The sequence below is a fragment of the Leptonychotes weddellii genome, chromosome 13 (assembly GCF_054177405.1).
Source record: "Leptonychotes weddellii isolate Sample4059 chromosome 13, ASM5417740v2, whole genome shotgun sequence".
Taxonomy (NCBI): Eukaryota; Metazoa; Chordata; class Mammalia; order Carnivora; family Phocidae; genus Leptonychotes; species Leptonychotes weddellii.
In genome coordinates, this window is record NC_138381.1 from 67093230 (window position 1) to 67163038 (window position 69809).

The following is a 69809-nucleotide window of genomic DNA, read 5'->3' on the forward strand; positions in this document are numbered from 1 at the left end:
TGAAAGACGTGCACTGGGAGGGAGACAGTCATGGCCTGGAGTTCCAGTGAAAGTGGAAACAAAACAAAACAAAACAACTGTTTATTTTTCCTTGAATGCACTGCTGGCTGAAATGGCCAGGCAGAGTTTTACAGAAATTCATTCCCTTAAACAAACATCCTGGCTAAAATGGACAAAAGCCCCAGGGGTGCCTGGGTGGCTCAGTCGTTGGGCGTCTGCCTTCGGCTCGGGTCATGATCCCAGGGTCCTGGGATCGAGTCCCGCATCGGGCTTCCTGCTCGGCGGGAAGCCTGCTTCTCCCTCTCCCACTGCCCCTGCTTGTGTTCCCTCTCTCGCTATGTCTCTCTCTGTCAAATAAATAAAATATTAAAAAAAAAAAAATGGACAAAAGCCCCTAGTCTTGTCACAGGAGAGCCCTTCGCAGCCAAGTGAGCCCCCGGGTCTCCCTTTTCCCACCCCATCACTTCACCTTTTTGCAATCAAGTTCAAACTCAATCTCAACAGAGTGTCACTGCAAATTGTTTATTAAAACACAAAGCAATGGACAGTGAAAAACATCCTGATTTTTTTACTTTTTGGTGGGAGTAGGGTGGGGCATGTAAAGGGTAGGGACAGATGGAGACAGCCCAGAAGGAAAGACAGCTCTATCCACCCCTACTGCTTTCCCGGGCCAGCCAGGTTCAAAGCCCCTCACTGTGCTGCTGTAAATGCATGTTGTGGCCACAGACAAAGAGTTGGTTTGACCTCCGCAGGGAGAGGATGGGAATCTAGGAACTACCAGGGCTACTACGAACTTGACACTATTCTCCAGTACTTGGTACAGAATAGAGCAGCCAGGCCCAATCTGGAGGGGCAGGGTAGGTTTCCTGACAAGCCAGGTTAGGCCGATAATGGTTGAAGAGGCTGCCCTGAGCTCAGAATGGGCAGCTGGTCCTAGCGTGTGAGAACATGGTGGAAGGAAAATCCAAGGAGGGGACTAATCCAGGGTCAAATTTCTTTTCATTCCCTGGATCATGACACACCAGGGAAGAGAAGAGTCAAGAACGCCTCATTCCTGGTTTGCCGTGAAGATCTCCCTGCCAATTCTCCCCTCCCACCTGGCAACTCAGCTCTCCTTTCCCGACAGTTGTCCTTTGAAAGGACGGAAAGCACACTTCAGTTTGTTGTTGTTTTCCCTCATACTGAAATAAAGCACTGAAGCTCAAAATAGAGGTGAGAATGAAGTTCTGCTTCTCCCGGTGCTATGTGCCCCCATCTCACAAGCCTGCCTGGATGTGAGAGGTGCCAGGGCCCTCCCTGCCAACTCTAACAGGACTACTGTTTCCCTGGCTGCCAGCACAATCCTGGCTCCTTGTTTTTATACTCCTGGGGAGGGGTGGGGGGGGTGGAAGGGGACCATCCCAAGAGATCCATCCTGCTCTTTTCCTGCCAACCCAGCCAGTCCCCAAATCACCTGCTCTTATCAGAATGATTTGGCAACCAAAGGCAGGCTAGCCAAAAGGCAGCTGGAGAAGGACAAACTAGATCGGCAGCAAGCCACCCTTGTACAAAGAAACCCGCCCTAGCTGGGCAGCTGACCCACTGATGCCAATCTGGTCTCATAATAAAATGAGGAAACCTAGCCCTCTTGCCCCAGGAGAGGTCTAAATACAGAAAGAGTCTGAGCTCGGATGGATAGGGAGAAACTACTCTGATCTCTCTGAAGCTTGAACATTAAGGCTTCTTTGCAATTTTCTTAGAGCTCTTTGAACCCTAATTAGATCTTTCCATAGAAGAGAAGCAGACTTCTTCTAAAATTTCTGAACACATCCCAGGTGTTTCTGGTTCTGCTTCTGCACTATCACTTAGCCTTACCCCAGGCTCCTTCCCCAGGGCCACAGCAAAAGGAGGCCCAAAGCATCTCCTCCTCCTTCCTTTTTGAACAGGAGCATCTGTTAGTCTCTCAGTTTGGAAAGCTCACCTGCTCTCCTAGGCCCTTTGGAGAGACATGTAGGACAATATTACATGTTGCCACTTGATGCCATTAAGGCTCCTTGAGGCAAGAAGACACTTGAATTAGGTGAGAGCCGGCCAGCAAAGGGGAAAGGGAGAGAGGGATGGGGAAGCAGCCCCATGGCAGGAACTGAAAGACCCCTGCCCAGACCTGAATCTAGAGGGAATGCCCACCCTGGCTCAGAGCAGGAGAGGAAAAGGCACTGTGCTGACCGGGGGTGGGTCCTGCCCCAATCTCCAGGGAGGGTAGAGAACCTGTGGACTCTTTCCCTGGGCTTCCCAAGGTGAGCCAATTTCTAGGGAAAGGAGTATACCTGCTGCTGTTTTCTGAAGTTCAAATGAGATTCTAGAAGCCATGGCCAGGCCTTCTCAGGAGAAAGTAGAGGCAGGATAAAAAGGAAGAGAAATTCCTTAAAACAGAAGCTTCTCCAAAAAGATAAAGAAGTCAAAACACAATTCTGAAACTGGATTAAACAGTTTCCAGGCACAGAAAGGGGGAGGTAAACCTAAACTTCACCTCATCTCTTCAAAGTCTAATTGACCTCTAATGTGATCCCCCAATTTCAGGCCAGTATCTCTTAGGCAAACAGTGGGAAAAAGAGAACAAGGTCACACTCTCAAACCAGCCGGTGGCCCTGTAGGCCCTATGACCCCCCCGGGAGTCTGACCCCACTGACATGTGAAGAGAACCATCTTTCAAGTCACCAGAATTCAAGATATCCACTGAGCAGCTTCTCCTCCATAGCGGAGACTTTATGGGAAAATGGACCTGGTTTAGGGGACATGGGTCCCACAGATTATTTCCTGGCACAACATTTCAGTCAGCGTGAGTAAAACCCACAACGGCCACCTGGCCCCTGACCCAAATCAGGGCTAGGCTGCAGATTCTCAGCCCATCCCCAGCAGACATCTTTGTTTGGTCTACCCAGAAACTGAACCAAAAAAGGAGTTTCATCTTGGCCATCTGTTCTTGGCTTTGGCCAGCTGGGGTCAGGGAAATCTAAAAACCTAGGGGAGCATGGATCCAGTAGAAGTGCCCAGATATCCCTTTCCCCAGGCCTCAGTGGCATCCCTCATCACCTCCCCAACCCCAGACAGTCTCCCAGCAGCGTGGCTGCCTGGTCCTCGCACTAGCTCAAAATATAGGCAGGGGAACACACAGTGCAAAAAGCAAACGATGAACAGAGTAATTCGTGACACACACAATACAAAAATAAAAATACAGAGTGCCCCACCCCACCCCTTTAACCTAAACTTCATGTACCTATATCATCTTGGAGGAGCCAAAAACAAAAAAAAAAAAAACAAAAAACAAGCTTTCAAGTTCAGCATCCTGGGCCAGCTGTGACTGGCCCTGGGCAGCTCTGTTAGCTGGGTGGGCTTGGCTCCAGGGGACTCTACCCGGGCCCCCACCATACTTCTTCCTGTTTCCTCACTTCTCCTTTAGTTTTTGTGAGCCATAGAAAGATGTTCCTTCCTTTCGGACACAAGCAGAGGAAAATGCCCATCCCTATCCCTGAGCTCAGGGGAAAGAAGTGGGCTTGGAAACAGGAGTGGGCTTGGAAGCAAAGCTGCTTGGCTTACAGTACCATTAGGAAATGGCCCCAGGAGCCAGGGTTTCCTTCTGAGACTCTGAGTCACTGAAGGGATGGGTTGAGGTGAGGAGGCGGGACCCCTCCTTCCTCAGAGACCCAGGCAAACTAACAAACAAGGCAAAATGGAGGCAGCACATCCTCCTTCCTCATCTCGTCTCCTTCGCTGGCAGTGGACTACAGCTGTGGGGACTTCTGATGGAAGACGAACCGAAGCCACTGTCAGAAGCCCAGTCAATAGGATGTCCACTGCCCCAGGCAGGGGGTCCCCAGGATCAAGGCCATAGGATGCCATCCTTTAAAGCAGGGAGCTTTGTGAAGCACTCCAGAAGTGTTCCTCTTACTGCGGCCTCAGGCCACAGCCATCCAGATGCCTGACTCAATACCCTACTACTGAGGCCTAAGTCACAGCTAAAATAAAGGGCTCCAACTCTCAAAGGACTAAATGCTGGCCCAGAGTAACTCATCAAGAGTCAAAACCCAGGACATGAGCCCAAAGGCTACTTACTTTGTCACATAACGAACAGTTCAAATATATGGAGCTCTTTAAAAACATTAAAAAAAAAAAAGACAAAATTAAACACATTCTAAAATGATGAGCCTTGTCTGAGATTCTATGGTGCTCCAGCCCAAGCAGAAGCTAATCCTGCTGCCTTCCATCCACAAAATTCCTTGTAGCTTGGCTGGGTCCTCCCTCATTGCTGCCCCAACTGGGAAAAGGATAACAGTGACCAGAAAGGAAGAGAACAGGGAAGCTTCATTTCCTGCAGAAGTTTTTCCAGGGAATTTAAGACAGACACTTAGATGCTAAGGTTGGCTTCAGAGCTGCCAGGACTATGGCTGACTGGAAATCTTTCAGCCCCGTCACACCAAGAACTCAACTGTAACTTGGATAGGGAGATGAAAGGGCAGAGGGGCATACTATTAAGATCAATGAGAGGCACCCCCGGGCCAGATACCATCAGTCTAGCTCTGTGGGGCAGCCCTGGGCATAAACCAAAACTGGTTGACTTGTGCCACAGACACAAGATGGGAAAAACTGAACATCAGACACTAGACAGACACTCTAAACAGTGGTCAGTCACTTAGTAGGGCTCAAGTCTCTGAGGTGGCTCTTAAGTTATGCTAACATAAGCCTTTTCTAATCCAAAGACCAGAAGAGACTTTTAAGGTCAAGTGTTGTGTTGCTGCAGGCTGGAAAGCATCCCTGTCCCCCGGCAGCAAGACCCTACAGAGAGGCCAGTAAAAGAACTGCTGGGTCAGGTCCTCCTGGCTGCTGGCTCAGAGATCCAGGGAGGGAAGTACCAACAAGGTGAGGTGGTAGAGGATAAGACATTCAAGCAAAGGGAACCCCAAATCCCCATGTCTCCTTCCCTTCTTGGCAATAACTTAGCGGGATGACTGGGAGAGAGAGAAGGGATTTCAAATGAGCCAGATTAAGGGGGGGAAATGAGAGGAAATCAAGTCCCCAACAGGCACTGAAATTAAAATGATTTGTTGTGGTAACAAGTCAGAGGCAACTTGAGGACCTGACATAAACTATTCGTCTTGGATACCAGACAGTCCTCTAACTGGCACATGTCAGGGAGACAAGTAATGACAAAGCGCAAACACTTAAGGTGGAAGCATCATTAGGCTGACACCAGAAAGGCTTCCAAGTAAGGAAGTATCTACTTTTCTTTCTTTTTTTGTTTAATCCCCCTCTGTTTTCATCTTTATCATACAAATTATACACCTTCACACATACACAAAGCACACACACTTTCAATCCCAGGACATCTGAAAACTTATCTGGACGTCACTTCGGAACATACCCAACTCCCAGCGCTGGTCTTCTCAGGTAATAAGATGACATTTCCCTGCTGTTAATTTCTAACCTAAAAAAAGGAACCATGTCTGCTCTGGGTTCAGAGTTCTTTCCACTAGGTGTGCAGACGAGGATCCTTGAACGTGTAGGATCCGCTTTACCCTAAGTACCCTGGAGAGGAAAGAGACGGCTGGGGCCAGCCACAAAGAGAGCACAAGGACTGAAGCGGGGCTGGGACCAGTGGTGGATGAGGGCTGCTCTCTACCCACTCTGCCTCCTTTTTTCTCCTTTAATTTTTGTGTGTGATTTTTGTCTGTTTGTTTTTTTGTTAATCACTGTGAAAAATACAGAAACCAAAACGAACATGTTTGGTTTCTTTCCCTCACCCCTCCACCCAGTTCAGGATGGTATTTGTTCTCACAACCGGCAGAGGCAGAAGAGGGTTGGAATGAAGACTCCGAAGGCCACCAGGATGGGAAACATGAGGCTGCTGTTGTCCGAGGCATAGGGGTTGGGCGTGCGGGGGCCTGACTGCACCCGGTTCTTATTGGTCTGTCTTTTGAGGTTAGACCCTTCATCGTATTCTTCTTCTTCCTCCTCCTCCTCTTTCTTCTCCAGTCCTGGATGAGGCTGCAGCTTTGGTACATCTGACACGAGAAAACAGAGGCCTGTTAAGTAAGATCCACGGCATTTGAGTGAGACCCTTAAGAGCCGTAAATGAGCCACAACAAAGAGATGCTACGACCTATGCTGGGTCCACAGGAAAAAAAAGGAAGTAGCAGAAATAGCTCCTGGCCTAGAGGATAGCAGATTGCTGCAAACACTTAGTCTTCTTTAGATTTAACTAAAACACAGTAAAAGCCCTGCGCCCAGGGAGGTTCGCTATCTCCCCTTCCTGTCCTACTTCTTCAGAACCACAGGAGGACCAGATTGAACAGAGACAATGACCCGACACCCAAAACTTAACCTTTTCAAATCCCTCCTGCAGCCTCCGCAATCCCACATTCCCTTCTGATTCACAAAGCAACTGAGGAAAAGCTGAGCCACAGAGCCTTGGGTTGTCAGCACTCACTACCGCTCTGCTCTGCCTCCTCCTTAGGGGATTCAAGCTACAAATCTGTTTTTGTGGCAAGACTTCTGCCTAGATGTCAGAATACCAGCATCTGGGGACACATCAAGACAACAGGATGAGCCCCCTGGTGCATTCAGGATGAGTTGGGAAAATGTACAGAGGTGGAATGGAGGTGAAAAGTCACTTAGACACAAGCTTTCTCTGCAAAAAATAAGCCTGGGAAGCTGGTGGGTAGGATCATCGCAATGCTGAGAAAGCGATACACCCTAAGGCTGGATCCCAAGAACACGGAGACATTGGTAAGTAAACTTTTGTCCAGTACAGTCCAGCAATTCTGGACTCTCTCAGAGCATACCAAAATGCTAAAGGACTCCTCCTCCTTTTATCTTTTCCCTTTTTGCTCCCAGGAAATAGATGTCAAAGAAAGAGAATAAGGACAAGTTTTAGGCAATTCCAAAAGACTACAAGGTCAGGGCACACCAGTAGGTACCATTATTAAGCCAAATTTACAGTGAAGTTAAAGAAATTTGTCCAAAACCAAAGAGCTGATTAAGTGGCAGCAACAAAATTTGAACACAGACCTTACTCCAAAGCTTATGGCCAGCACCATGCTACACTTCATCCCCACCCATCTGGCTCTGGATTCCCCACAATTTGGCTTTAAGTGTTCTCACAAGAGTGATCAGCTAAATTATTCCCTCAAGGGTTTCCTCAACTATAGCCTTCAGCCCAAGGAAAAAAGGAGGTTAAAGACGCCACTTACCATCCACTGTCCCAGCCATGATGTAGAGTGCACAAACTTTGGGATTGTCATAGTACCCCTAGGAAATGGGAAACCATGGTCAGCACCACACAGCAGTAAACATTCCCCCTGCACCCATTCTTTTATTAAACATTTCCTCAGCGGGGAGGGCAGAGGGAGAGCATTACCTTAACAAACTCGATGTAGAGTTTCCCTGTGAAGGTGGACACCTCCCCTTGGACACTCAGCTTCCCCTTTCTGATGCTCATAGGGATGATTTCATCATGAGCTGTGCTGTGCCCAACACGATCAAAGATATCCAAGTCCTTCACCACGACATGGCCATTCAGTCGCACATCAAATACCTTCCATAATTAAAAAAAAGAGAGAGAGAGAGAGACAATGTCAAAACCATCAGCTTCATACCCCTTTAGCAGCTGGACATTACCTGCCTGGATCTTCAAGTTCAGAAATAATTTTTAAAATGACAGGGCTGGATATAGTCAAGGGTACCAAGTTCTTTACATGAGCTAAATCAAAGCCAAGTTCTTTCACTGTCCTTAGGAACAAAGAATACAAACAAAAAGCTCAACATGGACAGAAGGAAATTCGCAAGAGACAGGAAAAGAATAAGGCTAAATACAAGAAGGTGCTGACAACCAAGGAAGACAACCAGGATCAGTTAGTTGCCAAGAACTAAGATTCTGGCATTGCCTTCTGTCACCAACCCCCAAGGCAAGTGCAGCCTTGTGAGCAATGGGACATTGCTTCTCTAGGGGCAGAAGGAATCCAGCTTTTCCTCAAAGCTCACCTGTTCCTCCCTTCTGGGGAGGCTCTTACATTCTCTGGCCCATAGCAGGGGACTATCCAGGAGTGGCAATGTCCCACTGACCAGGCCTCACCTTCTGCTGGGACTGTGCAAAGTAGACCTCGGCAAATTTCAACACCAGCACATAATCCCCCTCCTCCTTAATGGGCACTTCGTAGCCAAAAGTCTCCTCATTGTACCGCTCTGTTTGATACAGGATCTGGTCCTCCGGGTTGGAACGCAGGATTGGCAGTTTCATACCGTAGTCAGAGGCTGTGGACAAAAAACAAGAGAAACCACATCAGAGGCAAGACACACAAAAAAAGCAGAGACCCCAGAACTGCCAGCCATTTCCAGGGCAATGCGAGTAACCTTCCCAGGGGAAGGGGCCACCCCCTATCCGCCTGGCTCTAAAGAGACCAGACACAAAGGCAAGAATTAGAGAGCCATTACCAAGGAAGAGTAAAGTGAGAGAAACCAAACACTAATCACCCCAACAGCTCCCTAACCCTCAGAATAGAACTTTTTAAAAGCCTATTAAAATGACTTTCCTCAACTGCACAGAGAGTGACAGGAAGAAAACAGGCGATAGCTACAGTTCCTGGCTCCCTGAGAAGGGGAACTTCAGAGAAAGCTCATACAACAGGGGGGGATGGCCAAGAACTCTGCAAGATGATTAAGTTCAGAGAATGTGTGTGGTTTGTTTTGTTTTGTTTTTTTCATTCAGAAAAGCTCAAGAGTCTAAAACAAACAGGCTATGTTAGGAAAGTCATTTCTGCATTGTCTTTATTGCAAGTAAGATACCAGCTTAGTTGCTTTTTATAATTTTCATTCACAAAGTTCCAAGGCTGGTAAAGAGAAACATGCTCATAAGAAGGGTGTGATGCTAATTTCCTTTACATGCAAGCACCTTAATTCTCACAAACTCACAAAACTCAACCTCACCTACTCTCTCTTGCACATTCCCCCAGTTAAACCGAAAGAAGAAAAAAAGTTCCTACTGTGTCCCCAGCACCTGACAAGGTGGCTGGCACATAAAGAGGCACTTAATATGATTTGCTGAACTAACAAACACCAACAAAGGAGGTGCCTATACAGCAGTGAAGCCATGCTATTCTCTCCACAGGGCTAGAGCCATCCTATAGCAAGAAAAAAATCTGCCAAGGTCCTACTGGCACCTCCGGCCTAAGATGCCCAAGTCCTTGGGGAGCCACCTTTCCCATGTCATAGACTGACAAGGAATAAGGCAGGGTAAAAGTAAAAAGATGCCTGGGTGGCTCAGTTGGTCGAGCACGTGGCTCTTGATCTCAGAGTTATGAGTATTCAAGCCCCACTCTCAGCATAGAGCTTACATTTAAAAAAAAAAAAAAAAAGGTAAAAAGTTACATATCTTGGGTCGGTATCAAAAGAGCGGAAAACCTCTATTGCCCCCAGCCCTCTTCCCCAGCCTTGGTAGAAGACAAAACTATGTATGTTTTTCTCCCGCTCCATAACAAACTAGACTGGGGTCTTTCCTCAAACATGAGACACCAACCACACTTCAGCCCCAGAGATGAATAGCTATGCTTCCTCCTTGGAAAGTAGCTTCTCTGATTCCTTTATCATGTAAACACAATGAGGCTTTCCAGTGCTCCATAAATCTACTTTCCAAACTACAGACTTAGCAATGATTTTGGTACAGGCCCAGTCGCTCCTCCAGCCCGGAATTAAGATTTCAAAACCACCTTCCAATCTCACACAGTGACTCTGAAGACATTTGACACCTAGGTCCTTTGGGAGATGTCCAAGAGCAGTCATCCCTGGAGCTTTACCTTCTGAATCATCAAAACTCCAAGGGGATCTTTTATCTCCAAGGGAGGTAAAAGAGTAACTAAAAGAGCCAGTGGCTAAGGTCAAGCCCTCAAAAAAATAAACATAACTGTTAACAGTTCCTGTAAGGGGACAGTTAGCCATGACATCAGATGGACCTGATGAGACAATGCAATAGGAAACTCACTGCCCTTTTGTCTTCAGACCTTTTTCTTCTTATTTCTTCTCAAGAAATCAAAGAAGGGTGCTAAGTAGCACTACAAAGGATGTACTGCCAACACGCCTCAGCTCTTTCCCAGGCTCAAACCATTACACCAGGGCACAAACCCATAAAGATTAAAAGACTGCTATTTCTCTTCCACTTGAGTTCTAAGAATTTCCTTCTTCCATGAGAACCATGATCCTTACAAATTTGGAACATTAACTAGATTTGCTTTTTAGATACACAGAAAATTTTGTGCATGTGTGGGGAATTTTTTTTTTTCTTGCCGAGTGGAAAAAGTGAGAAACTGACAGTAATGTAATCTGTAACAGCCTCAGTCTCACAACTAAGAAAACTCAGCCATGTGAATAAAAACTACTTAACAACCTTGGAATTACCTTTAAATATTTTCCCTTTAAAGCCCAAGTGCCTTTCCCAAGAGATCTGCCACATGTAAAGTTGCATTTGCCCAAGTCCCAAGAGATGCAGCAGCAAAAAAGATTTTTTCCTTTCCCCCTTAGACTTTATGTATTCACAGCTAAACAGATTTCTCTAAAATACAGTGAAGTGTACACAATCAGCACACTGCTGAAGTTGGCACAATATAGTTCAGACAGTTAACCAGAAAGGAAGGGGGCCAAAGGGCCTACATTATGTCTGCTGCTAAGATTCTTAGTTCAGGACAATGGAGGAGCCAGGCTGCTCGAAAAATTCAGCCCCAGTTTTATAAGACAGGCCTGGATCTGAATCCTGGCTCTGCCACCTATGACGGGATTTGGAACAAATTATTTTCTCCAGGTGTTTTCTCACCTGTAAAATGGGGGCTACAACCCACTTAAATTCTCTACCTATGAAATTCTACTACTTGGAGGGCCTGAAGATGAAGCCTGCCTCTTAGGTGACAGTATAGGGAGAGAATTCTAAACAAATCCCATGGCCTTCAGCAAATCAGAGGGAGCAGTGACTCTCATCCTCTTTTTAGTTCTTATCTCCCCAAAGCCAAATCCCTCCCCAGCCAAAAGGAAGGCTGCCCAGAAAAGGGTCTTCCTTAGGCTTGCAGAATCAGTAGTCTGATAGGCTCAGGCTCTAAGCTACCTTTTTACCCCTCTGGAATCATGATATGCCCTAGTTGTCACTTCATGTAACAGGTCACTGAGCACAGAAAATGACACACTTTAACCCATTCTGGACAGAAGAGTTTTCAGACTCAGGGCCACTGATTTCTAAAGCATCGTAAGTTATACTAAAAAAGGAAAACAAGGCCCAGAGAGGTAAAGTGTGTTCTTCGAGGTCATACAAATGATCAGCAGGTATCTTTCATATGAAGAGGAAATAGCCTCTCCCAAAACCAAGCCAAGTTTTATGCTCTCAGGCCAAATAACCAGGTCTTTTCCTCCTCAGTCAGGAGGAACCCACAATGAGCAAGTTGAAAAGAACCCAGAATGTTCAGCATGCCAAAACCCCAAGTTGAGCACTGCCGAAGCATAGTGGTACTACCATCTGGTGAAGCACACAAGTTGAAAAAGCCTTTCCCAAGCTGTAAGTATCTCCGATGAGCACTAGCTATCCTCAAGGCAGAAACGAAATTCAATAAATATTATGGAGTGCCTTTGAAAGCAAAGGTCACTAGGTGCCCTAGGCCACTCAGTTACAAGAATGCTGAACTACAAAGACACTACAGAGAAACACCAAGTTCAAAAGCAGGCCAAACCCTTATCTGGATTAACTTGGCAACAAATACCTGAATTCAGTCAACATAAAATGAACTTCCTTCAGCATGACAGAAACAGTATCAGAGGCATGTGGCAAAAGAAATAAGACATACAGCTCCTACCGCAATTAGTGGAAATAGCTGCATGAGGCAAGGGTCTCCAAGTACCTGGCACATCCTCCTAAACGGTGCCAGAGAAGGGAAGGCACAGTGAACAGCTACACCTCCCTCTGTGGTGCCGACTCCTTAGCACAGAAAGAAACTACAGAGTTGCCTCCCGAGAGTGGAAGCTGAACCACGTCTCAGGCCCAGATCTAAGGCCACCAAAAATTACTCTCAGGAACCCAGTGTGCAATGTTGCAACAGGCTGGTCCAAGCTGCAGCTGACAACCAGCCTCCACTCTTCATCTACCCCTTCCTATTGCTACAATTCATGGTCCACGTTTGTCATACTCTCACAGAGTGGAGCAGGGAACCTGTTTATAGAGTGCCCCAAATGTCGGGCTCCAGTACACATGGGCTTGGGTAGGTCTCATGTAATTTTACCTGCTACAATAAGCTCCAAAGAAAGTGCAACCATGAACCAATAACCGAAGGACACAGAGACTGGATGAATGCTGACAAGCACCAGCACCTCCCCCGCTCCACCCCCAAAATCACCTACACCAGCAAATTAAAACCAGGATTTCCGAATAAGAGGAGAAAGAAGCTGGGAACTAAACCTGTATGGTCTTAGCTTTTTCCTCTGCACAATAAACCTAATAGGATAATGTAACCTATGTGAAGCCTGGTATCTGTTAAGTGAGAGAAACCATCTGCACACTGTCCTCACCACTGCTATCTCAAGAAGCAAAGTCCACAAATGGTCTCTAGTTTCCTCAAGGGCTCCCTCCTCCCTGCCCACACCCATGAGGAAAGAGGAAGGGTCCAGGATGGAGATAGCAATGACCTCCTGCTTAAATATTAAGTCTGGCTTTGGCTGCTGTTACAGCTGCTAAAGACTGGAGCCCTGACTCAGCTGAACCCAAGCTACTGAGACCTACATGCCAGGGCTAACTAAATTCCAAGACAAACATAGAACTTCAGAAAACAGCCCTGTGTCCCAACACCCTCACATGTATGGAAGCAATAAACTCGCTAATATAACAAACTCCAGGACACTGCAATTATCTTGGAAGAACTAAGTTAAACCCTTTCCTAAAGGCAAGAGCCAAATCTGGGCATCGTGGAAAGAATGAGAGAAAGTCTGTCTCTTGGTTTTCTGGAGATGGCATACTGCCAATTTGGCAGCCTCTGAACCCAGCATACAACATAAATCTCCTTCCAACACATGAGGTAAGGAACTTCCCTCTTAAACCTGTTGTCCAATCCCACTTACAGAAGAAACAAGAGTCTAGAGCAGATTTTCCCAAAGTCTGGTCTGGGGATGACCAACATCAGAAGCCCCTGGTGCAGAAAGGTGGGTTTAATCTACTAGGTCTGGAATTTGCATTTTTAACCAGCTCCCCTGGCTATTCTTACCCTAGCTTTGAGAACTGCGCAGCTCTCTAAAAACCGCTGTTGCTCGTCAGTTAAGTCAAAATCATTTTTCCCATACACTGGAATCATACCTCTCAAGGCCACTTAGGGTAGGCTCTACACACTCTGGCACCCAATACTCAGATCTTACACTGGCTGACCCAGTTGACACTCTATCAGCCTCACGTGCAGAATGGCTTCAATATAACCACCCTCTGGGGTGACCTCAACTTCCACCTTTAAGCACACATATTCCTAGCTCTAAAAGGGGGGCGGGAGGAGGCTACAATCAAACTTTCCTGGCCCATCCTCTTCGAAGATTCCTTCCTATGCTGGCTAAGAATCAAGCCCCGTTCCTGCAGAAGGGGTAAGAAAAGCGGCTCGTTTCTGGGATGGCAGGAATCTACCAGGAACTGTCTTGATAGGAGAGCAAAACCACCCAGGCCTGGGGCTCTGATAACCTACAACCCGTGAGGCCTCGAGGTGGCAAGAGGCCGCCCTCGTCTTTACTTTCCCAGATCGGGTGGAAGTGAGGGGTTAAGAAAATGCAGGATGTGAGGTCCAAATATAACTTCTCGCCAACTCTGCCTCAATTGTTCTTCGTAGCTTCGAGCCAGCGCCAGGCTCTGAGCTCGGACCGGGTCCCAGGAAACTGCTGAGAGAGACACTTGGCTCCAGAGACGTGGCCCCAGGGTCGAGGGAGGGGGCTCAGGGCCCGCAGCCCTCGGCCGGTTGCTCCCAGCACGGCAGGCCCCGGATCCCACTGCTCGGCTGAGGGGCTCTCACCTCGGCCCACCCGGCCTTCCAAAGGGTCCTTGCGGAAGTGGATCCCGTGCACGTCCACATGCGCCTCGCCGCCCGCGTTGACGGCCCAAATGACGCTCTCGGGTAGCCCGGCCCCCGCGGAGCCGACCACGCCGAGCCCCGGCCCCCGGAGCGCCGGCAGCAGCAGCAGCAGTAGCAGTCGCAGGAGCGCCACCGCAGCTCCCTCAACCGCCCGGGCCCCCAGCATGGCGGCCACCACAGCGGGGGCAGCCTCCGCCGACCCTCGTCCTCAGCCGGCCGCCAGGCCGCCCCGGACTCAGAAAAACAGCACCACGGGCCGCTCTGCCTCGGCCGCCGGGGACATGTCGCTCTCAGGCCTCCTTCTCAGCCACGGGTGCCGCCTCCCACCTCAGGAACAACCTACCCCGCCGCCCAGCCCCCGGCCACGACGCTGCAGCCAATCAGCGCCCGACCCTCATTAATTACCCATCACCCCGCCGAGAAACGCCCGTTCATTGGCTGCCAGGCGAGGGAAAGGGCGTGGCTACTCCCAGGCGCCGGCCCAACCATCAGGCTCGAGAGGGAGCGCGCGCACAGGTTGGGAGTTCGGTTGAAGCGGCGGTTAAATGCGGAAGTGGCGGGGTGCAGCGCCCAGGCGGCCCCGGAATCCCGCAGCTGAATAGGAAAGGTGGCCTAGGAGGGAAGGTTTAGAGTAGGGCGCACTGACACGTCGCCAACACTTCCGGTGCTCCAGATCTTGGGACCGAATAGGCTCCAGAGGGGGCGTTGCTGACTTTCCCGCCCCCTCTTCCTTTCTCAGGGAGAGGCATGAACATAAGCTCTAGTAGGAGTGTACACTCTTCCGACCTGAGCCTCAGTCTTTTTCTCCTTGTGAGGCAGAGAACCCATTCTCCCCTACAGAGGCCACAAGCACAGCTCTTCAGAGCACGCGTCCCACGAGGACAACACCCCGCCCCCACCCCTTAGCGGGCTCAGGGCTTGTGGTAGCGTCCAGGCGGCCGTCCAATCAGAAGGCTCCAACACAGCGGAAATGCGTGGCCTTGTGGGGGAGGGGCTCCAGCTACCCGTGTATCCATGGCGACAGCCTCGGCCCCGCCCCAGCGACTCGGGGACGGCATCGGGGCTTCCCCCACGTTGGTGTGGACAGTCGAGCGTGGTGCCCAGTCTGGAGGTGTATGCTCGACCGGAGCTCCTTCTCTGCTCCTTGGCAGTTCACCCAGCATTTTCCTACATTGGCGATCCCTGCGCTGCGGTCGCTGTCCGAACTCCCCACTTTTCAGAGACAGTGAGGCCCAAAGAGGGTCGCAGAGTTGGCCAAACGGTGACACCGCAAGTTGAGGGCAGAGCCAAGGCAAATTCCGCAAATATTTTTTTGAGACCCTACTACTATGGTTGGCAGATTTAGCAGATAAAATACAGGAAGCCCAGTTGAATTTGAATTTCAGATAAACAAATGGGACACACTTATATGAAAAAATAATTCATATTTTGTTTAAAATCCAAATTTAACTGGGATTTTTGCATTTTACCCGACAACCTTACCTACTACATGCCAGGCAATGGGCTTTGTGCAGCAGTGAACAAAAACACACCCAGGGTCCTGAATGAGAATTGCAGATTTTGAACTACCCACAGCTCAATTATTTAGTTAGAACAGAGATAAAGAAACAAAATGGAATACCAAAATGGAGAGCATCAGTGAAGAATTTAAATGCCCCATAATTCCTTCCCCAGCCCCCAGGGTCAGACCCCACAGGAGTAACTTTTAGAGTATCCCCTCTTGGTCCCACTTCCCCCCTATATTATATGGCAAGGATCTGGACTAGCTTGCCCCTACAGACATGTTTCCCGCCTCAAGGCACCTCTGGAGTCCTGCACTAGGGTGTCTTATCCCACTCTCCACTCTCTCAAAACTCATCTTTGGAGGAACCTGGTAAGTCAGCTCTTGAATAGCCCTCAGGGCAGGGGTATAGTGCAAATGGGGATCAAAGGTACAAAGAGGTGATGGGGGGCTTCTTCCCTCCCCGGCAGTTGCCCTTCAGAGCCCATGTTCTAGCCCACCCACTACACCACCTCCTGGAGCTCATGTTTATTTTATCCTTAAGGCAGCCTAGTCCAGGAGAAGCTATCACAAAAATGGATTAAATCTTTGGGGAGCCCTCAAAAGACCTAACCTTATGCCTCCTCTCAGTTCCCCAGAGCCTTGGTCACCCCACGAGATAAATAAGATACTTGGCTAGCCCCCACTGGGCTTCTCAGATTCCATTCCTGGCTGGGCTACCTGTGTACAAAGGAGCCTGGCCCGGTTTTTTGAGATTCAGTAGCTGGTGGATTAGACTGCCTCTTAGGTAAAACAAGAGTTCTGAGACCCGGAGGCAGGATGAGCATGGAATCTGAGCTAGATTGCCTGGGTTCTAAGCCCTGCTCCACCATTTACTCACTGTGGCCTTGGGCGAGTTATGTACCTCTCGGAGTTTCGGTTTGCTCAACTGTGGAAGTAGTAGTTCCTACTTTGAAGGCTAGATCTGAGGTTTATAGAAGATAATGCAACCATTTGACCCAGCAATTTCACTCCATTTTACCCAAGAAATGAAACTAGTGTCCACACAAAAACTTGTACACGAATGTTCATAGCAGCAAAAGTGGAAGCTACCCAAAAGTCCATTAACTGATGAATGGATAAACAAAACTTGTATATCTATATAATAAACTATTTTTGAGCCAGAAAAAGTAATGAAGTACTGATATACACTACAACATGGATGAACCTTGAAAACATGCTGAGTGAAAGAAGCTAGACCTAAAAGGCCACAAGTTGTATTACTGAATTTATATAAAATGTTCAGAATAGGCAGATCTATAGAGACAGAAAACAAATTCATGGTTGTCTGGGGCCGGGGGAAAGGGAGGTGGGGGGATGACAGCTAAAGTCTTTTTTATTTTTTTATTTTATTTTATTTTTTAAAGATTTTTATTTTATTTATTGAGAGAGATAGTGATAGAGGGAGAGCATGAGAGGGGGGAGAGTCAGAGGGAGAAGCAGACTCCCCGCTGAGCAGGGAGCCCGATGCGGGACTCGATCCCAGGACTCCAGGATCATGACCTGAGCTGAGGCAGTCGCTTAAACAACTGAGCCACCCAGGCATCCTAAAGTCTTTTTTAATAATTTACTTGAAGCCCACAGCACCCTCTCAGGATAGAGAACTTGCTGTCCATGGAGTGACAGGAACTGAGATTTTGGGGTCACACAAAACTGGTTCAGTTCCTTTCTCAGTGGCTTCCCAACTACATCTGTTACTGCTTTTCTCTGTAATCACCTCTCTCCTAAAATGCATATGATCATCCACCTCACAGTTGTAAGGATTAAACGAGAAAGAAAAAAAAATAGACACCTAACAATGAATTATCTGAAAAAGAAATAAAGAAATCTATTCCATTTACAACAGCATCAAAAATAATAAAGGGGGGGCAACTCTCTCGGGTCCCCTCCCTTCTCAGGAGCTTTGTACTACCACTTTACTATCACTCAACAAACTTGCTTTGCTGCCTACCAGTCCATCTGGTCTACCTCTTCATTCTTCGAAGCGGCATGACCAAGAGCCGTGCACCATGAACACTGATAGAGAAAAAAACAATTTTATTTATTTATTTGACAGAGAGAGACACAGCAAGAGGGAACACAAGCAGGGGGTGTGGGAGAGGGAGAAGCAGGCTTCTCGCAGAGCAGGGAGCCCAACACGGGGCTCGATCCCAGGACCCTGGGATCATGACCTGAGCCGAAGGCAGATACTTAATGACTGAGCCACCCAGGCACCCTGGTGACTTCTCTTTTCTTTGTAATATAAGAGGCAAGGCCATCTGCTGAAAATGCAAAGGAGAAAGGCCTAAAACTAGAGCAGGAACATGCCTGGATGAAGACTTCAGGATTCTTCCAGAACAATGTGATGAAGACAGAGCAACAGGGTGACCTACAATGTTGGCAGCAATTATGGAAATAATGAATTATAAAATCTTAGCGGGAGGAAGTAAAGACTCGCGAGGACCAGTGGGTCTGGAGAAGGATGGTCAGTCCTTTGGAAGGCCTGATGAGTTTGGATTAGCCGCTACTCAAGAGTTCAGTTTGTCAGTTAATGTTAGGAAATAAAGCTTAAAATGTGAAAAATAAATAAATAAATAAAGGGGCACCTGGGTGGCTCAGTCAGTTAAGCATCTGACTCTTGGTTTCAGCTCAGGTCATGATCTCAGGGTCCTGAGATAGAGGCCCACCTCTGGCTCGGTGCTCAGTGGGGAGTCTGCTTAGGATCCTTTCCGTCTCCCTCTGCCCCTCCCCCTTGTGCGTGCAAACTCTCTCTCTCTCTCAAATAAATAAATCTTGACAAAAAAATAAAGTATTTGGGGATAAACTTAACTAAGTGAAAGATCTCTACTCCAAAAACTGTAAGACATCAGTGGATGGACTAGAAGAACTAATACTGTTAAAATGTCAATACTACCAAAAGCCATCTATAGACTCAGTTCAATCCCTGTCAAGATTCCAATGGCATTTCTTTACAGAAGTAGAAAAAAACAGGGCGCCTGGGTGGCTCAGTCGTTAAGCGTCTGCCTTCGGCTCGGGTCATGATCCCAGGGTCCTGGGATCGAGCCCCACATCGGGCTCCCTGCTCCGCAGGAAGCCTGCTTCTCCCTCTGACCCTCCTCCCCCTGCTTGTGTTCCCTCTCTCGCTGTGTCTCTCTCTGTCAAATAAATAAATAAATAAATAAATAAATAAATAAAGTAGAAAAAAACACTCCTAAAACCACAAAAGATCCCAAATAGCCAAAGAAATCCTGAGAAAGAAGAACAAAACATGAGGCATCACAATTCATGATTTCAAGCTATTCTATAATGCTATAGCCATTAAAAAAAAAATTTGGTGTACATCAATGATTTCTCACTAAAATTGGAAAAATACAAAAAAAAAATTTTAATAGACATCTTTTTTTGTTTGTGGAAGAAAAACACACTTTTTGTGGAAAATATAGACAACTCAGAAGAGAACTTTAAAAAGATAAAATTCACTATAATTCCATCCAAAAGTGGGATAAGACCTGTAAACCTGGGCCCTGATGGACAGTTTCTCTATAACCCTTACTTCCCACCCACTTATTCTCACAACCACCACAAGAAGTTGGGAAAATAATGTCCAGCATTTTGCAGATGAGAAGCTAAAGTTCAGTAGGGTTAGGTGATTTGCCTACACAATGAGGGCCAAAATCTGTTTTTTTGGTTTCTCATCTAGTACTTTGCCTCTGAACCTCTTAGATACCACTTGGTGCGAATCGCAGCTCTGCCATTAAAATACTGTGTGACTTTGGGTAAATGAATTCATCTCTCTGAGCCTCAGTTTCCTCATCTGCGAAATGGATAGAATAATTGTACATACCTTGTAGAATTGTGAAAAATAAAAAGACATATTTTAAACAAGAAAAACAAAAAGGACATGTTTTACAAGCTAGCATAGTGAGACCCTGAAGCCCACAGCTAAATGCTCAATAAATATTCGTCATGGGTGTTTGGGGGCATAGAGCCCTAGATTCAAAGCCTAGCTCTACTTTTGTAGAGCTGTGTGGCCTCGGGAAAGTCATTTCTCCTCTCTGGGCCTCAGTTGCCTCCTCTGTGCAATGGTAATAATTAGAAGATCCACCATACTAGGGTGATAGGAGCCCTTAACAGAATGCCTGGCCCATAGTAGGCCCTCAGTGAACAGTAGCTATTAATCACATAAAAAGAAATAATTATAACATATAATACTGGCAACTGAATAAATAGAAAAGGTCTTGGCTAAAAAGTTGGGAAAAACCCTCCCACACACAGGAGAAGGGAAAAACCAAAGGGAACCAGAGTTCAAAAGTGGAAAATGGAACAGCTGCTGGTAAGCCCCCAGAGGCAGGCACCTTGACCCACAAAACTGAAAAGGGGTGTGTCTTCCTGAACAGATAAGGATCAGAAGAACAAAGCATTCTATTAATTAAGTCTTGCCTATTTTAAGTTTATGGAATATTCTTTCCCTTAAAGATAAGCTCACAATTAAAGTTCAAAAGGTAAACACAGAAAGGGGGGGCAGTCCTGCCTTCTGCTCAGCAACCCCTGCCAGCCCTTGGACTCAGAGGTGGGTGGTCTTGTCCCAAAGCCAAGTTTCCTCACCCAGGGCCTCTAGCAGCCAGACAGCAGGGGAACCAGATCTACCCAGAGAGCCTGGGAACCAGCCCCATGGTGTCTCCTGGTCCTGGCCCCCAGCGAGCAACTGGAACTGAACTTCAGGGGAGGGAGAATAGACTCGGCTTTTCCTCACTTCCCCCAGGAGGATATGAGTCACAGGGAAGAAGTCAGGCAGGACTAGAGTTGCCTAGGATGTGGACAGAAAAAGCAAGCACCTTCCCATCTATGTGGCCTTGGGCAAGTCACTTCCTTTCTGCATCTCACCTGTAAATGAGGTGATGACAACCTTCAGCCTCCTAAGATTGGGATGAGGATTACAGAAAGTAGACTTCAGGAGAGTGCCTTCCATGGTCATCGTAAGTGTTCCACATAAGCTAAATGTTCTTATTATTTACCAGATTCTTTTCATTGTGTTGAGGACACAATTTATGGAGCCAGGAACATCAGGGAGTGTTTACTGTCTACTCGAGGTGTAAGCTTGGCAAGTCACATCCCCTCCCTGAACCTCAGTTCCCTCATCTGTAAAATGAGGTGATTATAAAGATGGAGTGAATTGATGAATAAAAAAACTTAACCTATACCCAACAATACCATGTAAATAAATAAAGTTGCTGCTTTCTCCTTTCTGTTCCCTCTCCTGGAGCTGGGCAAATTAGGGAAGCAATAAGAAATATGATAGGCAGTGCTCACACATTGGACTGTAAATGGCTAGTTTACTTGCAGCTATCCCTTTAGACCAGAACTTTCTATCATGATGGAAATGTACTACATTTTCTCCATCTAGTACAGTGGCCACTAGCCCCCTATGGCTATGGAACATCTGAGATGGGGCTGGTTTGTCTGGGGAACTAAATTTTTATCCCATTTTAATGAATTTAAATTTAAATAGCCACATGTAGCTTGTGGCTACCATGCTGGACAGCAGAGTTTGGATTGTAAGCTCCATGAGACCAGCCATCAGATGTCTTTTTGTCCTTATATCCCAAACACCCAGCAGAGGACCTGGCACATAGTATTGCTCAGTGTATATTTGTTGACTGAAAGAATTACCAGAAGCAGAACTGACAAGAGAGCATTCCAAGATCTGTTTCCCTCTTCCTGCGAAGTTCCCAAGACTTACCTGTAAAATGGGGATAATAGTGATTTCTCTCTCCTAGAGGTATAATAAGAATTCACAAGTTAATATTTGTAAAGGGCTTGATAGAATGCCAGCAACAGAGCTGGTGTTGTACAAGTGTTTGTTAATTAAAATAAAACCCATCTAGGGGCTCCTGGGTGGCTCAGTCAGTTAAGCCTCCGACTCTTGATTTCAGCTCAGGTCCTAATCTCAGGCAATGAGATCGAGCCCCGAGTCCCAGCTTCGTGCTCAGAGGGTAGTCTTCTTCTCTCCTTCTCCCTCTGCCTCTGCCCTCCACCCATCCCCGCTCCCAGCTCGTGTTCTCTCTCTCCCTCTCTCAAATAAATAAATAAATCTTAAAAAAAAAATACCTAGCCCAAGTGACTTTGTCTTTTTCGGAATGTATCCATTATATTTAAATTAGGTTGCATGTGAAAGAAAATTTCAAAGTAATAATGGCTTAAAAGACACAGAGGTTTTTTCTCTCTGGTAAAGGACTCTGGAGGGGGTGCTCCTGCAAGGTGTCAGGGACTCAGGCTCCTTCTATATTGACGTTCCATTGACTCCACCTCAACACTGACTTCCTCATGGTCCAAAATGGCTGCTCAGGCTCCGAGCTTCAAGGCCACATTCCAGCTAGCAAGAAGGAGGAAGAAAGGCAAAGGAACCCAGGTCTTCATTTTAAGGACACTTCCCAGAAACTGCACACACTTCTAGCCCATCAGCCAGAACTTGGGCACAAGGCCACAGCGAGCTGCAAAGGAGGCTGGGAAATGTAGTCTTGATTCTGAATGTCATAGAAATCGAGAGTTTTATTACTAAGGAAGATGAAGAGAACAATGTTGATGGACACCCAGCAGTGTCTCCACCGAATTCGAGTTTCACCCTAGGATTTGGTTTTCTTTTTTTTAAAGATTTTATTTATTTATTTGAGAGAGAGAGACAGCGAGAGAGGGAACACCAGCAGGGGGAGTGGGAGAGGGAGAAGCAGGCTTCCCGCCCAACAGGGAGCCTGATGTGGGACTCAATCCCAGGACCCTGGGACCATGACCTGAGCCGAAGGCAGACGCTTAACGACTGAGCCATCCAGGCACCCTAGGATTTGGTTTTCAATGGCTGTTTTCACAACTTTGTAGCTACTAATGCACATGTGTATGGGACTCTTCAACCCACATTGGGCTTTCATGTCTGCTACCTGATCTGACCACTAAAACCCTTCCAGGCAAATACGTTGTTAATTGTTGCTATGGTTATTATTTCCCCTGGAACAGATGAGAAAATGGAAGCTTCACCAGCTAGCTCAAGGTCCCAGAGATTGTACATGATAGGTCAAGGACAAGAATCTAGGTCTGTCCAGCTCCCAATCTTTGGTCTGTTTCCCATTCCACGGCACATGCCTTCATGACTTCACGGTCCCCCCCAGCACAAGGAAATGATCCAAAAAGACTCGACGCTGAGTAGATCGGGACCTGAGGTCCGGGGAATCACCAGGGACGGGGTCTAGAGCCCTTCCTGCAGGTGAGGGTAGCAGTCACAAATGGCTGCCCCCCTCTGCACCCTCTCGCTCATATCCATCTGACAAGTATCTACTGGGCATGCAGTACGCACTTGGCCGAGTGCAAGGGGTTCAGGAGACCCAGCGGAGAACAGGTCAGATAAGATCCTGCACTTCTGTCCCGCACAAGCAAGGCAGGGAAGACAGATGATAGAGGGGCGAACAAATATATTTATTTATATATCCATGGATTTTGTCCATCTATTCAATAAATAATTGCTGAGTACTTACTAAACACTGGAGATACTGCAGTGAGCAAGGCACAGGTGGTCTCTGCCAACACGGAGCGTCCGTTCTCGTGAGGGGTAAGGGGTGCCACATAATAAGCAGAAAACCAAAAATATAATAAAATAAACATAGTATGTCAGGACATGAATGTCATCTATCTCTAACTAGCGTAAGTGGGATGTGGCCATGGCTTCCTACCTTCCTTCAATAGGGAAGTCAAGGGGATACTGAAGCACAGCCCCCCAAAATGAGAAGGATCCAGCTATAGGAAGTGCAGGGCAAAGCATTCTAGGCAGAAAGAACAGCACTGTGAGGGCCTTGAGCCAGGTCCTCTACTTAGCATCGTGCAGGGATCATCACTTTACCACCACCACACCAGGCAGACACTATTACTAATAACAGATAATGAGGCTTGAAGAGGAAGACAGACTCCTTGAACACATCCATCCCTTAACGCCTTCATGTGGCAGAGCTGGGATTCGAACGCAGGTTCATGTTACCACTGAAGCCCGTGCCTCAGTCGTGATACTCGGCCCCTCTGTCCTCTAAGAAAGACGGGCATCACCAGAGCACCTGCCGAGGGGATGAAGGGATATTCTGGCCCTGCAGCTGATGCCACAGGCAGAGCCAGCAGCCTCGGGGCCACCTGGCAGGACCATGCTGCACAAACAGTCAGTCCCTGGTCATAGAGCCAGATCCCAGGTTTAAGCTGAGTATCTCGTCACTGTCGATGAGAGGCTCCACCACAGCCATTACAGGATACCCTAGCTGGCTCTCTTTTCCGCTTTCCTCGAGACAGGATCATGGAAGCATGACGACATATGGGAGAGACGGGTAGGGAAATGGGGAATAACAACACAATAATAATAACAAAAACTTTTATAATGCTTCCGGTGCTAGCTACCGTCCCAAGGGCTTCCGTTACGCTAACTTGCTTAATCCTCAAAATAAGCCTCTAACATCACCCCCATTTTACAGATGAGGAAACTGAGGCCCAGAGGGTCTTATCACTTACCTAAGATGGCACAGCTGATAAATGGCAGAGCAGGGATTTGAACCCAGGTGGCTGATTCCAGAGCTCACACTTCTTTTAGCCTTATTATGACAAAAGAAGACAAACAGAAAAACACACAGAACAAATGTATAACCTTGTGAATTGTTATAGTGCAAACACCCTTGTAAGCAGCACACAGGTCAAGAAATAGAACTTTGCCAGAAACCCCAGGAGCCCCTGTCTGTGCGCCCCTCCCAGGCACAGCCCCCTCCTGCCCTCTCTCTAAAATCAACCGCAATTCAGATTTTTATAGGAAGAATTTTTTTTTTTTTTTTTAGGAAGAATTCCCTGTGTTTCTCTGCAGTTCTCTCACCGAGTGCGTATCCCTAGTCATTGCTGGTTAGTCAGCCCAAATTTGGTACCTTTTAAGTCTCTTCCAATCTATACGTTCTCCCTCCATCCCTCTCTTTTTCTTGTAATTTATTTATGGAAGAGCTTTAGTTGTTTGACCTGTGGCTTTTCCCAGCCTGGATTTTGCTGGTGGAATACGCACAGTACAACTCAGCACGTTGCTCTGTCCTCTGAATTTCCTGCCAACTGCCCGCTGGATCTAGAGGCATGCTCAGACTCAGGTTCTATCCTTCTGGCAAGGTCCAGGGAGGCGGAGCAAGGGGGGAGGCATATTCTTCCATCAGGGGCATGGAATGTCTCTTTTCTTCTGTCTTTTGATCAGAGCCCATGCCATTAACCACATTGCTATAGGGATGCTTCCCGGTGTCCTCAGCTGCTCTATGATTTGCTCCACCCCCTGGACATAGCTGTCTCCAAAAGCAAGCCTTTTATAGGCACCACGGTTTCTGCTGCCGGGAGCCTGGCTGGCGCTTGAAGGCAGCCCTTCAGAGGTCCCACCTGAGCTTCTCCACACTCCAGGGGCTGCGGTGGATGGGGCCCTGCCTCCCTGGTGAGCATCACCTCTGTCTGCTTCTCCCTCCAGCCCAGTTCACCAGGCAGATGGGATTCTGCGTCATTTCCCAAGAGACCCAGGCTCTCCCTTACCGCTCGGCCTTTGCTCATGCTGTTGCCTCAACCAGAAACACTCTTCCCCTCACCTCCTCCGACTGAGCATGGCTGATCCTTCCGGTCCTAGCAAATCTGTCCCTCCCACCCTCTCCCCACCCTGCCAGATTACCTTTTACAGAGCCTCACTTCTCCTAGGCTAACCTCGTAAGTAGCCTCGTAAGCAGCACCAATGCCACTACATTATACCTGCTTGTTTTCTTAACCATTTTCCCTGCTAGAGACAGGGACCCTAGCCCCGGACCTGGCATACAGTAGGTGCACAGTAAATGTCTGTCCAATGCATGCATGCACCGATGAATGAATTGGACTTTACGAATCACATGGAGGCAAATCCAGGCTTGGACTGAAGGACCTTTCAGACAATGAGAGCCCTTCTAAGATGACACACACCCAGTTCCCCTACCCCCCCGGGGTGGGTAGTTAAGCAGTTGTGTGGTGCAGATCACAGAAAGAATTCCCACCTGGGTGGCTCAGTCGGTTAAGCGTCTGCCTTTGGCTCAGGTCCTGATCCCAGGGTCCTGGGGTCCAGCCCCGTGTTGGCCTCCCTGCTTGGTGGGGAGTCTGCTTCTCCCTTTCCCTCTCCCCCTGCTCCTGCTCTCTCTCTCTCTCTCTCTCAAATAAATAAAATCTTAAAAAAAAAAAAAAGAATTCACACCTGGGATAGAATCCATCTAGAAAAATGAGTCTTGGTTCTTGGAACATAGCAGAATCTTCTCTTCAATCTTACTGGGAACCACTAAATAGAAGCCAAGTTCAAGAGGAGGAGTTCGTGTTTCAGCCCTGGAGGAGGCAGAAGCCCAGCCGCTGGGCTTTCCCTTGTCCTGAGCACTAGGGTTTCTCTGAACAGTGGCCTGCCTGTATTTTCAAGTTGCTTTATCATAGCCACTGTGTCTGCGATTAGGAAGCCACCACACTGGGGAAAGAAGTGTCCTAGCTGACACCCTAACTCCACCCTATCCCTGTGGTGCCGCCGGGGGCTCATCCCTTCTTCATACCCACAGAAGCCCTCTTTCTATGAACTGCTCCTCTGGCCCCCCAAGGCCATCACATTTCTGAAATCGGAGGGCTCCGGGCCGAGCCAACCCAACAGAGGAGCAAGCAGAGCTGCAGGCCTGCCTTGCAGGGCGCGGAGCCAAGGGCTTAGTCTCGGAATTGGATTACGAGAGTGAATTTAGAACTCCCAGCAACAACCCCCCCCCCCACCTCCCCAGCCTCAGGGACACGGGGATTACCCAGGCCTCTGGCCGGGGGCCCTCAGTCCTTCCCACATTCCCTGCCAAGTGTGAGAACAAGGATCCTGCGGCTGCTGCGCATGAGGGCAGGGATCTCTCCACCCAGCCCCCACTTCCAGCCTTTGGCCCACAGCCTCCCCCCACCCCCACCCTGCTGCCTGGGAGCACACCTGCCTCCCACGTGTCTGGGACTTAACAGCAGTGTCAGTCAAATTGTGGCCCAGCAGTTAGAAGGACTCACTTCAGTGCCCTTTCCTGGGGATGAGCCTTTAGTTCCGCCAGAATCCACCGCCTACTTCTATAACCGTGGCTGTGGAATTCAATGCTTTGGTGAAATTCATATTCTCTGGCAAAACTATTCATTACTCTCATGTCATGGGTGCTCTTGATTTGTTGAGGCTTTTAAAAGCCGAAGTATGGTCCTCGACTGGCAGCAAGGACCCCCCCTGGGAGCTTGTTAGAGATGCACGTTCACGGACCCCACTCCAGACCCTGAATCGGAATCACTAGAGGGGGGCCCAGATCTCTGGTTTAACAAAGTCTCCAGGTGATTCTCACACGCCACAGCTTGAGAACCACAGGCTCGAAGTACACGGGTCCGTCCCACACACCTGTCTGATTTCACACTAACCCTGTCAAAGATTCTGGGCAACTTCTACCCACTAACATCTCCGTTAGACTCCTTCAACCCTTCACCTACGGAACTTAGTTACAGTGATTACAAATGGGTCCTGTTTAACAGTGCCTTGCGCAGCTGTTATGTGAATGGCGGCCCTCGGAGGGGATTTTATTAGCCTTTCTTATTCCCCTACTACATATGGGGCTCAGAGAGGGGACACGACTGGCCCAAAGTCACAGAGCAAGTAAACCCAGGGCCTAAGCACTCTACTCTCCCACTGCCCACTCTGCTGAGTGGGGGGCAGCCGTTTGGACATCTGTTTTACACACACCCTGGGATTTCCTCCGTGGCAAACACCTTGTCATCGCTTCCTCAGGAAAGCCTCTGCTGACCTCCCCGGAGGACGCTAGGCCTCCTTATTAGAGCCTACCACAGGCCCCTGCATTTTTTGTGCATAAAAGCATCACGATTTGTAACCCCGGCGTACTGAAGCACTTCATGTCTGTCTTCCCGCCAGGCTGGAAGCTCCAGGAAGAGAGGAAGTGGGCAGACCCTGCTGGATGCTCACCCAGTACCTATTCTCCTTTTCGTACAGAGCCTGACTTTGTTTGGGGCAGCTGGGTACCCAGCCAGATCACTCTCTCCCCCAGGCTCCCCTCCAGTTAGAGGTACAAGATGCTGGCTTCTGAGATGACAGCGGGTCCCTAACGGTGCCCAATAAACGCATGCTGAACGCAGGACTGTTGGGCCAGCTCCGGGCGTGCAGTCGGTACTCGGGAAATGCACGTCATCTGACCGGGCCCAAGAAGCAAAAGACCCCCACAGCTGCCCTTGCCTGGGAAATACGTTTATTGGGTCCGAGAGAACAGGGCTGTGGCGAGCTGGGACGGGCACAGAGCGAAGGAGGGCGGCGAGAGGCTTTGCCCCGGGGCGGACATGCTGTGTGGGGGCTGCCGGCGGGCTCCCTGGCCCACCCCGCCAGCAGCGGCTGGGTCCGTGGCACTTGGCGCCCGGCGTCACCTCGGCCGGCTTGGCACGGTGGCCTCGGCGGCGGCGGGCGCCCCCCCTTTCCAGTTGCAGGAGTTGTGAGTCTTTCACAGTGCGGAGGGGTGGGGGTCCGGGGTGGGCACCTCCCCGGGGTGCAGGCAGGCCCCGTCCGCCAGTCCATCCTGGGCTCTCGGCGGCTGCGGCGGGGTGAGGCGCACTCGGGCTCCTCTTCTCCCGCCCGGGAGCTTGGCAGTCCTGGAGGGGCCCTGGCGGCCTCAGCGGGACATCATCCGGACAAACTCTGCGAGGGCACGGGACGGGGTGGGGAGAAAACAGCACAGTCAGGCCCAGCTCAGGCCGCCGCCTCCAAATCTCCCTCGGATCCGAGGCCCCCCCACTGCCATCGGGCCTCTTCCAATCCATCTTGTGCACAGCAGCTGGCGGGGGAGTGGGGGGCTGTTTCATCTACATGGCTGACCCCTCTGAAACCTCTCAGGGCTCCCCGTGGGAAAATGTCCAATATCCTGTCGCTGGCCCCGAGGCTCTCCCTGCTGTGGCCCCAGCTGACGTCTCTCTCTCACGGCTCACCCTCCCTGAGCTCCAACCGCCCGGATCTCCCTCTCAGGGCAGCGGGCACACTCACCCTCCCTCCACCTCTCAGCTTGCCTGCAACCTGTCCGCTCTCTCTCCTTTTCCTTTGAACTAGACTTGATTATTTGGAGCAGTTTTAGGTTCACGGCAAAATTATGCAGCCAGTACAGAGTTCCCATTTACACCCTGCCCCACACCTGCACAGCCTCCCCCACCATCAACGTCCCGCACCAGAGTGGGACGTTTGTTACAATCGATGAACCTACGTGGATGTGTGATTATCACCCAGAGGCCACAGTAACATTCAGGTTCACCCTCGGTGCTGTCCATTCTATAGGTTGGGGTAAATGTGCAAGGACGTGTATCCACCACTACAGCGTCATACAGAACGGTCCCATGGCCCTAAAAATCCTCTGTGCTCCACCTGTTCATCCCTCCCTCCCCCTAAACCCCTGGCAACCCCTGATCTTTTTACCATCTCCATAGTTTTGTCTTTTCAAGAATGTCACACAGTTGGAATCACATACTATGTAGCCTTTTCAGATAGCGATATGCACTTAAGATTTCTCCCTGTCTTTTCATGGTTTGATAGCTCGTTTCTTTTTAGTGTGAATAATACTCCATTGTCACAGTTTATCCACTCACCAACTGAAGGACGTCTTGGTTACTTTCAGGTTTTGGTAATTGTAAATAAAGCTGCTATAAACATCCGAGTGCAGGTTTCTGTGTGGTCGTAAGTTTCAATTCATTTGGGTAAATACCCCTTCCTTCTTTTTCACCTGGCAGTTCCTACTCATCCCTTAGGGCTTTACTTATTTAGAGCCCCCTCCAGGAAGCCTTCCTTAATCCCCCCTCCAGCTTGGCACAGATGCCCCCTCTGTACCCCACAGCTTGCTGTATCCCTCCCAAAACAGCATGGATTATACTGTTGGCTTCTGTTCTCCTTGCTGGTCTTGGGTTCCTCAAGGCAATCTCGACATACAGTAGGAGTACGATACATGCTAGAAGAATAAATGGGGGATGCTGGGCTTGTAGGGAAGGGCCGTTGTCTGTGGGGGTGGGGGGGGGCACTGCCAGGACACAGGACGACCTGAAATTTTCAAATCTGGTGGCAGCAAAGCCATCTTTCCATGTAGCCACACTCTCTTCAAACCTGGATTCTACCTGCTCCCCAGAAAAGACTTCCCAACCTTTGGGTTCTGGATACACTCACATTCTGGCACATGTTTATCTTGTCTTTCTGCTTAGAATGCAAGTTCCTGGAGTTCAGAGTCAATGTTTTACTATATTTTTGCCCTGTATCCCATAGTTGTCCTGAATGGTATCACGCAGTGTAATGTATGTAGTGGTTGAGATTCCAGACGTGGAGTATGATCCAGCGCTGCATCTTAATAGTGAGGCGATCTCAAGCAAGTCATACGACTTCTCACATGAGCCTCAGCGTCCTCATCTGTATCATGAGGCAATAATAGTGCAATCCAGAGGGTTGTTGTGAGAATAAAATGGGACAATATGTGTAAGTGTACTTAGTACACTGGTATGTAATACATGTACAATAAATGATAACTATTGGAATTATTACTGATTCGTTTAAAAAAAAAACACTTTTACTGAGCATTAGCTATGTGCCAGGTGCTGAATTATGAGGAAATACAGAGATAAAGAAAATGTTCTCCAAAAGTTCCGTCAGGAGGAGACACAGCTAGCACTCGAGGGACAGTGTGAAGAACGAGGGCGAGCCTGAGGTGCTGTAAAAGCCCGGGAAAGAGGAATTCAGCCTGCAACCAGTGAGGAAGTGCCAGAGGAAGTGGCCCCACTGCTGGGTCTTGAAGGGTGAAGAGAATTTAGTCCAGGTGAAGAGCAGAATAAAAGGCATCCTGACCAAAAGAACAGTGCATTCAAACAAGAGCTTGGCAGGATCATGGGCCACAAGTACCAGAGTATGGCTTTAAGGCAGAGGGTGAGTAAAGGGACAGGTGGAGCTGCAACTGGGCAGGTGAGCTGTGGTCTGATCTCAGGGGGCCTGAGTGTCAGATTGATGAATGGGGTGCTCTGAAAATATCTAGCATGGATGGAAGCAGGAGCAGATGGACAGATAAATGGGTAGAGATGGATGGGGTCAGTAGACACAAGAGTGGATGGATGGATGGATGGATGGATGGATGGATGGATGGACCAATCGATGAGAAGATGGACGAAGATGGGGAAATGACTCTACAAACAGATAGATCAATGGAAGTGTGGGCAGAGATATAGGCAGATGGAAATACATGAATATATGAACAGAGGCACAGAAGTATAGATGTATGGGACGCCTGGGTGGCTCAGTCAGTTAAGCCTCTGCCTTCAGCTCAGGTCATGATCTCAGGGTCCTGGGATCAAGTCCTGCATTGGGTTCCCTGCTCAGCGGGGAGCCTGCTTCTCCCTCTACCCCTGCCCCTTGCTCATGATCTGTCTCTCTCTCTCAAATAAATAAAATCTTAAAAAAAAAAAAACGAACAAAAAACAATCCTTTAAAAAAAACAGTATAGCTGTATGGATAGACAGATGTACATGGGTAGGTGGATACATAGATGAATGTACAGAAGAACGAACAGACGCATAGATAGTTATATAAGTGCAAGAATAAATGGTAGTATGGACAATTGTTCAGAGATGGATGAGTGGATAGACACCTGGACACATGAAAAGATGGGCAAATGAACAGATGGCAAGATGGACTGATGGATGGATGGGGGTAGGAATGAATAGGAAGGTGATTATAGGAGTGCATGGATGGAGGGGTAAGAGAATGGAAGGGTAGGAGCATGGAAAGTTGGAATCACGATGGATACACAGTTGGAAGTCTCCATGGATCGTCACTACTGCCTTCGCTTCTCTTCCACATTCAAACCCCACCTACCTTCAAAGTCTACTCGTCCATCCCCATTGAGGTCCACATCTCGGATAATTTCCTCTATGTCTCGGTGTCCCACCTGATGACCCAGGAGTTTCCTCATGGCCTCTCGTAGCTCACTGGTGCTTATCTCCCCATCACCATTGGTGTCAAACTGGAGAGGGCAAAGAGGAGAGAGGAGTAGCTACAACATGGGGGAATGTAGAAGCAGATCCCAAGTTTGGGCTCCTTTTCTAGCCTCACTATCTCCCCTTCCCCAAAGACCCTTCTCTGTCCAAGCTCCTTCCCCTGGTATGTGATCCAGGGCTCGGATTTCTCTTCAAGTAACCGTCCTGGTGTTGGAACTCTAACAACCCCCCCACCCCTGCCTGTCCAGTGCCCATTACTCACCTCTCGGAAAGCATCTCGCAGTTCCTTCACTCCGATCATATCTGCTGTTTCTGCCAGGAGTTTAGGTCCCATTAGCTCTACGAAGTCATCAAAATCCACATGGCCACCCACTGGAGACAGAGGAAAGGGCTAGGTCATCCATCCAAGCACTCCCCATCTCTAATTAAGCAAAGGAAGGCACTGTGAACCCCTCCTTGACCTATCTAGTGCCAGGTCCAGGGTACAACCAAAGGCCAAATGAGGACAGAGAGGTGACTATGGACAGTTGGTCTGTCAAGGAATGGCTTAGGGGGGTGGCCAGGGTTAGGCTGAGGGAACCAGTCAGGAGGTGGACAGAGGCAGATACGGATGGAAGAAAGAAACACTGGGGAGGGCTCAAGGTGGGCACACTGCACAAACTCCTGGAGCCACCTAGCAGAATGAGACTCTCAGCACTCGTGGTGCTAGCTGGCTTGAGAGTTCACCGTGACTCTGTGGGCTGTGTCTCTTTGTGGTCTCACCTCTCTACTCCCTCCTGACGCTTCCCTTCACCTTCACATAAACTGCTTGCACTCAAATACTTGTCTCGGGGTCTGCTTCTGGGAGAACCCAAACTAAGACAGATAATAACATAGGAGTAATAGCTTCCTTCTGTTCAACAATCCCTGTGTGCCAGGCCCGGGGCTGTTTCGCAGATATTCCCTCATGGACTTCCTGTGCTTCTCTCATTTTACAGTTTCCCCCTGAGAAAACAGGCTCGGAGAGGCTAAGTCATTTGCCCCAGGTCACAGAGCCTGGAAGAGATGGCCCCAGAACTGAGACCGGGCCTGTGTGACCGCAGAGGACCACGATGGTGGGGCCGGGAAGGGAAGGAGGTGCACAGTGGAGGGACTCACGGTTCATGTTGATCTGCTGGGACAGTTCAATGAGCTCCATCTCGGTGGGCATGTAGCCCATGGTACGCATGCAGTTGCCCAGGTCCCGACAGTTGATGTAGCCATCCTTGTCCTTGTCGAATTCTCGGAAGGCCTCTCGGAGCTCTGAGGAAAAGAATAAAAGTGGGCATGGCTGAAGAAAAGACAAAAAATGGGACCCGCAGAGCCTCCGGGCAGAGGCGGCCCGAGCGCCCGCCCACCGGCTGGGAAAGCCAGGCCCCGGAGCTGCCAGGACTGCACTCCTCTGACCCCTGGCCCCACAGAGGATGCCCAGCCCTATACCAGGCCACATCCCCAGGAGGCCAAGACGTCTCTTCCTCTCTTCCCAGCAATCTCCCTTCCCTCACCTTCCTGGACAGCTGAGCAACCCTTTCCCCTTAGGTGAAAGGTCTTACCTTCAATCTCCTCTGGTCGCAGCGATCTGTCCTGAAATAAAAGAACGTTGTCCTATTAGCAGCTGCGAGGGGCCTAGAAGTCACAAAATGCCCAACCTGGGGACCATCCAAGGGACAGCAAGCACCAGGTGGGGAGAGTGCCTGGACCATGTCTTTGAGGGAAAAAAGTTCAGCCCCACATCCCCCATAGACACAGGAGATGCCCAGGGACCCCAGAGCCCCATCTGTGTCCCCATTCCAGACACAAGAATTGTGTCAGGGAACAGAGTTGGTCTGGAGGCAAAAACCTGTAAATAAAGCGGGGTGGGCAAGTTGTTGTGGGTCACAACAGAGAAGAAGTCTGCAAGGCAACGGGAGAAGGGCTAGAGGAACAGAAAGCCGGGACTAGACAGGCTGCCTGCGAGGGAGGAAGGGGAGGAGGGGGAGCCACGGGCATGGAGGCAGATTTAGGGCTGTGCCCTGCTTCTTGGGCATGGCGCACCTTCTCCAACCTGACCCCCATCCTACACCTTGCCCCGTCATGGGACACAGCATAGGACCCTGGGGGCCACCAGTGCCAGGGGCTGCCGCCAGGGTCCAAAGCACACATCTCCAGCTTCGAGCCATGCCCAGGTCTCCTTGGGGACTCAAGGAAGCCCTGGGTCTAGGGCATCTGAACAGATGGCAGAGAAGTCTCCAAAGAGCAGGCCCAGAGGACGCACAGGGTGGGCTCTGGCCCGGGAGGTGCCAGTCACTCCAGGCCTTCCCAGGAGGCAGACAGATCAGCACGAGATGGATGCCCAGCTGGACCTATTCAGTAGGCTCCCAAACTGGCGCGCAGGGCTCAGCCTCCCCACATGTCACAGCTCTCTGACTTTGGGCAGGAAGAATGTGGGGCAGGGTGTGCCTGCCCTAAGGAAGTGCACGCCGGGTGTGGGCACACCTCTCATGAACACACACAGGCGGGCCCCAGCAAGCATGAGGCATCTCAGCTGTGCACGCAGGCTGTTCTAGCCAACAGGGTCAGGGCAGGCAAGAGACAGCTTCTGCCCACCCACTGGAAACTGGCCCCAGGACAAGAGACGCCAGCTCTGGGAACTCTGAGAATCTTCTAGAAAGGGGCTGCTGAGGGACGCCTGAGTGGCTCAGTTGGTTAAGCGTCTGCCTTCGGCTCAGGTCATGATCCCAAGGTCCTGGAATCAAGTCCTGCATCAGGCTTCTTGCTCGGCGGGGAGCCCGCTTCTCCTTCTGCCTGCCTCTCTCCCTGCTTGTGCTCTCTCTCTGACGAATAAATAAAATTAGGAAAAAAAAAAAAAAAGAAAAGAAAGGGGCTGCAGAGCAACATCTTGGGTGGCCAAAAAGGATGATTTTTGCAATGCCCTGTACCCCCAGCTAGTGAAGTGAGCAAGTAGGCAAGTGTATGCGTGCACACACCCTAGGACAAGTCATTCAGACGTGAGTCCTTTCCCACCCTTCAAGCCTCAAGCAGCATCCCACTTCTCCAGGACGCAGCTCTGCACGATTGGAGAGGAACAGGGTGCTGCTGACCCCCACTGCAGCACCCTCCCCTTCTTGCATAGCCGGAGCCAGGGAGCAGGAAAGCCAGGTACCCCTGCTCCGTGTGCCTCTGGCAGAGCTGCTCTGGCGGAGTCCGGGCGGCCGACCGTTGGATCACACACTCCCCTTGCGGAGCAGTGGGGGTATGCGTAGTAGAGCAGGGGATGCCCACCAATGTGACAGGGAAACCATGAGCACCATCCCCAGGGGTCAGATGGGAAGACAGCACATGCACACTCCTTTCTCCTCAACACATGCGGTCTGGGAGAAGAGCTCGGCCTCTAGAGTCAGACAAACTCAAGTGCAAAGCCCGATCTGCTACTTTCTAGCCGTGGGTCCTTGGGCAGTTCACTTCAGCTCTCTGAGCCACAGTCTCCTCATCTGTAAAATAGGTTAATACCAGTACCCATGTTACGGGGCCTTTGCGAGCATCCCGTGAGACGAGATATGTAAAGTGTTTAGCATGTGGCATTCAGTAAGTGGAACCTGCAAATGTTTGTGTCTGTAACATCATCATTATTACCCTCCTCCCTGTGACTGTTCAGATATCTGCCCGGACATAGGAGCCGCGCGTGTGGCTATTTAAATTGGAATCGGAAGCCAATGAAATTAACAGTTGCCCTAGCCACGTTTCAAGTGCTCAGTAGCCACGTGTGGCTGGTGGCTACTGTATCGGGCAGCACGGATCGTAGAATATTTCCACCACTGGAGGAAGTTCCCCTGGACAGGCCTGTGTATTCAGTGCTGCCGTTAGGAGAACAGGAAGCCTTTGAGTCAGACTCCCTGGGTTTGAAGCCGACCTCTACCACCCCCTAGCTGTTATCTTGAGTCTGTTTACCTCTCCAAATCAGTTTCCTCATCTGTAAAATGGGGGTGATAATAGGACTTACCTCTCAGAGTTGCTCTGAGCCTTACATGAGGCGATGCACCAAAGGACTTAGCACAGAGCCTCACACAGAGTATGTGTGCAAAAAAAACAAGCAAGCAAGCAAACAAAAAACGTTAGTTGCTATTGTTACTTCTTGCTGGTGCATGTGGACACACCAGAGCTTTGCAGCCATGGGTGGGAAATTTGGGGGGGGGTCAGATTCACAAGTTGAGGGTTTGGGGTATATCCATGAGGGGACACGGGTTGCTGCGGACAGAGCCCCTCTTCTTCCCAGCACCTCATGCCCTCTGAAGCCAAGTCGAGTGCGGCTCCACTGGGGCCAACTTACGTACAGGCTGCCTGTTCTCGGCGAAGCCCTTGCGCAGGAAAATGCAGGCGGGGCCCAGCAGGTTGTGCATGACGGCGCAGTTCTGGGCCAGCATCAGGAGCGGTCCCGGGAGCTCGCCGCTGGCTGCCGGCCCCTCCTGGCCCATCTGCACCACCGTGTAGCTGCTCTTCTCCTCCCGGCGCATCTTCAGCCAGCACCAAGCAAATACAAAAGAGAGGCACGGTGTCACCTCCCTGCCCCACGGGCCCTCCTGGCCTCAGCCTGGCTCCGGGTCCTAGAAGGGGCTCGCCTCAAGAGGAGACCCTTGAGAGTCAAACAGCAGGGTTCAGGATGCATGGGAGGCAGGAGTCAAATTGGTTCAACAGATGGAGTCTCTGATCCTTGACTGTCACGGCCGCTCCAGGGAGATCTGGGGGTGACACCCACTGTGTGGGACATGTGCACACACACGCTCACGACACGTACACACGCAGAGAATCACACACTCACGTGCATGTGGAAGCTTACAGAGAGAAGGGGCGGGGCAGGGCTTCGGCTCCAACCAATGGGAAATGCTCACTCAGAGACTAATGAGTACTATCCTTGCCCAAGATGCTCCCAAACAGATTTGTGGCCCTGCCCCCGCTGGACCCCACTGGAAGGCAGTGAGGACAGTCAGAGCTGGAACCATGCAGAGCAGGCTCAGGTGGGCTGCTGGACTGGCAGGTGCAAACACAGGGGCCTCGCTAACAGAAACAAGCAGGTGGGAGAAGAGGGAGGCCTAGGGCAAAATGGAAGACCTGAGAAGGGATGGAGAAGAACATGTCCCCACGAAGGAGGCACCAGTGGTGGCTGGGGATTTTCCACTTCATGTCTTGATCATAATACCCCCTGGCACCAAGTTGCCCCGGGAGGCTGCTGTTCTTCCCCTCCCCAGAGGCTGTAGGCTGCCTCTGAAGGGGCAGAGCCTTACTTAACTCAGCCCAATGTTTCCTTCTGACTTAAAGCACTGGCTGGGCCAGGCAAAGCCCATCTGTGGCTCAGATTCTTCCCAGTTTGCAGCCTCAAGACTAGACACTCTCTGCCCCCAGCAGCTCTCTTTCTTCCCCCTCCTGTCTGTCTCTGGCTCCCCGCCCAGTTTGCCCGACCTCTAGAGGCTGAGGCAGGGGCCCTCTCTGCTTACCGAATATAGCTGTGCTCCCAGGCCCTGGCCCTCCCCTCCTCCTCCCTGCTGGTTCCCATGCAGCTATAAAAAGTCAGAACTGTCCACAGACCGTCCCCTTAGGACAATAGCAGCATCCAGACCCAACATTCTACTCCATTCTGGCCTCCACAGGATGCCCAGGGCCCCCCAGGATCCAGGACAGGGTGCTCTGCCTTCAGTCCTGAGCTTGGATGCCTCCCCTCAGTGTGAGGATTTGGAGGCAAACCTTCCCAAGGAGAAACAGAGCAGCTAATACTTGGAGGGCTGTCTTTGTCCTAGAACCCCAGAGCTGCAGGCCCTACCCTTCTATCCTGCTGCCCCCACCCCCACTTGCTGCCAGGTTCCTCCAGCTGACAGAAGGTCATGCCGAGGAGAAGATCCTGTGACCTAGGGGGCAGCCTGTCCTCCCAAGATGAGAAGCAGAACTAGTTCCCCCCGGCTTACCTCATCCTCCCTCTCCTCTCCTGCCTCTTCTCCCCAAAGCCCCACACTCTGGGGCTACAGACTAGACTCCCCTCCAACTTCCTAAGCCTCTCAGGCCTAGAGAGGGAGGAGCAGTATCCTAGTTCAGACCCTGGGTGAAGGTCCTCAGTGCAAGGCCCAAGTCCAGTGAATGCAATAAGGGTGGGTCTTTGGTTGTCTCAGAACTTGAGAGATGTCAGAGAGGCCAAGGGCCATTCTGGTTTGATGTCCAAAAGAGTTCGGAGCCTCAGCCATACTCACACAGGCTTCCAGGACCCAGGCTAGAGCGAGGGCAGAACCAGAGAGACCTTCCCAACTGGGAGGCTGGCTCAGAGGAAGCCCGGGAGTAGAGAGCGGCTGGACCCCAAGAAACAATCTCCCGAGATGTGTGTAGAGAATCAGCCTTTTCGTTTCTGGCTGAGTCTTGCACACTTGGCTCAGAGTGAGCACAAGCCCGGAGGGTGGAGGCAGCAGGCAGCAAAGAACTCTGAGAGGTGATTCAGTGCCTGGCTTTGGGCTCCAACAGTTTGGGGACAAATTCTTGCTTGCTGTGTGACCTCGGGCAGGTGACTTCACCTCTCTGTGCTCTAGTTGCCATCTCTGCCCAGCGGAGAAATAAACGAGCTACTGCCTAGCACCTGGAGCACAGTAAGAGCCCAAGACATGGAGCTGCCGTGGGGATGACAATGACGGGGATGCCGGGGGTGCCCATGGTGGACATGCAGCATAAGAGATGCTGGGAGCCAGAAAGCATTTACTTCTGGCTCCAGAGCAAGTGGGAGAATATGTGCCCGTCGGGGAAGAGCTGAGAAGGGATGGAGAAGAATGTGTCCCCACGAAGGAGGCACCAGTGGTGGCTGGGGATTTTCCACTGCATGTCTTGATCATAATACCGTCTGGCACCAAGTTGCCCCGGGAGGCTGCTGTTCTTCCCCGGCCAGTGATGGCACCTGACAGCCTGGTCCTGCCCTGCACAGAGCCCGGAGCAGGCCACCTCTCCCCGGCCCCGGCTCCCCGGCCGCCACACTCAGGAAGCCAAGTGGGCAGCGGTCCACAGGCTGACAATGTCTCCTGGCACCACGGGGCCATCTCCCAAGTGTAGCATGGCAACAAGAAGGGTCAGCTGGCCTCACGACCCAACAGCTTTCTAACAACCCAAGCTGGCCAAGAGAAGGCAGGTCAGAACTGTCTCTCCTGGAAGGTATTAAGGAGCGGTTAAATGAATCAGGGCTTGGCGAGGTGGGAGAGGGAATCGCTGCAGTGAGTGGGAGTCCGGATGACCTGTAAGGTCCGACACGGGAATCTGTGAATAACACTTCCGCCAGAAGGGAAGAGAGAGGCAGCCTCTCACGGAGGCAAAAATACAAATAAAATACCAGCTATGGATTCACATGGACTGACGTTTCAAAACTCTCAACTCCGCATCCACTGGGCTGTGTGACCTTAGGAAAGCTCTTATCTCTTAAGTCCAGTTCCTTTCTCTATAAAACAGCCAAGAGAACTACTGGGTGGAAAAGAGCAAATGAGATCACAGACGCTGGATATGTTGTAGCTATTCAGAAGAAAGCAATTATTACTATTACAAAAGAACACGAAATTGAATGCAATGCGTTTTATTGTCTTTTACCTTATTCCGCGGACTCAAACAAAACCTCTCCTATTTTCCTTCTTCCCTCCACCCCGCCTTCTCCGAACACCCAGAGTGGAAAAATTAGGATCATGATGATGGTAATATGAGCTGCCATTTATTGAGGACTCCATTCCGGGCAGTGTGCACAGCACTTTATTTGCTTCTAATGATCACCTTAGAAGGTAAATATTAGTATTCCCACCTGGTGGACGGGGGAACTGAGGCCCAGAGAGGTTAAGTAACTTGCCCAAAGTCACATGGCTGGAAAGAAAAGGTTTGAGAAGTGGGTCTCTTAAGCACTCTGCAGTGTAGTGGGGGGGAGATGGGTGGGGTGGGGCAGAGGGACAATGCTTGTTGTTGTTAAAGTTCACCTTTTTAAGCTCCGGACAGAACTCCGGGGGAAATCTTTCACCCTGTGGTCCTCTAGACTAATTCAGGTCAGTTTCCGCTTCTCTACAACAGTGTGGAGCCCACCTCTGGTGCCAAAGACTTCCCTAAGATGACAGATGATGTGGGCTTTACGCACAGAAGGAAGAGTCAACCCTCAGAAGGATCCAAGGGACCAGTGAGGATTAAAGGGAATTTGATGTGAGCAGCTTAGCTAAATAGGAAGATGATGAACAGAAAAGCCCGGAATGTCCTAAATTAAGAAGACTATCGAACCGACCCAGGAGGTAGTACGGGGTTAGGGACAGAGATGCCATTAGTTAACCTGAGACCTTGGGTAAGTCACTTCACCCCAGTGGTAATCAAGTTCCTTGACTGGAAAATGACAGAACTGGAGGAAAACATCCCTATCATTCCTTCTTCCTTTAAATAATATCTACGAGTTTCTTCTCCAGCTTGACTACAGAGGGCTAGAAACACAGGCAGAGCCTGCCTGAAGCAAAACCCCATAGATGTAAGCCCAGCTTTGCATAAAAAAAGTGTTTTGGAGGTGGTGATTTGCTTTCCAAAAGGAATTCTTGCAAAAGGATATTATCCTGGTGTATAAGCAATAAATCCATGACAAAAAGCGACTTATAGACACCTTTGCTCAATATCCTATTTCTCAGTAAAAACAATCCGGGGCCCTGAACCAGCCTGGTCCTAGTTGAGATTCTCTGAGCGGATTCAGGAATTATTGAGGGTAGCAGGGCATACCCCAGTAGCAATGGGATCTACTTCAAAACCCACAAGTCAGAAGGCTTAGAGACCACCAGAGAGAGGGCCAGAGACTCTCAAAGAGATGAATGAGCCCCCCCCCAAGCTGGGAAGCCCTACCTCAGTAGCGGCAGGGTCACAAAGCCCAGCTCAACCTTCTTCGGATCCAGCAGCCCCAAGGGGATCTGTCCACTCACATTCTATGGACCTGGGCTTGTCATGTTATGGCCCAGTAACTACCTGGTTTCTTTTCTAAATCTTGTGCTAATTCCCAAACACAGCCCCCCCACCCCCATGCAGCTGTAAGTCCCAACTTCAGCTCAGAGCCCAAGACACTGAAAACAGGCATCAGAGGGAATCTGGAGGTGGGAATAGGGAAGCAGCTTTCGACAGAACCCATGGAAAGGGTAGCAAACTTCAGATGCCCAACCCCTCCGTCCCCAACTCTCGGACAGATGGCAAGAGGCCCCCTTCCCCTGCCCCAGATATTGAGAATTCCAGAAACATACCTTCCTTGAGAGATTTCTCAGTGGAGACTTGACACAGTTGCCCATCCTAAGCTGAAGCAGCCCCTCTCAGGATCCCCAGGTCCATGAAGGAGGCTCCTGGGGACTAAGAGACCTTAGTCCCTGTCACGGCCAACCCCAGCCTCCCTCTGCCCGCGCAGCTCTTCCTCCTGGCCCGTTCTGAGCCCTCTCTCTTGCGCGCGTGCTCTCTTACTCGTCTGCCTGCTCTGGCTCTCTGATTTTTTTTTTTTTTGGTTGATTGTGTGTGTGTTTGTGTGTCTGGGTTTAACTTTCTGGACACTTTCTTAAGGAGATGAAGGCAGGAGGGGAGAGTGCAGGGCACAGAGAAAATTGCCCGGGGAGCTGATGGCAGAGGGCAGCAAGCTGGGGAAGGTTGCCGGATCATCTACATCAGATTAGAGCTCAGTCCTCTCTCTGGTTCATTTCCCTTCCCTCAGCCCCTCCTCTCCCGCTGCCAAATCTGCAGGGAGATTGCTTCAGGGAGGGGGGCCTAGAATGGCAGCTGCAGCTGGGAATTAGGCCAGCAGACCTAGAAGGGGAAGCAGGCTAGTTTGGGCCACCAAAGCCAGGTTGCCTCCCAGCTCCCAGTCCTGTGTGTGCATTCACACACACACACATCTGCGCACAAACACGCACACGCAAGCACCGAGGGACAGACACACATCTTAATTGCCCCCTGGCGATCGCAGCTGGATTGAGAGCAGGCAGTTCCAGTTGAGGGCCTGGAAGATCGTGTGACGTCCCCATCACGCTCCATTTTTCACACTTGCTTCGTCATTGAAATGGGATGAAGCTCCGGGGCTAGAAGCACAAGCTGAGCCATCAGCAGCAAGCAGATCCTTCCGCTCCCTTTGCTACGTGGGGTCTCTCCAACCCAAGAGAAACCAAGAGACTGCGGGGGTGGGGGGGGCATGATGGAGGCAGTGCTGACGCAGAGGGTGTGATGGAGGGCTGCCAACCCTCGAACAATCCTTTGCCTAATCCTGAGCGAGGATCTTTCAAGGCTTCCTTGGGGTGCAGGGCAGAGGGGCCGCCCTTTGCAAAGTGGTCTTCAAGGTCCCACGACTGGAACTTTTTAGGTGAGTGGCTCTTCCTTGTCCCTCTGGGTTCCAGGTTTGATGAGAACTCATCTCAAGCCTCAGATGTCACATTCAAGATCTAGGGCAGGAGCCGGATGACCCAAGAGGGGAAGTGTCCCTGTTTCCCAGCAGCCAGCTTTTCCCAGCAGGGGGCGCCAGGGAGGGGATGGGAAGCCGAACTCTCCCCGCCCCTGATGCAACAACCCTTCCACGCCGCGCTGAAGAGTTTTCAGTCCAGAGAGGCTGCTTTCTCGGGGACTTTTTGTCCAGCTTCAGTGGCCGGTCAGAAGTTCCATTAAGGGAGTGGGTGGGGTGCTGCCCAGAGGTACCACAGGCTCGCTCGCTCCCGGGGAGCCGGGGGAGAAAGTCCCTGGAGAGCTCTTGACGTCCGTGCTGCTGCTGACGTTGCAATGGTTTAATTAGGGGAGTTACTCAGCAGCCTTGTGTGGACCAAACCTCCAGAGGAGGTACGAGAAGGAGGGGCAGCCCCTGAGGACAGAGGGAGGAGCCTGGGGAGGTGCTGACGCCCAAAGGGCAGGAGAGACACCCGGGAGATGAAACCGAAGAGTGAGCAGCTAACATAAGTGCCTTCTCCAAAGATGCGTTCCTCCACAAGAGCATGAACCAGGCTCTCTGCAGGGCCGGGGTCAGGGTCATGAGACTCAGGTGCATGAGAAGGGACTGCAGGCTTGAATCCTGGCTCTGTCGCCAGCTTCTGACTTCTCATATTCCAGAGCTTCTGTTTCCTTGCCTGGAAAAGGGGGTTTCCCCTTATCTTCCTTATAAAACGGATGTGGACAAGTACCCGGCGCGTGATAGGTACTCAATGAGTAATTCTTAAAATGGAAGAAAGAAGTATCATTTGTCCAGTGTTTATGTGCCAGGCACTGTGCCTGGCTCTGGGAATGCTGTGGGGAACAAGATAAGCATGGTCCCTGCTTTCAGGGAGCTTACATTCTAGCAGGCGGGCAAGAGCTATTAAAGAGCTATGAATGCACTTATTTAATCACGTTTCCGGTAAATGCTATGAAGGGGGAAGGAAACGCGAAACCACTGAGAATGTGAGACAAAGGAATCTCACTTAGTCTTGGGGGGGATCAGGAAAGACTTGGAGATCAAGCCTAGGAAACCAACCATCTGCAGACTCTTGACAAGCTGGGGCTCACCAGGGACCCCAGAGGGAAATCCAGTTAGGTTCCAGGTACAAACCCAATTCATATTAACTACCTGGGCAGATATATGGAAAGGTAGCGCAGCGTCAAGTGAAGATTCTCAACGCTAGATGCAGATGATTCTGATTTAATAGGTGCAGGTGAGCTCTGGACATTGGTGGTGGTTAGTGCTCCAGGTTATTCTGATCTGCAGCCAGTGTTGAGGGCCATGGACAAGGATACTAAGAGCTTGGAATGCAGGGGCAGACAAACCTGGGTTCAAATCTTGCCCTGCTGCCTAGCAAACTCTATGACCTTGAGAACTTGTAAATCTCTCTGAGCCTCAGTTTCTTTATAAAATGGGTACACTAATAACCCTTCCCTCCGAGGGCTGTTGTGAGGAGTCAGTGAGATAATACAGGCAAAGGGCTTGGCACAGTGCCGGGCACCTAGAAGGTGCCCCTTCGCCTGCCCAACGTTGGTCTTAAAGGGCCAGCTGTGCCCGCCTCTCCATACTCAGCAGAACACCCACTCAGTCAGACCTGGTGACTCCTGCCCCCTGCAGGCCAGCCCGAGCACAGCACCCGCCTGCCGACCTTGGAATATGCCTGTCCTTGGAAGCAGGAGACAGAAGACAGCAAAACCAGGCACCCGTGGAAAAGTCATGCACTCTGAATAAATCCCATCCTTCTTTAGAGGGAAGGATGTTGACCCTAGCTTGAGGCTGAAGGCAGCAAGGGACTCAGGGATTCAAACTCAGAGTTTCACTTAAGCTATTTGGGGCAGGGCAGGGCAGGCCGTGGTGGTCCCGAGTGACAGGCATAACTGGAATCTAGAGGGAGCAGCTGGCTTGACCTTTAGCAGAAAGTTTTTAAAAGGGCTGAACAATAGGGGCTTCTCTAAGGAGCAAAGCACATCACATAGCCCCACATTCCCGTCCCTCTTCACTGGGGCAGCAGCCCCTGGGCTTCCGGAAGCCTACACTTGGAGTTCTGGAATGGAATAATAGGATCAGAGGGATGAGAAGGATAAACCCATTGCTGATTATTCCTGATTAGGAGGGAGGCTGGCCTCCAGCCCTAATCGGTTCTATCACCAGCATTCAAACTTGGATGACAGCCCAGGGTGAACACACTCAGGGAAAGCTGGGTCGTAACCTGAGAGGTGCTTTGTGGATGCTTCTGACAAATAGGAAACACTCTTATGTGACTTCCCACCCAACCAGTTCTTTAGAGATCACAGTCCTGCCATTTACTTACTGTGTGGCCTTTGGACAAGCCATTTCCCCTCTCTTGAGACTGTTTCCTCACCTTTAAAATCGGGGATGATAATGCCAACCTTCACAGGTGGCTGAGAAGATACGTGGGCAATTGTTTAGTGAGCTCTTGACTGAGGTCTCAAGCACTCATGCTGCTTCCCCCAAACAGCTAAAGGCAAACGCAGCTGTCTGGGAGGACTCCACAGGATTGATATCAACCACAAGCTGACCTTCTCTTTCCCTTTCCCCAGGCCCCAGGGGAAAAGCAATAGGGGCTTCTTGCCCAAGTAGGGAGAGACTTTGCAGGGTCGGAGTGAATAAGGTACACAGCCCTCTAAGCTATAGGAACTAAGAAACCTCTGCAGACCTGAGGCTGGAGATAATGGTCATTTGCCCATTAGATACTGTGACCTTGTTATGTGCAAAGCAGTTTGGGAATTGGGCTGGTCTATTCAAATCAGAAGAGATGTTGCTAGAGCTAGAAAAAGGGGAAGGATGGGACAGAGATGTGGGTTTTATACACATCTGCCTCCTCTACAAGGGGTGTTTCTTCCCCAGCTTAGAGTAAGGAGCAGAAAAACTGTTCTTAAAATAGTTTTACAAGACCCAATGCCAAGAGTTGCCCCAAATCATGCCTATTCTGAGTTAATGTCTAATATCACATCTCTCTAGGCCACTGGGTGGCATGTCCTTAGCTGGCCACAAAAGGGTACTAGGGAAGGTCCCTTGTCATTCAGCTCCTACCTTGAATGGCCTTTCTCACCTTGCTCAGAGACAGCTTTCAAAGTACCTTACACAGGCCCACATTCAGACAGTTACTTTATTAACAATAACATTAATGAAGGCTACCCTTTTTTTCTAGAACATACTGGAGCCAGTCCATTTGACATCCTTAATCTTGTGTGACCCTCGTTAATAGCTCTGCAAGGTAGTTTTTGTCAATCTCATTTCTGGATGAACAAACCCAGACCAGAGAAAGAGAGAGAGGAGAACAGGCCCAAGATCACAGCAATGGGAAGTGACAGAGCTGGGATTGGAACCTACAGCTCTACTTTCTCTCAAGCTACCATTCTATGGCTTCGACTCAAAACCACACCATTTGCCTGCAGGCAGTAAGGATGCTCTGGGAGGTCACTGAAAGAATCTTAATTCCTGTTCCCCCTAACATGGGAGTCTATCTCGGTCCCTTCAGTGTTACTTTGAGCCCTGGCTCTCCCTGACTCTACTACAAATGGAAGGAAGAAGGTCCTGGACAGCACTTGGTAGTTAATCAGCAATAACAACAACAACAACAATAATAATAACTAATATCAATGGAGCCCTTGCTCTGGACCATGCACTGGCCAAAATCTGTACATATCTCCATGTCCCATTTAATTCCCCCAAACCCAGTGAGGTACTACGATCTTCCCTATTTTGCAGATAAAGAAACAGAGGCTTAATGAGGTTAAGCGATTCACTTAAGGTTAAAAAAAAAAAAAAAAAAAAACAGAGCTTGAGAGACATGAGAAAAAGAGACTGGAGACTCTGACCCAAAAGTCCTGGGCTGGGTTCTGTTGTCATTGCCGCTGCTGTTCAAGCAGATGCATTAGAGCTGTCAGCAGGAAGCCCAAACTGAACGTGCTGAGCTTTACAGAAAAAGTCTGCAGCTCCATAGTCAAGAGCTTCCAGAGGGAGGTGGTAAATATTTGATAGGACCTTCCAGCTCTTCCTGACTCAGGTGACCCTGGTGACATTTCAGAACACTGGGCTGGAGAATAGTCTTCAATAATGACTAAGAAAGTAGAAGGAGGAAGAAAAGCAGGTAGCTGAAATGCTCTGAGCTCACAAAGGGCCCATGCAGGCAAATTCTGTTAAGACTGGAAAAAGAAGAGGCTCTTTTTCTAGGAACGAAGTCATATTCGCAGCAAAATGAATAACCAGAAAGTGAGTGATTCTGGGCCAGGGACCCACCCTTACAAACTGCTAGATCGTAAGCTCTGGAACAGCCAGAAGCCTGGCTGTCGTGTCCACTGGTCTCTCCCTCGTGCCCCACAAATGCCCGGGCAAAGTAGATGCCCCCAAATATCTGATACACGTATGACCAGATGTCACCGGTTCCACGACCCAGACCCGCTCCACAGACCCGAACACCCCACACCTCCTAATACAGAAGTCACTGCAGTGAACTTCCACCTCAACACGTCGCTGCGCTCAACACTCTCAAAGCTCTGCCTCCAAATCTCTCCTCTGAAGAACTGCTTCCAGCTAACTCGGCTAACGAGGGCTCCCCACAGGAACAAAGCCACACATTGCTGCCCTATCACACCACACAGCAGCCCCGCGCAACCCGAATCCACGTGCAGCTCCTTCATGTCAGACCCCCACCGGCCTCAGCCGCCACGGAGTAGTATTTTGAAAAGGAATGTGCAGATCTGAGGCAGAACACACACACGGCCTCCTTGGAATTCCGATCCCGCATGGCGAGCCAGGAGCTTGAAACGGCTTCTCTACACTACAGCCCAGCACAGAACCACTCAGGGCCCTCTCTTCCTCCACACACCCCACAAACTCTGCCATCAGACCTCTGCATTACTCCCCTCCTCGGCTGCCGCAGAACGGTCTCAACGCTGTGCCAGTGAGTTTGAATTAATTATGAACTCAGAACTCAGAGGCAACCCTGGCTTTGCTCAGGAGTTCACAGGTTCTTTTCCGCAAACCTCTCTCCCCAGCAGCGCACCCCAGACTGGAGACCTGGATTAGAGGACAGATGCTCAGCTGCCCAGGACCCTGGAGAGAAAGGCCTAGAGGAAACGAGAGTAGCCACTGGTGACCCCTTAGTGACCTTTCTGACCCTAGGACGCACATTGACTCAGGCTAGGGTGTTATTCCACGTCCTACGACCTGACAACTGCCCAACCGCCATCCTAGTGGCATCCCTGGAGTGACAACCTCCTTAAAACACCCCTGAAGTTCCGATTTGAGCCATAGCTCTGTGTAGCCCCTCCGTGCCTACCCAGACACTTTTCTCATATTTTTGAGTCTCTATCTAGCTCTCCTAACTTTTCCCAGGTCTCTGGGGCCACCACAGCCCGTGACCAGCGTCCCCCATCCCCAAGCAAGGCTGTGTGCCCCGAGGTAGCCATTCTTGAGCTCCCGACTCCAAACGCCTTGCTCCTTTGGGTCGCTCACTGACAGTCTTGGCTGGAGACCAGAGGAGTGGATTTGGCGCCACCTGCTCGGAGCGCCCCTGCTGACCCCTGCAAATCTCCAGACGGTTTGCGGCGGTCGTTCCCTTCCAGGACGGGCCTATTCTGGCAGGTGGAGGGCGGCGAGGCCCGGAGCATGGACAGCGCACAGGGTGCTGAATCAGGCACCGGGGGGAGGAGGAGTGCCGGCCAGGGGGCAGGGCTGCGGAAGGACTACCGGGAGCGTGACCGGGGGCCGCGGGCAGCGGGAGGAGGGCTGTGGGCGCGCAGCCGCGCAGGGTCCCGAGCGCCTTGCCCGGGAGCGCGGGCGGGAGGCGCAGCCCTTACCTGGCCGAAGGCGGAGCTGAGCATGGGGCGCAGCTGGTGGAGGAACGGGTCTGCCTCGGACGCGGCGGCTGGAGCGGAGTCCCCACGACCCGGGGCTCGCAGCGAGCCCCGGAGGCCGAGCGCCGGGGACAGCCCCCGTTCCTCCCCATCCCGCCCGCGGGCCGGCGGCAGCGGCGACGGCGGCGAAGGTCGGGACGCCGCGGCCGGCAGAGCCTCCCGGGGCCTGCAGTGCGCCTGGGGGAGCCCGCGCCTGCTCCCCTGCGCGCCCTCCTCTCGCGGCGCCGGCCGGCACAGGGGCCTCCGCGAACTGGGGTCCCCGGACGGCGGCGGCGTGCCGGGGCCGGTGCCGGGCAGCCGGCGGCCAGGCAGCCCTGGCTCCCGGGCAGGGCCGTGGCGGGGAACCCGGCTGCCCCCGCTCGCCGCCGCCTTCAGCAGCGACGTCTTGGACTCGCTTTTGGCGATGTGCGAGCTCATCGCGGCGGGGCCCGCGCTCGCATGGCCCGGCGGGGGCGGCGCGGTGCGGCGCGGCGCGGGGCCCCCGGCGGGCAGAGAGCGGGGCGCCCGGCGGGAGCCAAGCCCGAGGACGCGCTGGAGGCGGGCGCCGTCCCCCGGCCGCTTAAATGCGGCCCCGTCGCCGCCGCCCATGTGACAGCGCAGCTTCTACGCCCGGAGCCCCGAGCTTCCCGGCGGCTGGCGATGCGGATCTGGGGGGGCCGCCGGCTGTCCCCGGAGAGCCCACCCCCGGATCCTCGGCGGCCCAGGTACCGCCGCGCCCCGCCCCGCCCCTTTCCCCGCCCCGCGCTCGAGGAGCCCCGCTTCCGGGCGGCCCCTGGCGGCGGAGGGGGCACTGCGGCGCGTCGCCGGGAGCGCTGGGGCAGGGGCTTGGCGAATGGCCCCAAAGATGCTCGGACCTTGGGGACCGGCAGTGCCTCTTAACACACCCGGAGGTTCCCACAGTGACCCGGAGCCGCCGGAACCTCCAGAAATGCGGGCGGGGTGCATGCCCCAGGGGGTACAACTTTGGAAACCAGAGAGGTGCAGTAAACTGGCGACCTAAGGAGGAGGAAGGCACTCTATGACGGCACTACGTGCAGACACCGGAGCCAGAATGGCGTGGAAGGACACTGCTGGAAGGAGTGTCTGTGGGGCACTTCATCCACTCCAGTACCGCGGAGTGCGACCAGGATGACCCTGGTACATCAGCCAGAGAATTTTCAGTTTTCAAAACAGAAGAGAAGCCAGGTGGCATCTGTATAACCAGGACTTTGCAGGGCCTGGTGATGATCAAGTTTCAGGTAGGACCCATTTGCTGCCCCTCCAGCTGTTGCGCCCCGCCCCCGCGCACCCCCCGCCCCCCCCCCCCCGCGCACCCCACCTCCACGTCCTTCTAGATGTTAGAGAAATCCTTGCTCTTGGTGGGCAGCCAGGGAGTCACACAGGCCTGGCTGGAATCTCATATCCTAGCTCTGCCACTTACCATCTTGGGCAAGTGTCATCAACCTCTCTGAACCTTGTTTTTCTCTTCTCTGAGATGCAGGTAACAATCCTAACCAACTCTTGGTTAACATCCAATGACACCATGCACATAAAAGGCCTGGCTCAGTACTTGAAACATGGCCCACGGGCAGTTAACCTAGTTAGTTCCCTTCCCTCTGCACCTTATGAGGCCCCATCTACCACTCTTGTCCAGTAATGGGATACTTGAGATTTGAAGGGGGGGATGGGATGTGAACCTCCCAGGCTCTCCCTGTTCTGGTCTCTGGCCCTGATGCCATCCATGCATGAGAATTGGGCAAATCTGGTCACCGCTTGGCCTTAAGAGGACAGATGGACAGATTGCCAATATGCTACACTTCACCCCCGCCGAGGTTCACCCTCCTCTGCACTGCCTGCTTCTTTTACATACCCATATGCAAGGAATTAAGAACAACAAACAAAATGGGCAGGAAAACCAACTGCCAGAGGCCAAAGTGGACACGAAAAGTGTGGCAAATTGTTCCCCAGCTCACCTAGAAGGGACCGAACTGCCATATCAAAGCCACTCAGGGCCCTAAAGCACAAACACTAAGGCAGCCTGCGCTGCAGCCGCCCAGAAGCCTCGCTGCAACATCCACCCCGATACGAAGGGTGTAAAGGGCCCACCCTCTCAGAGCTTGGGGTCAATCACTGTCCTACCTGTTCCAGCCCTCAGAATAATCTGTGTTCGGCGGGATTAACAGCAAGTGTACGTTCTGTATAAATCACAGGAGATAAAATACCTTATCAGAATCCCTCAGGAGCTGACAAGAGGCAGGGGGGCAGAAGGGTATTCAAAGTCCCTGCCGTGCCACCCTTGGTTGTCTTTCTGAAATCCCCTAAGTATTCTTGGGCAGGACCTCTGTCAACAACCAATTTCTGAAAAAAGTGAGGAACCTGGGTGCATCACCTAGGATATTAAATAAAAGCAATCAAGATTATGTTCATGGAGCGAATGGATGAAATGCTTGCACTCAGATCCTGGGTCATCCTGGATATATGGCAAGATTCCGCATCATTTGTAAAATTTGCTAATTTGTTCATTCACTTAAGGATTTCTAGAACCAGACACCATGTTAGACACCTGGGATACACAGATTCATCCATTCATTCCATGAACACTTGAGTGCCTGTTATTTGCCAGGCACTGTTTTAGGCGCGAGAGACACAGTGAGAAACAAAACAGTCTCTCTCCTCAGTGACAACTGAACAACTACATAAATGCATGGGAAATTAATGGTGACAACTGGTGGCGTTTAGTGTGAAGAGAAATGAAGCAGGTAAGATAGGAGGGCATAAGAGAGGGTGCTCTTTTAGACAGTGATTAGGGAGGGCCTCTCTGGGGAGGGGACATCTGAGCAGGGACCACAACGAAGTAAAGGAACAAGCCATGCATACATCCAGGGGAAGAGCTTTCCTGGCAGAGGGGAGATGGTTCCTAAGTGCCGCGGAGAAAACAGCTTGGCATATTCAAGGAGAAGCAAAGAGACAAATGGGGCTGGAGTGAGCAAGAGAGAGAATGGTACAGATGAAATTAGAGGGGAAGGCAGGGGCCAGACAGCCGAGGGCTTTGGGTTTTTTCTAAGCGTGAGGGGAAGCCGCTAGCGGGTTTGCGGTAGAGGAGTGGCATATGGTTGTTTACATTTGTTAAAGGACAATTGGCTGCTTTGCAGCAGGTCCTCTGTTGGACGGCAGTGTGGCAACATGGATCCGGTGAGGTGCTGTCACATGGAACAGGTGGGAGAGGTTGGCGGCTTAACTTGAATGATTGGTGGGGGAGGTGGTGAGAAGTGGTCAGATTCGGGAGATATCTAAGGAATGATGGTGAGATTCAGTCCCTGCTCTCAAGGAATTCACAGAAAAATCAAAAGAGGATGAAAGCCACTATAATGTAATGGGAAACAGGCAATAAGGGAATGACAAGCTGGGTAGGAGAGCACCAAAACAGGCCTTTTAGGGGGAGCTGGGGAAGGTGCTGGAGAAGGTGACATTTGAGCTATGTTTGGAGAAGTGAAATTCCACCAGGTGAATAAAGAAGGTAAAAGGAAGGTCATTCCAGGCAGAGGGAACAGCTTCAGTGAAGGTTTGGGAGCATGAGCCTGCATGGAGTGTTTGGGAATTCTATGGGGGCAGGCGGCGGTGAGGGGGGGTGGCGCGGAGGGGGGAGGGCGGTGGACAAGGGCTAGAAGACTAGCCTGGAAAGGTGCTTGGAACTAGACTGAAGGAATTTGAATGTGACATTCAGTAGTGTGTCCTTTATTCTACCAACAACAGAGAGTCCTTAAAGGTTTTACAAGTATGTACATGACACAGGCAGAACTGTGTTCTGCTGCATCGTGGAGTGGACTAGAGGACCTTAGCAAATTAGGTGTATTGATTTCACAAAAATGAGTGAGTGCCCACCATGTGCCCCATGTGCATCAGGAAGAGAGCAGTAGATAAATGGCCATTGTGCCTTTCTTTATGGATTTTAAGTCTGGTGGGGAGGTAATAAGGACTAAATGTAGAGGTTGAGTCAGATTCAGGAAATATTTCAGAAATACCATCATTAAGACAGAGAAAGTTCTGGATGTGGAAAATGAGAAAGGCTGAATACAGTTACTGCAAAGTATCCTGTCTCGGAGAAATAGTTTTTAAATGCTCTATATGGATTATATACGCCTTTAGAGCTTCAAGAGCATTTTCACATAAAACGTCTCACTTGCCCTTAAGAGTTCAAGAAATTGTAATTATTAAATAATTATATGTTGTAATATTATTCGACTGCATAACCCTTGGTCAAAGCGATGCAAAAGAAGAGCTGTTTTGGAGCACTGGGAAGACGTCCCGGCATACGAAGGCAGTTAATTCGAGAAGATGGGTCTGAGACCGTGGCAGCCGTGTAGAGGGCACACTGTGTTTAGCTGTCTGTATGTCTTATTTCTAAAAGAATCCATTCAGAAGGAGTAAGGCAGGGTTGAAGGCAAAATTCTGAAAAATGTACATGGGTCTCTCCTTTTACACTTTCCACCCTGATAATATCACGTCCCTGCAGCAAACTCCTCTAAAAAAACTGTGCTTCCCTGACCAGGACTGTGCGTCATATTTGGAGTCTAGAAAAAGGTTGTGGAGCGTTTGCACAGTGGTGCTTGAACTAATTCTCCATGACGTTTCTTGTCTAGCTCGTTCCTTTCTGCTGTTGTCAGAATCAAATTCCGCACTTAATCTCTCCCTTGTTTTCAGATGACAAAATCTCTCTGTTAGGTTTCAGAAAGCTGGGATTACAAAATGTTCTTATGGCTTTAAGTCCTCTGTGGTGATTGGGGAACTCAGGAAAGGATTGGATGAGAATTTTTTGTTGTTGTTTTTCACGGGGAGGGGGCAGCCGGTGGACTGAATAGGGGATTCCTTTCCAGAAATCTGCCTTTGGATCCAAATGTTCATCACTTAGGAGGATTCCAAGATTTTTAAAATAAAATGAAAAGGGATGTGGGTTACAGGAATATATGCGTATGTCAAAACTGAATTGTACACATAAGACTGTACATCTCACCGTGTATACATCATAACTCAATAAAAAATCAATCAAACAAGCAGGAACAGAGAGAGCAAAAATCATTAGTACTGCCAAGTAGAACCAACTACTGGACCGTCTTAGGGATATAATTACGATTTTCAAAATCGTAGCAACTGCACTCCGTTGGTTAAGAGCCTCTGACAGCGAGGCCAAGGTTGTCATGAGCTGATTCCTATGTAGGCCACTAGCTCTCCATGGTTTTGTGGGTACGGTTTGTACCACTCATCCTAGCTAGCAAATTCTGTACGTGTTTGTTTCCTGGTTTCAAGGACAAAGAAGAGAGAGAGCACACATGAGGGAAATTCTGTCCGCTCCAGAGGACTAGTCAGAAGTTACCATCTTTATTATTATTATTACTGAAGTATAGTTGACCCCCAACGTTACGTGAGTTTCAGGCGTACAACAGTGATTCGACAAGTCTACACGTTATGCTGTGCTCACCGCGAGTGTAGCTACCTGCTGCCACCAGACAAGGCCATTGCCCTTCCACTGACCATGTTCCCTGTGCTGTGCCTTTCATCCATCCCTGTGACTGAATTCATTCCAGAACTGGCTACCATCCTCTAAGAACAGCATATCTGATCTCCAAATGTTAGAACATAGCAGGACTGTTGGTCTCATTCAGAATCGTACTCCCTTTCCTTCCTCCATCCGGAGCAGTTCTTAGCCTCTCTGAGGTCTTGACTGGATGCAGGAGTCCTCGTTCCCCCACCTTTTAGTGCGGTACCACACCCCCTGCACTCTGTGGTGCGGATACACACCATCAGTACACAACATGCTGGAAGTCACCATTACAACCGGGTAGTTTTCATGAGCTGAGATGCAACCCATGTTCGGGTGACCGGTCAGCACTCCAAGCACGGTGGCCTCCTTTATTACCCGTCCTGCCCCCAGACTGTGTGTCCCACGAAAGCAGAGATGGGCCTGTTTTAGTCACTACCGGATATCCAGCACTGTCGCAGGGACTGACACTGATAGGTGGTCACCTAATATTTAGTGCAGGAGTAACAAATAAAAGCAGCAAAGCATTACTGTTTTCATGGAAATGAGTCCCCTGCGCTTGGACTCAGTAGGGGGGAAATGGAATTGAAAGATGCACTGACAAGGTTTGGTCTGGCTTTCGCCTTCAGACAGATTGTTTCTGTGGTATCTACAAATCTGGGTCCGAGTGACCAGCCCGCAGGAAAGTCCGTGTGACCTTTAAGGGCCAGGCCTGTTCTTGCCCACAGGCAGGAGGGTTCTAGGTTTTAATTGCCTGGAGGTTTCATCCAAAATCAGAGTCAGCCAACAGTGCAGACTGTGAGCAGGGCGGTTACATCTGTAGCACTTGGAATTGTGCCTGGCCCTACAGCAAGGAGCCCGCCTGGTACCGGGAGGTTGGAAACAAAGCGGGTTCAGCAAAGGAAACTCAACGTTGCCGCAGGGAATGGCGGGGCTCCTCATGACGTCACCCACAGTAAGACCCTCTCGGCCGTAGACTTCGGTAGTAGCAGAGGGATGGGAGGCACTGGGAGCTCAAAGGTAGAATTATTTACCAATTCACGTGGAAGTATGTCAGTATTTTCACACTCGAAAGCCTGTTCCAGCGCAGATCCGCTGATTCCCAGGCCTGAGCATCAGTAGAACTATCCCCAGCACAGGATGTCCGAGAAGCCCTTGCTTCCTCAGAAGCCGCAGTGTCCCCGTTTTCAGATGAGATGGATAGGCAGTGTCTCTGGCTGACAGGGCCCCGAGGGGAGGCTCCTCACCTTACAGAGTCCGAGATAATTCTCCTTTAGCGAGGCTGACATCACTGGTCTGAAGGTGGATTCTAGGCAACTGCCCTATCTGGAGAACAATCATTCCTGCTGGTGTGTGAGTCACTGAGAGAGAGAGGAGAGAGGGAGAGAGAGGCGAGGGAAACAGAGAATTCCAGAGACCTTCTGAAGCAGATCTCTGCTCCCCCAGCCCTGACACAGCCAGCCCTGTCCCTGGGCTCTGGGTAACCCAGCAACAGAGACGGAGACGGGGACCGGGCTGGATGAGGAAGCTGAAGGTCTGCAGCTAACACTCCGAAGACACTCAGCCTTTAATGGAGGAGGGCTTTTAGAAAAGATCCAGCAAATTCTCTGCCCTTTCAACTTCACTTTCTGTTCTCTTTTTATCTGCTTTCAGCATTTCCAATTAATCTTGGAATGAGAGCCCGAGGCAAGAAGCCAGTGGTGCCTGAGGAATGCTAAAGAGCAAACTGATCCAGGGAAGCAAATGCCAGCGAGGGACCCCACAGCAAAGAGACAGACTCTGTGAGCAACTCTCCTGTTACCATGAGGCTTGCGAGGCGTGTGTGCGCGCGGGTCTCCGCATTGGCACCATCTGCCAATTCCTCAGGAGGACAGAACAAACCAGCGAGGCATGAAGATTAGATTATGTAAGGCTCGAGGATTGCTGTTTTCAAAGAGGAAACAAATGGAACAAATTGATTTGCTTGTCAGAGTCCTGTCAGTAAAGGAGAACCGTTCCCTCCTCCTCCAAGAGGACCTCATTAAAGAGGGGCATGATTTCACAGATTCAGAACATGTGAGACCACAATCAACTCCATTCATAACAGCAAGGGGCGCCTGGGTGGCTCAGTTGGTTAAGCGACTGCCTTCGGCTCAGGTCATGATCCTGGAGTCCCGGGATCGAGTCCTGCATCGGGCTCCCTGCTCGGCGGGGAGTCTGCTTCTCCCTCTGACTCTCCCCCTCTCATGCTCTCTCTCTATCACTACCTCTCTCAATAAATAAATAAAAATCTTAAAAAAAAAAAAAAGCAACAGCAAGTCCAATTTCCAGAGTGGTACCGATAAATCCTACTCTGCTCCCCTTGCCTGAAAAATGACTATTCACTACTACCTAGTAGGTACCCACATGGCAAGGAACTTAACTGCCAGGCGCCCCCCAAGAGATTCAGAACCTGGGTGATTTAACTGACCTCACTTGCTTCTGGGGGTGCAGTATCTAATTTTGAGACCAGGGGGGTCATGTTTACTATTCAGAGCTCTAAACAGGTGCTTTGATAGAGTGGGGATGTGTTCTTAAAAATACATGCATCAGTGACATTATATGGTGACAGATGGTGACTACACTCATCCTGGTAAGCACTGAGTAATGTATAGAATTGTTGAATCACTGTGCTGTGCACCTGAAGCTAATAGAACATTGTATATCAACTATACTTTGGTAATAAACTTTTTTTTACATACATGCATCAAGAAGGAAAATTCATTGCATGTCTGGGATTCTTCTGCCATTGCTGGGCTTCTCTCAAAATGCCCAGCACAATGCTTTTTATGGTACGTTCACTAGAAGAATGAACAAGTGAACAATAACCCTCAACCTACTACCAGAGTGCCGTTCCTAAAGGTTCTTTTATTTTCTTACTAAAATACCAAGATTTAAATGTCTTTACTCAACAAGGAAATGAAGTCTTCTCCACCAGATATTTTCCATTTGCCCCTTCAGATCCACTTTTCTACCCATTCTGCTGTTTGCCCTGGGGTGCTCACCTGTCTAAACTACCTCAACACGGGGCGCCTGGGTGGCTCAGTCGGTTAAGCTCGGGTCATGATCTCAGGGTCCTAAGATTGAGCCCCACATCAGGCTCTCTGCTCAGCGGGGAGTCTGCTTCTCCCTCTCCCACTGTGCTCTCTCTCTCTGAAATAAATAAATAAAATCTTCAAAAAAAATAAATAAACTACATAAAAAAAATAAACTACATCAACTCACTCCTTTGTCCTCTTAGCTTCCATCTGGGCACAGCAGAATACTGGAGGGCAGAAGGAGGGTGAGGTCAAAGTATTTATTCTTGCAGTGCCCCCCCATCCCCCTGCCCCAGATCACCTTGGGGTCTGGTCCAGTTGGTTGGGCCTATAGATAACAGGTCACCACTCCTCCTCAAGGGGGCCCTCTCTTTCTGGGTTCTGTAATTTCTCCCTCCTTTCAACATTCAGATCTAGAAATGATAAAGACCCTAGTTATGACGAGCCTCCTGGGTTCTGCACTATCCTTATGGTTTCCCGACACCTTACCGACCTTTGTATATAGTCTCTCTCTTAAATCCTCCCCTAATTATCTAATTTGAGTGTGCCATCTGTTTCTTACAGACCCTGACTGATACACCTACCACGGGTGTCAGTCTGTTCTAGGCCCTGCCCGCAGTGTTTTTAAAAAGTAGCAAAATTAATAATACGATATGCTACTACTTTATGCTTATTCTCAACGTTCACCTTCTCACAAGGCTATAATAACAACTTAAAGATAAAACCTAATTCCTCTTTACAACATAATTGTGCAGTAGAGTTTGTATGAGCTAAATATAATTCGGAGAACAAGCTTTTTCATGTCATCAAAATTCATGTTAACAACTATAAAGGGAGAACCGCAGAACTGGTGCCCAACTGGAGATTTAGCAGAAAACATATTCCAGTATTTAAATCAATCACACAAATATTCAAGAGCCTACAATGTGGCCAGAAAGGTGGTGATCTTAGTAAGAAACAACACAGACGTGGGTTCTCACATTGTGCAATTTGTTCTCGTTTTACGCGATAAACGTGCTCCTAAAAAAGTTCAATACAAATTGTATTTCCATAAATCAAAACATAGGTTATGTGATCGGGGCAAGCTTACTATTTGAATAACCATTTGGTAAAACAATCACCTTTTGATCTTTTGAACCAATCCAGATTTTTCATCCATCCAGAGTACTTCAAATGAAATTTATCTTTGGTCTGCAGGGAAGATCGGTCTCCTTCCATGCTCCTGGAATAGGAGAAATTGTGGAATGGAATTTAGAGGAAAGACAAGGGAACTACCATTTATAGACCACATACAGAATGCTAGGCAGTTTGCATCTGTTAGCACATTTAATCCTGGAGGTATATATGTATTCCATTGTTCTCTTATTTTCTACTTCTCAAAAAAAAAAAAAAATTAGAATAGCAGGTGTGGAATTCAAAAATCCATTTTTTTGAACGAGAAGGCAAGGCAAAATATTCAATGCAGGGCTATAAAGATCACATTATTCCCCAGCTTCGGTGGCTTTCCAGTGTTTAGGATCAAGTCCAAAATTCTTCGCACGGCCACCGTCCCAGCCTCAGGACTCTCGACCAACCAGGCTTCTTCCCACTTGAAGGCCTTTGCCCTCTTTGTCCCTAGAACTGTCTGCAACCACTTCTTCTCCCTTCTTTTTCAGACTAACTCAGACTCATCCCTCTGCTTTCCGCTCAGTTTACACTTCCCAGGGAATGTCTGTCTCCCCAGCTGGGCCTACATCACTGTATCCCAATGCTGAAAACCAGACACGGGCTGAACGCTCACGGCTGCCTCCTCCTCCCAACGAGGAAGGGTCGCCCAGCAGGGCTGCCCGGTGTCACGGTGGCCCCATCTACCCCTCCCCGAGCAGGGGTTTGTCTCGGCCCCAGGAGTCTGGCAAAGCCTCCCTCAAAAATAGAAAGGCCAAGAGAACCTTGTCTAAGGTTCTAGAAGGTCTTTGCTTTCTCTCTCCCACTCAAGCGCACACCCAGGGGCTCTACGACCCGGAGCTCCAGCTGAGGCGAGAACTTACCAGTCCCACCTCTCCCAACGGGAGCACGGCTTCCCTCCCGCCTCACACCTGCGCACTTGTGTGGCACCTAGCCACGTGAGGCGAAAGCTGCGCACGCGCGGGAGAATTGTTCATCACGTGATCTCTCCGCCCTAGCCCGGATGTTGGGGCATTTCAATATGGAGGGCTGGAGGGCTGGAAGAACTGGGAGAGAGGTTTGCGAGGTCACTTGGGAGGTCAGGGTGGGCCTGGGATGTACTGAGCCTAGCCCAGTGCCAGGCATTTGGCTGAAATATCTCAATGAATACTCCCAAGGGCTTTGTGTAGGCTAGGGGTTGATGTGCCTGTTTTACAGATGGAGAAACTGAGGCTCGTGTGGTGAAAACCAGGGACTTGTCCGAAGGCACAGATAATGACAGTCCTGGGATTTGAACTCAATTTTCTCTGTCTCCCAAACACCCAAGCCCTCTGAGGCCCTGGCTCATCCTTCAAAAGTCAAGTCTCTTTTCCCAAAGTATCGTGGCCCCTGGGCGGGAGTGTCCTCTCTCCTTCCCTGTTCAACCTGAGTCAGCTGTCTGCCGGGATTCATGTCCCGGCTGTGTGACTTTGGGCAAGTCATGTCACTGCTGAGTCTCCGTTTCATCATCTGTAAAATGACAGTGTTGCCCTCCGCCCATTACTTATGAAAATTAACTTTTCTAACAAAAATGTAGCGATGCCTGCCTACCAGATGCCAGGTACTGTGCTAGGTAGGCCTGGGGTGTGCCGAAGCAGAAGAGATCGTGTAATCATGGGATAGCGTGTGAACATACTAATAAACTCCAAAGCCCATCAATAATCTATACAGTGTGTTAGATAATGGCAAGTGTCAGGAAGAAAAACTGAGCAGGGAAGGGAGTCAGGAATGTATTGCATGGGTGCAGTTTTAAGTAGAATGGTCAGGGAAGGCCTCATGAGAAGTTGGCATTTGAGCAGAGACCTGAGGAGATGAGGGAGGAAGACCAGCCAGGGGTTATTCTAGAAACCTGGGAAAGTTTGGACCCATCTCCCATTAAGAACAGATGAGATCTAAAAATGGGCCTGGCATCCCCATTGAAGCTCGCAGTTTTGCGGGCTTCCCTTATTGGAAGGTGGGCAGCTCTGCTGTGGGTTTCTCACAGCTGGTCCTGAGGAAGTGGAAACAGCCTGTTACAGGTACGGGGATTCACAGCCAACAAGCTCTTTCCTTGTATCTCCAGAGAAGTGGGTGTTTCCATCAGTTCATTCGAGAAGGGTCTGCCATGCCCTTGGAAATTTCTACTTTTTGCTCCATTGGAAACAAAAAGAAGCAGGAAGACAGAATTAGGACCTGTGCTGACATTTTGCTGGAATGTCCTATCTCCACCAGGTTCCCAAATACATGTGGAGGCTCCTTCACACATACGCATCTGCTCAAAGCCCCTCACAGACCCAAGAGTGTTGGCACATGCCCGCTCACACACTTGAACACTTTGCACAGAGAAGTCTAGTCTGGGAAAAAAATATCAAGCCAGGCCTTGGCCAGCTCTCCTTTTAGCAAGGAAAAAAATCTCAGGAGCCAGGCTGAAGCAAGAGAGCCCTCGGACTGTCCACACTGGGAGGCCACAGAGTCCAACAAACTAAGGCCCAGAGAGGTGAAGTTGGCTGTCCAAGCTTACACAGCAAGTCCATGAAAATCTCCCTGAACACACACAGTCAGCAAATGTTTTGAGCACTATACATGTGCCAGGCACTGTTCTTGGCGCTAGGGATGCAGCAGTGAGCAAAACAGACAACAATTTCGGCCCTCTGGAACCAACATTCTAAAAGGAGACAAAGGAGAAATTAGTAATATGTGCAGCATATTAGATAATGGTAACTGTTGTGGGGGAAAACTGAGCAAGGAAACAGAATAAGGAGTGTATTGTATAAGGTGCAGGGTTTTTTGTTGCTGTTATTTTGAGAGAGAGAGAGAGCACATGCGGGAGCTTGTGCATGTGCTGGGGTGGGGGGGTTAGAGGCAAAGGCAGAGGGAGAGAGAGACTCTTAAGCAGGCTCCACACTGAGCAGGGAGCCCAATGCAGGGCTTGATCTCACAACCCTGAGATCATGACCTGAGCCGAAATCAAAAGTCACTTAACTGACTAAGCCACCCAGGTGCCGTGCGTGGGTGCAGTTTTAAGTAGAATGGTCAGGGAAGGCCTCGCAAGAAGTTGGCCTTTAAGCAAAGAGCTGAAGGAGGTGAGGGAGGAAGACCTGCCAGGATCTGGAGGAAGAGTGTCCCAGGGGGAGGAAACAGAGCAGCGGCCCCAAGGTAGGAACATACCTAGTGTGTTCCCAAGAGCCGTGAAGCGGCCTCTGGAGCGAAGTAGGCAGGAGGGAGGGTAGGAAGTCAGAAGAAGCAGGGTCCAGATGGTGTATGAGCTTTGTAGGCCACTAGGAGGACTTTGGCTTTTACTCCAAATGAGATGAAAAAGCACTGGAGAGTTTGGGGCAGAGAAATGACATGATCTGACCCAATAAAAAAAAAAAAACCTGGAGGGGCGCCTGGGTGGCTCAGTCAGCTAAACGTCTGCCTTTGGCTCAGGTCATGATCCCAGGGAGTCTGCTTCTCCCCCTGCTCCTCCCCCCAGCTTGTGCTCTCTCTCTCTCGCTCTGCTCTCTCAAATTAATTAATCAATTTTAAAAAACCCTGGAGCTACTGCTATTCATTCATTCACTCATTCAGTCATTCAGGCGTCTTAGGTGCCAGGCACTCTGCTCATGACAAGCTAGACAGCCCCGGCGTGAGCCATGGGGCCCTTGGGTGTGCATTTTGTTTGATCAGAGTGTCCAGAGCAAGGAGAAAGGAGGCTCAGCTGGTGGCCTTCCCCCACCACTTGCCTTCCCCTCCTTGCTGTGCAGCCCAGGGAGAAGGGCCCCAGGTAGCTGCAAGGCTCCATGCTCTGGAGGCTGCTAGAACCTGCAGGTTATAAATAGCATCTTCTGCGCCTGGGAACTGAGCTGCTCCGTGTGAGTGAGTCAGAGGCTGGGAGCCACAGCCCCTCAAACTGCAGCATCACTCCCTAATCCCACCACTCCAGCCCCGGCTCCCTCACTGACCTCTTAATCAAGGCCAGGCCTCTGCTTCTCACCGTGACCCTCTCTGGCCCTGTCACTCCCCACTTATCCCAGGCTCTAACCCCTGTAGCTCCAGAAAGCCCCCTGATTCCTTAGACCTGAGAGACAGGATTGCATAATATTGAAAAGCCCAAGATCTTCATTTGAGCCTACCTGGATTTCAGGCCCAGGGCTGCTCAGTTCTGGCTGTGTGACCTTGGGCAAGTCACTTCCCCCTTGCGAGCCCCATTTGCCTCACTCATAATAATAACAGTATGATGACAATGTGATATTATGATAGTATGATGATGATAATGATAATACCTACTTTGTGGAAGTGGTGCGGGGAATGCAACAAGATACCCCACCTAGACTGCTTAGCCCAGAACCTGGCAGACAGTAGCTATTCAGCGAACGGAGTGATAGAGCCTGTGCGCAGTTAGATTATAACCCAGAGAAAGGTAATAATAAATAAGAAAACGGCAGCTTTCACCTGTTCTACTGAGCATCCACCATGTGTTTGAAGTACGGGTTCCTGACATATAATGCATATCCCTAATCTTCCATAACCAAGCAAATGTCACCATCTCCATCTTACAGAGGAAGAAACTGAGACTCGGAGGGAGCTGTGTGACTCGTCCAAGCCACGCAGTACCTGGTGAGGCAGAACTTGACGTCAGCAGAAAGGCCCAGCCACCTCCCCTCGGGCCCTGGGGGCATGTGCAGCTGCTTGTTCCTAGCCCACCCCCATCTGACATAGCACTGTGAGCGGAGCCGGGGGAGAAGGGGAGCAGGTGGGTGGGAGTGCAAAATATCTCTGCTTCCCCTGGCATCCCTTCCACTTCCTGAGATGAGAAGTTCTGTGCCACTCCCCAAGGCACAGATTAGCTCTCCTTTGGGTGATATTGAGTAAAACTCTCTACCTGATGGCTCCCCAAAAGATCTGCTTAATAATTTTTATAGGTCACACACTTTGTTTAAAGATGCAGGTGATGGTGACAATTTGGCTTTTCATTGACACCCCCACTTTGGTCCTCCAGAGTTGTGTCTAGTCACCCCCCCCAACCTCCAGGTGCCAGAGACATCCCCTTAAGTCCCCTCTTCCACCATGCTGGAAGCCTTATAAAATAGTAGAGGGGCGCCTGGGTGGCTCAGTCGTTAAGCTTCTGCCTTCGGCTCAGGTCATGATCCCAGGGTCCTGGGATTGAGCCCCGCATAGGGCTCCCAGCTCAGTGGAGAGTCAGCTTCTCCCTCTACCCCTCCCCCCAGCTTGTGATCTCTCTCTCTCTCAAGCTCTCTCTCTCTCAAATAAATAAAGTCTTTTAAAAAAAAGAAGTGACATGAGAATAAAGAAAATGAAACAAGGCAGTGTGCTCATAACTGGGGTGGGGGCAAGCATGAGCTCGCTCTTAGACAGGGGGTCAAGAAAAAGTGGCATTGCTTCTTCCGAACGAACAACGAGCAGGAGTTGGCTGGGAGACCTTGAGGCAGAGTGAAGCGCAGGCACTCGGGCCTTGAGAAGGGAATGAGTTGGAGAAGGCATTGGAGCTGGCATGGTGGGAGTGAAGTGAGCCAGGGGGAGAGAGCAGGGAGATGAGGTCAGAGAGGCAGGCAGGGACTAGATCGCAGAGCGCCCAGTGTCGAGCAGCCCAGCCTCGGCGTGCTGGTGCGCATTTGGCGAGAGGATGCATACACTAGCCGGGGACCTGGGGTGCAGTGGGTGCTCCATACGCAGTAGCTGTTATGCTTATGAGCCTTCCTTGTCCTCCTCCTCCTCCTCCCGAGGACCCTCATGTCCCGCCCCTGCCTCTTGGCCCCCTCTGCCCCACCATCCCTCCCTGGTCCCAGGAAAAGGACAAGGACACTGGCAAGGATCACAGCAGGAAGGAGGAAGCACTTCCCACCCTCTCTCTCACCCCCTTCCTCCTCCAAACCCTCCCACTGCAGCCCAGTGATTTTCCTGCCTCTCACAGGCGATTTTATTAAACATCTCGAAAAAATATTCTCTCACTCCCTCTCTCTTTATTTATAAAAATCAACTTAACACCCTGCTCCTTTGTTCTATTTGGAAACTGGAACAGCCTGGTTTATATTTAGCCGAAATCCTGCTCCTTTCCCCACAGACTCCAGCACAGCCCGATGAGTTAGAGGGGCTAAGGAAGGAGGAGTAGGGAGGCTGGGGGAGGAAAGGGTGCTACAAAGGACAGAGGGTCCCCCAGAGGCCCAGGTTCCAACTAAGTACAAAGGACCCGGAAGGATAGGAGCTGAAGAGTCCTTCCCAAGACGTGGGGTGCCCCAAATCCAAGCTTTGCCCGTCATGCAGTCACTCTCTAGTCCCATCCAGATGTCCCCAGAAGAAGAACGACAGGGGAGGTAGAATACAGAGAAGAAAAAAACCCAACCCCAATCTAGAACCAGGCTTGGAAAGGCAGTCGTTACAAGGCAGTACTTATGGGTGTGGGTCTCGGTTCAAATCCAAACTCTCCTCTGCCCCTCACTAGCTGGCTGACCCTGGGAAGTTAACACGTTCATTGCAGTGTGTGGCACATAGTATGTGCTTGATAAACGATGGTTATTATTATTAATCACTGTGGGCTCAAGGAAACTGCTCTCCTCCTCAAACCTCAAGGCTCCGCTCAAAAGCTGCTTCCTCCATGAAGCCTTCCCAGATTAACACCTATCTGGTCAGCTAAGAGCAGAGGGCTAAACACTGGGGCTATGGAGATGAATGAGCAGGAACAGACAGGGCCTCCAGTGTGATCAGGAATGGACATACATGATCGTCAGAGAGCATACTAAGTTCCAGAAGAGACTAACTCCACTTGGGGAAGGCCAATTCTCCTCTGTTCTCTGCTCTATCTGGAGAGCTAACGACAGCACCTGGCATGTGGAAAGACAACATAGAATAGTGGTTAAGAATATATCTGGGTAGGGGCTCCTGGGTGGCTCAGTCGTTAAGCGTCTGCCTTCGGCTCAAGTCATTGTCCCAGCGTCCTGGAATCGAGCCTGCATCAGGCTCCCTGCTCAGCGGGGAGCCTGCTTCTCCCTCTCCCACTGCTCCTGCTTGTGCTCCCTCTCTCGCTGTGTCTCTCTCTGTGTCAAATAAATAAATAAAATATTAAAAAAGAATACATCTGGGTAAAGAAATTGTGGTGTTTCCATACAATGAAATATTACTCAGCCATAAAAAGGAATAAAGTACTTCTAGGGGCACCTGGGTGGCTCAGTCGTTAAGTGTCTGCCTTCGGCTCAGGTCATGATCCCCAGGGTCCTGGGATCGTACCCCAGTCTGGGTCAGGCTCCCTGCTTGGTGGGAAGCCTGCTTCTCCCTCTCCCCCTGCTTGTGTTCCCTCTCTCGTTGTGTCTCTGTCAAATAAATAAATAAAATATTTTAAAAAAAAAGAAATAAAGTATTTCTATATGCTGCAGTGTCAATCAACCTCAAAAATGTTATGCTAAGTGAAAGAAGCCAGACACGAAAGGTCACATATTGTACAACCCCATTCATACAAAGGGTCCAGAATAGGTAAATCCATAGAGACAGAACGCAAATTGATGGTTGCCAGGAGCTGTGAGGAGGGAGAATGGAGAGTAACTTCTTAATGGGTGCAGGGTTTCCTTGCAGGGTGATAAAGGTGTTTTGGAACTGGATAGAGGTGGTTGGGCAATGCCACGGAAGGGCTCACTTTAAAAACGGTTAATTGTATGTTAGGTGAGTCTCACCTCAATTTTTTCTAAAGGATATATCTGGATCCACTTCATGGTCATGCCAATTGATGTGAGAAGACATTTGATACAATCAACACCCATTCATGATTTAAAAACAAAAACAAACTTGAGCAGGGCCAAAATAAAGAGAATTTCTTCAACCTGTTGAAGGGCAGCTTCAAAATACCTACAGCTGAGGCACCTGGCTGGCTCAGTCAGTAGAGCATGAGACTCTTGATCTCCGGGACATGAGTTCGAGCCCCACGAAGAGATTACTTTAAAAAAAATTTTTTTAGGGGCGCCTGGGTGGCTCAGTTGGTTGGGTGTCCAACTCTTGGTTTCAGCTGGGGTTGTGATCTCATGGGTCATGGGATCGAGCCCCGTGTCAGGCTCGATGCTTAGCGAGAATTTGGCTTAAAGATTCTCCCCCTCTACTCACTCTCTCTTTCTCTCTCTCTCAAATGGATACATAAAATCTTTTAAAAATAAATTAAAAAGAGGGATGCCTGGGTGGCTCAGTCAGTTAAGCGTCTGCCTTCCGCTCGGGTCACGATCCCAGGGTCCTGGGATCAAGTCCCACATTGGGTTCCCTGCTCAGCGTGGAGCCTGCTTCTCCCTCTCCCTCTGCCTGCTTCTCCCCCTGCTTGTGCTCTCTCTCTCTGACAAATAAATAAAATCTTAAATAAATGAGAAATTTAAAAAAAAATTTAAATCTTTAAAACAAAAAACCTACAGCTAACATATGCTGAAAGTTTAAACAATTTCACCCCTAAGATTGGGAACAAGGCAAGAATATCTGCTCTCACTACTTCTATGCAACATAGGACTGGAGGTCCTAGCCAGGACAACAAGGGAAGAAAAAAATGGGGAAAGGATGAAGTTAAATTGTGTTTATTTGCAGATGGCATGATTATGCACGTAGAACATCCTAGAAATTTACAAAACAAAACTATTAGAACCTTGTTTAACAAAATGAAAGGATACAAGGTCAATATATAAAAATGCATTTCTCTATAACCAGCAACGAACAATTGGGAAGTTAAATGTATGAAAACATTTCCAAAAGCATCAAAAAACATAAAATATTTAGGGATGCAGTTAATAAAACATGTGCAAGATTTGTACACTGAAAACTCTAAAATCGTACTGAGAGAAATGAAAGGCCTAAATAGATGGAGAGATATACCACATTCACGTATAAAATGTCACTTCACCCCATACCGATTCTATAGATTCAGGCAATCCTGATTAAAATTTCAGCAGGTTTGGGGCGCCTGGGTGGCTCAGTCATTGAGCGTCTGCCTTCGGTTCGGGCCGTGATCCCGGGGTCCTGGGATTGGGCCCCGCATCGGGCTCCCTGCTCCCTGGGAGGCCTGCTTTTCCCTCTCCCACTCCCCCTGCTTGTGTTCCTGCTCTCGCTGTCTCTCTCTCTGTCAAATAAATAAAATCTTTAAAAATAAAATAAAATAAAATAAAATTTCAGCAGGTTTTTTTGTTGTTGTTGTAGAAATTATCAAGTAGATTCTAAAATGTATATGGAAATGCAGACAAACTAGAAGAGCCAAAACAATTTTGAAAAACAGGAACAAAGTTGCAACACTAATGTTACTTGATTTCAAGAATTACTCTAAGTCTGCAGTAATCAAGGCAGTGTGGAATTAGCATAAGGATAGACATATAGATCAATGAAACAGACTGAATTCCAAAAATCCATATGCATCCAATCAACTGATTTTGCCAAAGGTGCCGAGATGATTCAGTGGGGAAAGGAAGCTGGTAGAACATGTCTGTGCCAAAGAAGAAATGAACCGTGACCCCTACCTCACACCATATCAAAAACTCACTCCAAATCGATCAGAGACCTAAATGCAAAAACCAAAACTATGAAACTTCTAGAGAAGAGTATAAGAGAAAACCTCTGTGGCCTAGGGGTAGGCAAAAATTTCTTAAGCACACAAAAGCACAATTAATAAAAGCAATTAATTGATAAATAGGACTTCATCAAAATTTTGAACTTCTGTTCTTTGAAATATACTATTAAAAAATGAAACTGTAAGCAGCAAGCTTATAGAAAATATTCATTTTATGGATGTGTCTGTGTGTATCTCACAAAGAAATTATATCAAGAATAGATAAAGAACTCTTACAACTACATAATGAGAAGACAAATAACTCAGTAAAACATAGGCAAAAGAATCAGATAAATACTTCCCAAAAAAGAACACACAAATGACCAATATGCACATGAAAAGATGCTCAATATCTTTAGCTGACAGGGAAGTACAAATTGAAACTACAATAAGATATACACAGATTAGGAGCGCCTGGGTGGCATCTGCCTTCCGCTCAGGTCATGATCTCAGGGTCCTGACATCAAACCCCACGTCGGGCTCTCTGCTCAGCAGAGGAGTCTGCTTCTCCCTCTCCCTCCACCACTCATGCTCTCTCTCACACACCCTCTCTCTCTCTCTAATAGATAAATTAAATTAAATTAAAAAGATATACACAGATTAGAATGGCTAAAATTAATGGTGATACAAAATGTTGGTGAGGATATGATACAACTAGAACTCACATCCTCTGCTGGTAGGAGTATAAAATGACACAGATACATTAGAAAAGTTTGGCAGTTTCTTACGAAGGTTAATATACACTGACCATTTGATCTAGCAATTCCACTAGCTTTTTACTTGAGATAAATGAAACACAAGTCCATACAAAGACTTTTTTTTTTAAGATTTTATTTATTTATTTGACAGAGAGAGACACAGAGAGAGAGGGAACACAAGCAGGGGGAGTGAGAGAGGGAGAAGCAGGCTTCCCAAGAAGCAGGGAGCCCAGTGTGGGGCTCGATCCCAGGACCCTGGGACCATGACCTGAGCCAAAGGCAGACGCTTAACGACTGAGCCACCCAGGCGCCCCCATACAAAGACTTTTACATGAAGTTCATACCAGCTTTATTCATAATAGCCCCAAACTGAAAACAACCCAAATGTCATTGAACAGGAAAACTGGATCAGGGACTTCTCCTATATCTATGCAGAATACTACTCAGCAATAAAAAAGAAAAAATTACCAATGCATGTAATAATATAGATGAACATTGCAAACATTTTTGTTCAACAAAAGAAGCCAGGCACGAAAAGGAACATACTGTGTGGTTTCATTTACATGAAGTTCTAAACAGACAAAACCATCTATAGTGACAAAAAGCAGATGATTGGCCGGAGCAGAGCCCAGAAATGACCGCAAAGGGGCATGAGGAAACATTTGGGGGGGGGGGGAGGAAAATGTTCTATGACTCTGTTAGTGTTTTTTATTGTATGTGAATTATACCCCAATAAAATTGATTTTTTAAAAAAGACCGCCTGGGTTGGGGTGCCCGGGTGGCTCAGTCAGTTAAGTATCCGATTCTTGGTTTTGGCTGAGGTCGTGATCTCTGGGTCATGAGATCGAGCCCCGGGTCGGGCTCTGCACTCAGCACAGAGTCAGCTTCAGACTCTCTCTCTCTCTCTCTCTAAAATAAATAAATCTTTAAAAAGAAAAAAAAAAGAGAGAGACCACCTGGGTTGAATTCCTGGCTTTACTACTTACTAGCTGCGTAATCTTGGGCATTATTTTATTTTTCTGTGCCTCTATCTCCCCAACAGAAAAGTGACAATAGTAATAACAATAATACTTCCCTCATAGAATTTGTTTTGTTTGTTTATTGTTCTTGTTTTTTAAGTAGGCTCCGTGTCCCATGTGGGGCTCAAACCCATGACCCTGAGATCAAGAGTCACATGCTCCACCGACTGAGCCAGCCAGGTGCCTCATGTTTGTTAGGTTTTTGTTTCGTTTCATTTTGTTTTCTTTCGTTAGATAAGCTCATAGGATTGTTGAAAGGATTAAATGAGCAAATGTATTACGAACTGTGGTAGTCAACCTCTAAGAAGGACTCCGATGGTTCCTGCCCCCGTGGAGTCCCCTCCACATTGAAAAGACTGACCCGGGTAACCCATAGGATGTCGAAAATTTTTGAGACTAGGTCAAAAAACTCATCGAGCCTTCTGCTCTTGGATCACTCTTTCTGGGGGAAGCCAGCCACCAAGTCATGAGGATTTTCAAGCAGCCCTGTGGAGAGGTCTGGATGGCAAGGAATTGAGAGCTTCTGCCAACAGTCAGCACCCGGGCACCAGCCATGGAAGGGGGCCAGCTGGATCCTTCATTCCCAGCTCAGCCTTCAGATGGCAGGCCAACAGCTTGACTACAACCTCAGGAGGGACCATGAGTCAAAACCACCCAGCTGAGCTGCTCCCAATTCTTGACCCACAGAAATTGTGTGAGGTAAGAAATGTTCATAAGCTTTGAAACTGCTGAATTTGGCAGTAATCTGTCATGCACCAATGAACAACAAATACAAGCACAAACGGTAAGAGCTGACGTTTTTGAGCA

General features: G+C 49.7%; 3 protein-coding genes across 7 annotated transcripts in view; all 3 read right to left on the reverse strand.

Annotated features, from left to right (window-relative positions):
• Window positions 1-506: 506 nt before the first annotated feature.
• On the reverse strand, window positions 507-14433 carry MLEC (malectin). 2 transcript variants are annotated; one of them, XM_006737778.3, is made up of 5 exons: window positions 14040-14427; window positions 8108-8286; window positions 7394-7570; window positions 7227-7284; window positions 507-6038 (listed from the first exon to the last, which is right to left on the reverse strand). In XM_006737778.3, exons 1-5 carry the CDS (start codon window positions 14263-14265, stop codon window positions 5809-5811), a joined length of 870 nt encoding a protein of 289 aa, XP_006737841.1. In that variant the 5' UTR covers window positions 14266-14427; the 3' UTR covers window positions 507-5808. The 2 variants fall into 2 exon arrangements, with proteins under 2 accessions (XP_006737841.1, XP_081658173.1); XM_081802047.1 differs by lacking the exons at window positions 7227-7284; window positions 7394-7570 and having other exon boundaries at window positions 14040-14433.
• Window positions 14434-27897: 13464 nt separating this feature from the next.
• Window positions 27898-48641, reverse strand: CABP1 (calcium binding protein 1). 3 transcript variants are annotated; one of them, XM_081802064.1, is made up of 7 exons: window positions 40917-41540; window positions 35994-36173; window positions 33237-33267; window positions 32803-32946; window positions 31928-32037; window positions 31544-31691; window positions 27903-28351 (listed from the first exon to the last, which is right to left on the reverse strand). In XM_081802064.1, the coding sequence occupies exons 1-7, from the start codon at window positions 40959-40961 to the stop codon at window positions 28326-28328; spliced, it is 684 nt and encodes a 227-aa protein (XP_081658190.1). In that variant the 5' UTR covers window positions 40962-41540; the 3' UTR covers window positions 27903-28325. The 3 variants fall into 3 exon arrangements, with proteins under 3 accessions (XP_081658189.1, XP_081658190.1, XP_081658191.1); XM_081802065.1 differs by lacking the exon at window positions 40917-41540 and adding an exon at window positions 47938-48052 and having other exon boundaries at window positions 27904-28351; XM_081802063.1 differs by lacking the exons at window positions 35994-36173; window positions 40917-41540 and adding an exon at window positions 47938-48641 and having other exon boundaries at window positions 27898-28351.
• A 5334-nt stretch (window positions 48642-53975) lies between these two features.
• RNF10 (ring finger protein 10) overlaps window positions 53976-69809 on the reverse strand; it is a 73694-nt gene continuing 57860 nt past the window's right edge. Inside the window, exon 16 of one of the 2 annotated variants that reach the window (XM_081802059.1) lies at window positions 53976-54049. In XM_081802059.1, the coding sequence (XP_081658185.1) occupies window positions 53991-54049 (59 nt within the window). In that variant the 3' untranslated portion in view covers window positions 53976-53990. The remainder of the gene's footprint in view (window positions 54050-69809) is intronic. The other variant, XM_081802060.1, reaches the window with a different exon arrangement.

What these genes read in the sequence shown, in the direction of transcription:
- CABP1 (XM_081802063.1), bottom strand. Translation starts at nt 48,582, where the DNA reads ATGGGCGGCGGCGACGGGGCCGCATTTAAGCGGCCGGGGGACGGCGCC. An exon ending in TCAGCTCCGCCTTCGGCCAG is followed by an intron (nt 33,268 to 47,937) that starts GTAAGGGCTGCG and finishes CTTTTATTTCAG; the next exon opens with GACAGATCGCTGCGACCAGA. An exon ending in CCAGCAGATCAACATGAACC is followed by an intron (nt 32,038 to 32,802) that starts GTGAGTCCCTCC and finishes CTCTGTCTCCAG; the next exon opens with TGGGTGGCCATGTGGATTTT.
- MLEC (XM_006737778.3), bottom strand. Translation starts at nt 14,265, where the DNA reads ATGCTGGGGGCCCGGGCGGTTGAGGGAGCTGCGGTGGCGCTCCTGCGA. An exon ending in TTGCACAGTCCCAGCAGAAG is followed by an intron (nt 7,571 to 8,107) that starts GTGAGGCCTGGT and finishes TAATTATGGAAG; the next exon opens with GTATTTGATGTGCGACTGAA. An exon ending in CATGGCTGGGACAGTGGATG is followed by an intron (nt 6,039 to 7,226) that starts GTAAGTGGCGTC and finishes TTCTCGTGTCAG; the next exon opens with ATGTACCAAAGCTGCAGCCT.